Genomic DNA, 72,089 nt, shown 5'->3' with positions numbered 1-72,089 from the left:
GGATAATCAGATCTATGAAATATGATATGGCCATATTCGCAAGTTCTACAAAGTATCAAGAAAAGGACTTCAGTATACCTATATAGGCCCAAAGAGGCATCCTATTAAGCATTGTATATACAAAGTAAGGCCTAGAGATTGACTAAAAGATAAAAGGAAAAAGGAAAGATGAATCGCATAAGTGCACTTACAAAGTCAGGGTCATACAGGCTGCATGATAGGAGGTAACAACAGTTGCAAGATTTGAAGATTTCGACCACAGGCCATGATACGAGCAAAAAAGACTAAAGAGGGGAATACCATAGACTTTGGATTTATTCCCAGAGCAATTGCTTAAATGGCAAGAAGAGTATTAAAGTATTCATAAGAGCTATAAGTTACGAAAATGATAAGAGCATCAGTTAACATTCGAGGACGAATGTTCCAAAGGGGAAATGATGTTACACCCCGCAATATTACGTCAATATTACATCCTGCAGTAATAAGTTACGACGATGTTGTACCCTGTAGTATTTTACGTTGAATTTGTCGTAAGATAATTGACATCAGTCCAAGGAAAATATTATTTGGAGATTATAAGGATTATGCTATATCACAAGTGATTAGTAATTTCATGAAGGTGAAGGGGGGAGCAAGTCAAAGAAAACAAATTTTGTCAAAGTTTGGCATTTTGGGATAAAATACGGCCCGAGCTAAAATACCCAATATTTATGAACTAGTGCCATACAAGGTACTACATGACCATGATAGAAAGGTGTATAAGCTATGTGAAAAGTGAGTAATATTTTAAGTAAGGGTGAATAATTCTCAATGTATGCGGGTAATTTGTTAATTACAGGGTAACGAGACATTATCCGATTATCTATTAAGTGGATAAGTGTCTTTTTGGGGCTTCCACATGGCATAAACTAAGCCAAGTGGAAAATTATACAAGGTGAGTCACAAGATAAAGTGATAAAATTGTTACACGTAAAGATTGCTTGGTCTTTATAGGCATTTGCTATATTTTGACTTTTGGGGGCTGAAATTTGTTTAATGGTCCAGCATGCAATAAATGATTGCAAGGAGTTATACAACACCTAATATTAGTTCATTTTGGCCAAGTTCCATAAGCCAAATGGGCACTTGGAATCTACTCAACTACTTGAGAATTGTGACTTCTTTTTATGTTACTATTTAACGTAAAGCTTCAGAACTTGAGCCAAATCGCTGGTATATCCATAAGGAAAGGTTTAGGACTTTTCAAGATTAACCAAAATAATGTTATTACACCATTAAAAGAGAAATGCTAAGGGAGTACGGTGCAACCTTTTTCAAGAATATCATATGGATTTTTCCTTATTCCAGGTATGTTAAGGCTATCCCTTCTTTCTTTTGGCATGATCCATACGATAAGAACGAAATGTGCAAATGCAAAAATTTCATAAATGACTCCATTCAAAAAGTATTAGAGATATCTATGTTCCTGAATTTCCATGTGTCATAATATTATTATTTCCTGTTCATGGGTCTCAGAATAATACGTAGTTGAAAAAATTTATCCGGAAAGAATATTGAGATTATTACATATTTTTCATACATTTCATACATGTGCATTGACCCATGAACAGATGGCGTTATATACCCATATATATGTAAATATATGTATATGGATATGGGAAAAGGTTACGGCGTTACCACCACCTGATCAGTTGGTATATGATTATGATGTTACCCACGGTGGCTGAAATATAATTCAAACGACGTTATATACGCGTATATATGTATGTATATATATATGTATATGGGATATGGGAAAGGGTATAACGTTATAGACGCACCACCACCTGATCAACTGGTATACGATGATGATTTTGCCCACAGTGGTTGATATGAATGATGGGATGCCCTCAGAGGCTGATGATGTTATGAAACATGTACCTATGCACGACATGACATTCATACGCATATGAATGAAGCTAAAAGTAATTTATGATTTACATAGTTATTCAGACTGATAGGTTGAGTCATGTACTCTATATTTCTTCCATGTCTCTTATGTATTTATTTATGTGCCTTACATACTTGGTACATTATTCATACTGATGTCCCTTTTGCTTGGGGACACTGTATTTCATGTCCGCAGGTCCCGATAGACCGGTCGAGTACCCTCCAAGTAGGCTATTAACTCAGTGGAAGATGTTGGTGTGCTCCATTTGCTTTGGAGTTTCTTATTTGGTTAGTATGATTTAGACGTGTATTGTTTGGTATGGCGGGACTCTGTCTCGACCTTTATGATATTTATATATTCTTAGAGGCTTGTAGACATATGTCGTGTACGTGAAAGATTGTATGGCCTTGTCGGCCTATGTTTTGAGTTTATAAATAATTACATTGGCTTATTAGGCATGTATGTTACGTGTATATGATGATGTAATAAGAAAGATACATTACGTTGGTACTCGGTTGAGTAAGGTACCGGGTGCCTATCAGGGCCCATCGGTTTGGGTCGTGACATAATTCTTCCTTAGGAATCGATGGATTTGGTGTTTTGAGAATTGTTTGTGGATATTAACTCTAGTTTTATATATTGAATCGTTTTGGGTATTTTTATAATTGTATATATATTCACATTTTTATGTAATCGAAAGAGTCATAATTTGTGATGTTTTGCTTTGTCTTGTTGGTTGAATTCGTTAATTCTTATTATAATCGAATAAGACTAGTTGAATTAATGTTTAGACCTAGTTAGGAGGATAATCGAAAGAGGTTCTCCTAAAGACTATCCCACTATGAATTCATACATATTTTCACCGAGCTTAACTTATTTCATATCGCGAGGTTGAGACTTAATCGAGAGAGGAGATGATACTGAACGGTGTACTATAATTGAGTGAATTCAAGAGACTCACTAGAACCTTAGGAGTGAATCAACTAGAGTTAATTCCCAACAAGTATCTTACACCTATCCAATCAACCCCTATATTCTCCCAATGATATCTTCCTTTGCTTACTACTTGCATTGTTTGTCATTAGTCTATAGCTTAGACTCTTAGATAATTTAGTTTAAATCACATAATTTTCACTGTTGATCACGCTACAAACTACGATAATAACTATTTAACTCCAATCACTGTTGATACGATATTATAATTACTATATTTAACTAGCGAGCATATTTTAGTGTGTGTTTTAAGCGTGTAAAATTTTGGTGCCATTAATGGGGATTGGCAATCAATAGTGTTTGCAATTATTTGTAGTGCTAATTCAGGAATTTATTCTCTTTGTTTTTATTTTTCTCTTTTTATGTTTGGGTGTTCTTTGATTGTGCGCAGGCTACAGGTTATACTGGTTCATGACTCGATCTTCTAGGAAGGAATTAAAACCATATGAACCGGATCAAGAAACATCTGTGGTAGTTGAGAAAGGACTGAAATCTCCCCAAGAATACAGAAACAGTTGGGCAATCCTCAACCAAAGAAAAGATGGCGGGAGATGATGATCATGTTGATTTTGCTGCGAGAGAGGCATACCAACTCAGAGAGAAAACTGCAAGAGATTTTGAATAGGCCGCAATTAGAGATGCACAAATTGCTTATGAAGAGGAGAGGGCTCGAAGAATGGCTCAGAATCAGCCTTTGGTTCCAGAATAGTTCAGAAACATAGCTCTAAGCCAAGGTAGACCACTTTGTGATTATGTGAGACCGGTCTACAACCAAGGCATATCTAATGTGAGACCACCTCCAGTTGCAGACAACAATTTTTAATTGAAACAACGGTTGCTCCAAACCTTCCAAAACAAGTGTGTATTCAGATGAAATATGAACGAAGATCCAAACAATCATCTAATGGAATTCGAGGAGGTCATGATCACCTTTCAATATAATGGTGTGTCACAAGATACAGTTTACTTAAGGGCATTCCCCTTCACTCTCAAAGATGATGCAAAGCACTGGCTTCAAAGCTTGCCCTAGTTATCAATTAGAACATGGGAGGAGATGATCAGAAACTTTCTTGGTAAATACTTTTTCTCAGCTAAGACGGGTAAGTTTAGAAGAGAAATCCATAACTTCTGCTAGAACGAGATTGGGACTCTGTTTAAAGCATGGGAGAGATTTAAGGAGATTGTGCAAAATTGTCAACATAGCGAAATTGATCTCTAGATGCAACTCCAGGACTTTTGGGATGGTTGATACCAGCCTCACACAGAACATTAAGCAATGTAGCTGGAGATCTGTTGATGAAAAACACTTTAGAGGGGATAGTCACTATTCTAGATGAGTTATCCGAAGATACAAATCAGTGGCCCTCTAAGATTGCTGAAAGAATAAAATCGACTGGTGTTCACCAAGTTGATACTAATACATCTGTGCAGGTACAACTTGATGCCATGGAAAAATAGATATGGAAGCTGGCCTTAGCCTTGATACATAATGAGCCTCATACAGCATGTGACATATGTGGAAGAGGACACCCTAATTATGAGTGTCAAGCTACCATGGAGGAAGTCAATGTTGTGGGTAATTACAATTTCAATGCAATTGGCCAGAAGCACCCCGATTTCTCATGGAATTCACTTGGGGGTACTGCAAATTCATGGCAATAAAGCAACCCCATATTTCAGGGACAAGGAGCTTCAGGATTCCAAAATTAGTAGAGGCCGCAGTTTCAGCCTCAACAACCAATTTAGTCTGGGTTAGAAAATCTGATGAAATCATTCATTTTCAAGATAGATGAGAGATTAGATGCTGCAGCTATTAGAGAACTTGGGACAAGTCTACGTAACTTGGAGAGACAAGTGAGACAAATTGCAAATATATTGTTTGAGAGAATCCAGGTACTCTGCCAGCTAATACTAAAAACAATCCCTAAGAAATGGTAAATGTTGTGACATATAGAAGTGGACTAGTATTGCAATATCCCACTCAAATTCAAAAGAAGCTACACCTGAAAAAGAAAGTGGGAAGGAGCTGAAAATTGAAGATTATAAAAAAGTTGAGAAGAAGAAAGGCAAGAAGGGAGCTGAGAAAAAGAAGGAGGAAACTTCAAGAAGGGAGGAATCTGATGATGTGGTCAAGCACATGCATGCTCTACCTTTTCCTCAAAATCTCTATAGAGAAAATCTGCATAAGCAGTTTGAGACATTTCTAGACATGCTAAGACAGAATAATGTAAACCCGCCATTCATTGAAGTTCTCTCACAAATGCCAGCTTATGCAATGTTCTTAAAGGAGGTCCTCACAAATAATAGAAAGATAGAAGAGACATTTGTAATCAAACTCATAGAGCATTGCAGTGCAATCGTACAAAATAAACTCCCACAAAAGTGTGGAGATCCAGGGAGTTTTACCATACCCTGATCTTTAGGCACTCTAAAATTTGATAAATCTTTATATGACTCTGGTGCCTCAATTAATCTAATGTCATTGTCTATTTACATGAAGCTGGAGAAGGAGATTGGAGAGATAAGGTCGGTGGCAATATCTTTGGAGCTGGCAGACCAAACAACTATAACATCCGAGGGGATAGTAGAAGATGTTTTGGTGCGGATGGATAAGTTCATATTTCTTATAGATTTTGTAGTGGTGATTATGGAGGAGAACAAAGAGGTACCCCTCTTACTAGGAAGACTATTTTTAGCAACGGGTGGAGATATATTAGATATACATGATAGAAAACTCATGCTTAGAGTGGTTGAGAAGACTGTGACTTTTGAGATGAATGTACCAACTGGGGTGAAAAAACAGAAGCCTTCTACAAGTGTTGAGTGGAAGGTGAAGGGCGTGAAAGAGAAGGTTGTTGTTATTGAGAGAGATAAGTGTGGGGTGTGCCCTAAGAAGGCTGAGAATAAGCTGTCTGCATAGATATGTGCACTAGTTCGGGCGCGTGGAATGCATCCTGACTTTGATTCAGACCCCAACTAGAGATTCAGGGAAGATTCCTCTACCTTATGTTTTTTAATTGTGTGTCATGGGGATATGCCACAACTTAATGTATAGGGTGGGTGGGGGGTAGTTGTATATTGTATGTATATTAGTCTTAGTTTTGCTTTAGTTAGCTTGATTATTTTTGCTTTTGTTAGTTTGAGTAGTAGAAAAAATTTGAAAAACAATAATTTTTTTAGATATTTAGACTTTTCTCGACGATGGATATCATATCGACGGGTTTCTTGAGGGATTAAGGTCAAAAGAAAAAGAACAAAAATATTTTCTTTTGTAGGTAGTATAACAACCGCCCCCCCCCCTTGGTTTTTCTTTCTGCTGCAGTTCGTTTTCAAGGATTTTGTTTGAACCAGGTGTAATTAGTTTTAATTTTGTTAGGTGTAGGAATCCTTGTACTATGATTTGAATTGAAGTAATATCTCTTGATTTTGTTATGCCTTGAGAATAGTGAGTGCTTTAGTTGTGACACTTAGGCTAAGTTTTTCACTCTTGTATAAGTATCTTAATTTGTATTATCTTTACTTTCCTTAACTGCTTTGATTAGAGTGTCTTGATAGTCCGATCCTGAGTGAGTATGTGCCATGTGTGTGTGAGGTTTGTATGATTCTCTGCATTGCATTTGATGTCTAGAACTTGTCCTGTGTGTTTGCAAAGCAAAATAGTAGTTTTATTCAGTCTTGGAAGTGATATAGGCATTTCTTTGTCGAGCCAGATATATGCTATTATCCACTTAATTGGTATGTATTGTAGTTAACCCCTTTGAGCCTGTAATCATGTTTCTTTGGCAACCACATTACAAGCCTTACCCATTTGTTTGAATTGACCATCTATTTGAACCTTTGTACCTCTCATGAGCACTTAAAATTATTATGTTCACTATAAAAGTTGAAGTGTGGGGTGATTGGTTTGGCTTTTGAGTGGAACTACTGAAATAGTGAAGAAGGTGCATTGCTTTTAAAAAGTAAGAGCCACTTGAAGTGAGAAAGAAAGAAAAAATTATAGTATTGTTGTGAAGAAAAATATGCCTTGATAGTGGTAACTCTTGTTATAATTATGCTTAAATAATTTGGGAGTTAATGTATATTGATATGAAGGTGGAGTTATGGTTTGACACAAGTGCGGGGTTTGGAATGTTAAAGTATATGTATTAAAAGTGCTTAGGGAGGTGTATTCACTCTTATATCTAAATATATCCTACATGTCCCGCAGCTTACATTGCAACCAATTAAAGTCCTACTTGATCCTTGACTAAATGAGCTCAATTCGTAGAGTAGTACACTACAGTCAAGCCTATGGTGCATCTTTTGTGGCATGTGAATATTGTTTCTGAGAGTTAGTGAATTCTTTCTATTTGAAGTTCCTAATCATTCATAAATTTTATTATGTGTGGAACTACTCTATTTTGTTGTGAGGGTGCACTTGATTCATGAAGGAAAGATAATGTTGTTGACCTCTATGTTAGAGTAAGTGAGTGAGTTGTGACTAATGCATGGTACTTGTGAGTCAATTCTTGAGGTGAATATGTTACACTATTGTTCTTAGTCTATGTCACTATAAAGTGTGGTTTTATTGCTCGAGGACGAGCAATGGTGTATGTGTGGGGTGGTGATGGTAGGCTATAATCTCATGTTTAGTTGACTATTACACTCTAATTTACTACACTTTTAATGAGTTTAAGTTTAAATCGCTAGTATTTTGCACTAATGGTGTGTTTTATGCCTTGTAGGAGTGATTCCGTTCTATGTAGATGCTATGGAATGAATTCAAGTGATTTGGAGCTTTGAAGTCTGAGTAAAAGCCCAAGTAATTAAGCCGGGATCATGTTCGAAGATCAACGGATGATAGTGCACTTTAAGAACGAAGTAAAAAAATGCACTTTCATGTTTTCGTTTGGGCCCGAAACATGAAAAATGATAATTTATGAAATTTTGACATAATTTAGACCTATTTTGCGTAGGAGAAAGTGTTTTCATTTGGGCCTGTCCCTACTTTGTATATATATATATATATAGATGAAAAAGGTATTTTATGGACTTTTGACATAATTTAAACATAAGAAAGCTGAGGAGAAGAGGGAGAAGCAAATGCACAAGGATTTCACCATTCATCCTCACTCAGGACAAGGGTTTTGATTGTTTTATGTTTTCCTTTGACTAAAACTTTATTGTGATGAATTTCTCCATATCCATGGAGTAATTCTTCCTTAGGGATTGATGGATTTGGTGTTTTAAGAATTATTTGTTGATGTTAACTATAGTTTTATGTATTGAATCGTTATTATTATTATTATTATTATTATTATTATTATTATTATTATTATTATTATTATTATTATTATTATTATTATTATTATTATTATTATTATTATTATTATTATTATTATTATTATTATTATTATTATTATTATTATTATTATTATTATTATTATTATTATTATTATTATTATTATTATTATTATTATTATTAGAGGCATAATTTGTGATGTTTTCCATTATATTGTTGGTTGAATGATTGATTCTTATTAGTATTCGAAAGAAGCTAGTTGAATTAATGTTTAGACCTAGTTAGGAGGATAATCAAAAGAGGTTCTCCTAAAGACTATTCCACTATGAATTCCTGCATATTTTCACCGAGCTTAACTTAGTTCATATTGCGAGGTTGAGACTTAATCGAGAGTGGAGTTTCTACTGAACAATTGACTATAATTGAGTGAATTCGGGAGACTCACTAGAACCTTAGTAGTGAATTAACTAGAGCTAATTCCCAACAGGTATCTTACACTTATCCAATCAACCCCTACTTTCTCCCATTGATATCTTCCTTTGCTTACTACTTGCGTTGTTTGTCATTAGTCAATAGCTTAGACTCTTAGTTAATTTAGTTTAAATAACATAATTTAAATCATTGTTTAACTCTAATCCCCGTGGATACGATATTAAAATTACTATATTCGACTAGCGAGCATATTTTAGTGTGTGTTTTAAGCTCATCAACTACTATTGGGGGATATAAGACTAGTATTGACCTCTTGTTGCTTAGTATGGTGGATTTTAATGTGATATTGGATATGGATTGGTTATCTCTGTATCATACTATTCTTGATTGTCATGCTAAGACCGTGACGTTGGCTACGCTAAAGTTGCCAAGGTTGGAATGGAAAGGATCTCTTGGGTTTACTTCTAGTAGGATGATTTCAATTATGAAGGCTTAGTGGATGTTTGAGAAGGGGTGTTTGGAGTACTTAGCCTTTATGACAGATGTTAGTGCTGATACCCCTACTGTTGAGTCAGTTGAAGTAGTGAGGAAGTTTCTAGTTGTATTTCTAGCAGACCTGCCATGCATGCTACTCGATAGGGATATTGACTTTGGTATTGACTTGGTGTTGCTCACTCAGCCCATATTTATTTCACTATGTCGCATGGCTCTCTAGTAGAGTTGAAGGAATTGAAAGAACATTTGCAAAAGTTGTTGGATAAGGGGTTCATCAGGTGTAGTGTTTCATCTTGGGGTGCACCAATGTTGTTTGTTAAAAAGTCTATGAGAATGTGTATTGACTATCGATAATTCAACAAGGTGACAAGTATCCATTGCCTCACACTGATGATTTATTTAACTAGTTTCAAGGTGCTAGGGTGTTCTCAAACATTTATTTGAGATTGGGGTATTAGCAGTCGAAGAGCAGGGCTTCAGACATTCCCAATACGGCTTTTAGGACTCGTTATGGGTATTGTGAGTTTTAGTGTCTTTTGGTTTGACTAATGCCCTAGCAACCTTCATGCATTTGATGAATAATGTCTTCTAGCCTTATTAGGATTCTTTTGCCATTGCGTTTATTGATTATATCTTGGTGTATTCTTGTAGTGCTGAGGAGCAGGAGCAACATTTGAGGATTGTGCTTTAGATTTTAAGGGAGAAGAAGTTGTATACTAAGTTCACCAAGTGTGCGTTTTGGCTAGACTCAGTGGCATACTTGGGCAACATGGTATTTAATAATGTGATTGAGGTGGATCCAAAGAAGATTAAAGCAATTCAAAGTTGGCCCAGGCTTTCCACTGCTATTAAGATCCAAAAATTCTTAGGCCTAGCTTGGTATTATCGCAGTTTTGTAGAGGGGTTTTCATCTTGCAATCCCATTGATTCAGTTCACTCTAAAGGGTGATCTGTCTAGATGGTCAGACGAGTGTGAGTAGGGATTTCAATAGCTCAAGACGACATTGACTACAGCTTCAATGTTGGTTTTTCCTTCAGGGTTGAGTTCATATATCACCTATTTTGAAGCTTCACAGGTTGGCATTAGGAGTGTGTTGAGGCAGGACGGTACGATCCTGCATGTTGCGCCATTTGAAGCCCCATGAGCATGATTTGGAGTTAGCTTATATTTCACACGTGCTTAAGATTTAGAGGCATTACATATATGGAAGGTCTTGTTAGGTATATACAAATCGCCGAAGTCTCTAGCATCGGTTTAAATAGAAATATTTGAATTTGAGGTAGCGGAGATGGTTGGAACTGTTAAAGGACTACGATATCATCATTATTTATCATTCGGGAAAGGCCAATATAGTGGTTGACGCCTTGAGCATAAAGGCGGAGATCATGTGGAGTTTGGAATTCATTCTAGGTGTGGGGAGACCCCTGGCTATGGATGTTCAGGATTTGGCTACTAGGTTTGTGAGGTTGGATATTTTGGAGCCAAGCAGGATTTTTACTTGTGTTGTGTCATAGTCATCTTTGTTCGAGCGTGTTAAGGCTCACCAGTATGATGATCCCCACTTGCTTGTTTTAATGTACATAGTGCGACGAGATGGAGCCAAGGAGGTGACTATCAGTGATGATAGGTCTTTGAGGCTTTAGGGTCAGATCTGTGTTCATAAGGTAGATGGTTTGAGGGAGTCAATTCTTGAGGAGGCTCACAGGTCACGATATACTATTGACACAAGTGCTACAAAGATGTATCATGATCTGAAGCAGGATTTTCTATGAAGGAGGACGAAGGACATTATAGAGCAAGTTGCACGGTGTTTGAACTATCAACAGGCCAAGTATAAGCATAAGAGACTGGGTGGTTTGCTTCAGAGGTTAGATATACCGTAGTGGAAGTGAGAACGTATCACTATGGATTTTTTGGTTGGGTTGCTGCGCACCTTGAGGAGATTTGATACTATGTGGGTCATTGTAGACATACTGACCAAGTTTGTGCATTTCATTACGGTCTAAGTATTTGGCTCAGATTTATCCTAGAGAGATTGTTCACCTGCATGGTGTTCTTGTGTCTATCATCTCGGATCATGATACTTAGTTTACATTGCATAATTAGACAGTTGTGCAGTGTGAGATGGGCACGCATGTCTAGTTGATTACTATGTTTCACCCTTAGACTGATGGGTAGTCCGAGCAGACCAATCAGATTATAGAGGATATGTTGAGAGTCTACGTCATTGATTTCGAATTCCAATGGGATTAATTTCTACTATTAGTAGAGTTCTCCAACAAAAAAAGCTAATAGTCAAGTATCAAGTTGTCTCAGTATAAGTCCTTATATATAAGGTGATGTCATTCTTCGATTGGTTAGTTTGATCACAAGGACGCCAGGTTGTTGGGCCCCAATCTGGTTCACTATGCTTTGGAGAAGGTGAATTTAATTCAGGAGCGACATCGTACAGTGTAGCCCAGACAGAAAAGTTATGCTGATAGGAATGTTCGCGATGTAGCTTTCATGGAGTGTAAGAGGGTTATTCTTAGAGTTTAGACTATAAAGGTTGTGATGAGATTCGAGAAGAAGAGAAAGTTGAGCCCTCGATACATTGGTCCATTTGAGGTTTTGGAGAGAGTGGGTTAGGTGGCTTACATGCTTGCTTTGCCACCTAGTTTGTCAAGTGTTCACCTGGTGTTTCATGTTTCCATACTTTGGAAGTATCATAAGGATCAGTCATATGTGCTAGATTTCAGTTTGGTGCAGTTGGATGTGAACTTGGCTTATAAGGAGGATATAGTGGCCATTTTGGACATTCAAATTCGGAAGTTGAGGTCGAAGGATATTGCATCGGTTCAGGTTTAGTGAAGAGGTCAGCTGGTCGAAGAGGTGACTTGGGAGACCGAGCATGATATGCAGAGCATATATACACATCTTTTTGGCATTCCAGGTACGTTTCTAAACTCGTTCAAGGAAGAACGTTGGTTTAAGAGGTGGAAAATGTAATGAATCAGCTGGTCGCTTTGGGTATTTGAACCCCATATCCTATTTGATGTTTTTCGTATGTATGTTTGCTATTTTCTGACTTTCAGGATTAGTTGGTTTGGCTTCGGGAAAGTTCGGGAGTGAATTGGAACACTTTATGTTATTTTAGAACCTTAGGTTGTAAAAGTTTACCAAGGTTTGACTTTTATATAAGTGACCGCGTAATGGCATCTTGATGGTTCAATTAGGTTCTTGTAAAAGATGTGTATATCGTAATGGCTTCTTGTAACACCTAGAACTATGAATCGGACATCAAAACGCATGAAAATTCCAAAGAAACTCAAGAACTTTCAAATTCACAATCGAGCGTCCGAAACCTATCAAATCGACTTCGTTTTGCACTAAATTTTGTAAACTAGACTTAAACAATAAAATGAACCTATACCAAGTTACGAAACTAAAATCCGAACCCGGTAGTATAAAGTCAACCTATGGTCAAACTTCGGAATTCGTCAAATGTTCAAATTACTAGTTTTTAACAATTCACATTAAATCAAGTTAGGGACTTCCGAATTCAATTATGAACATACACCCAAGCCAAAATCACAATCCGGTCCCACCTGGATCGTGAAAATACTGATCCGCTGCCAAACCAAGAAGAGCGTAATAATGGGCCTGACCTCCCCCTCTAGGGCGACCTCTACCTACCTGACCTCCATCCCCAGCTGGGGGTGCAGGTACAGTAGGAATCGGGGTGGCACTCATAGCCTGAATACCCCACTATGCCATAGTTATCCGGAGTCTGGGACAATCTCACATCATGTGGCTGGTATCTCCACACTCAAAGCAACCTCTCTGCTGACATGGCTGTGGAAGTTGTCCAATATAGGGACTCGGTAACACATGGATATCTAAAACACTGCGTGAAGCCTGAAGTTCAAGCTAAACTGGATGACCCAACTACATCCTAATTCCCTCATATCAAGGTTTTTTTATATAAATGACCTCGTAATAGTGTCTTGTAAAACTTTACCAAGGTTTGAGGTTGTTTGATTGTAGAGTTGGGATTGTATAATTTGGGTAAGTAATATGGTATTGCAAATAGCTATGGCCTAATGGCATTTGTCAATTGTCAATTTGCAAGGAATTATTTGATAAGTCGTCTCTTTTGCACTACGATATATTATAAGTAGTTGCAGCCTAGTGGTATTTGTCGATTTGTTAATTTGCCGGGAATTATTTATTACTACCTAATATCGTGTTGAGTTATAGATTTTTGTTTTGTTATTTGAAACCATGAATAGCTTCATTGATGATTTATGATTTGTGTGCATGGTTCATTTTGATTTTCGGAAAGATTAGATGCGATTTTACAAAGAAATCTTTATTTTTGAACTTTAATATTGTTGGAGTTGACCACTGTCAATAATTTAGGTATACAACCTCAGGTTGGTATTTTGATTATTTTTGTAGGTTTATATGAAGATTTTGGACTTGTCCAAATATTTGGTTTGGGTCCAGGGAGATCTAACGCTTTTCGATGCTTATTGTTGAAAGTTGGAATCTGACTCTTATGAAAATTTAAAAATCTTTGAGTTTTGATACTTGAGTCTTAATGGTAGATGTTATTTTGATGATTTTAGATTGTGATCAAGTTCGTGTGAAGTTTATATACTTGCGTAAATGTTTGGATGGGGTTCCAAGGGGTTCAGGTGAGTTTCAGATTAGTTTCGGGATGCTTTTGCTAAGTTTCTATTATTGGTGCTGTAGTCATTGCAATTCTGATGAGATGCTCCAAATGCGAGGTTTGAAATTGTGGATTATATCTTGAATTTGCGAAGTTTAGGAAGGGGAGGCCAGCTTCGCAATATCACATTTGCGATAATCGCAATTGCGAAGTGAGTGTCGAATTTTCGACTTCTATGGCTGAGGCGCCTCTTCGCAATTACAACCAATGATACGCATTTGCGAGCTGCACAATTGTGAGTAAAAGTTCTCAATTGTGGTATCTGCAGCTGGAATAAAAATAAGAAATTTTGGAAGTTTCTCATTTTATTCAATTTTTAAGACCTAGACTACATTAATAGACAATTTTGGAGAGTATTTTTTTCCAACTTCAAAGGTTAATAACTTTTAAAAAACATTATTTAATTTTCATAGATTTTTATCCCTAAATCTAATATTTCATAGTGTAGAAATATAATTTTGGGTAGAAACTTAGCATTTTGTATTTAGAGATTTAGACCTTGATTTGAGGCCGAATCTTGAAACCAATCACATATTTGGACTCGAGGATGAATAAGTAATAAGGATTTGGTCTTAATTTCAGATTTCGACCAAGTGGGCACAAGTTGACTTTTTCAAATATGTTAAAGATTGAACCTTTTTGATACTAGGGTAGTTTCTAAAGTTTGTTTTGACTTATTTAAATATTATTTGACTTGATTTGAGTTGTTTGGATGCTTGTCCTTAAGGAAAAGCGGTGTTGGATTCTTCATTTTGATTCAAAAAGAGGTAATTAATGTGGTTACCCTTGATATGAGGGAATTAGGATGTAGTTGGCTCTATTTGCTATGTATTTTATGTGTTAGGGACAACAAATATGCAAAGTGACGAGTGCATATGTATTATAAAAGGTAATTGCCTACGCATCTCATCACTTGAAGACCCATTAGAAGAACTATACTGTTCATGATTTAGATTTGGCAGCAATTGTACACACACTCAAGATTTGGGGGCACTACTTGTAGAGCATGTCATGTGAGGTCTACAATGATCACTGCAGTCTTAAGCACTTGTTTAAGCAGAAGGATTTAAACTTGAGGCAACATAGGTGATTGGAGTTGCTGAAAACTATGATATCACTATCATATATCATCCGGGGAAGGCAAATATGGTATTTGATACCTCGAGTAGAAAGTCAGAGAGTGTGAGTAGTTTAGCATTCATTCCAGTTGAGGAGAGGCCAACTATGATCTCAATTATCGGTTACCTCCTCTACCAGAGTATATATGCAATGGTCCCCACTAGATAGGCCATTGCAACTCAAATTAGGAAAACTCAAAGATATGTTGGCTTCTTGTCAAATATTACACACAATTCTGCCAAGTCGAACGACCCGATTCCATAAGAGTGATTCAAGAAGTTGCCGAGGTGAGCAGTCCTATCCCATAAGAGTGTTTAATAAAAATGTCGAGGTGAACAACCCGATCCCATAAGAGTGCGGTACATAATCCTGCCGAGGTGAACGACCCGATCTCATAAGAGGGTGGTATAATAATATCATACCGAGGCGAACGACCCGATCCCATAAGAGTGTAGTACAATAATATCCTATCGAGGCAAATGGCCCGATCCCATTAGAATAAGAAGCTTTAATGGGTCCTTGACCCTACTCACGAATAGACATGTGAGTTATGAAATCTAAGGAAGTTTTTCAATCAAAACGCACAATGCGGGAGAAATTCATAAGGGAAGCACAAATATTCTAGCGCTAATCAAGTAGCTCATCAAACCTCTACCATAGTGAGTCCATCACTCTACGTAAGCCTATTCTTAGGTCGTAACGTGAAATCATGCCACTAAGCAGGCAATAATAACTCAACTAGTACAAAAAAGCATGGCGTGAATCCTAGTCTAACCGGACATACTCAGGAGTTCTAGCATACGCACAGACACTCGTTACCTCATACGTGCGCAGGTCCCACAACATGTGGCATATAACAAGAATAACACCTACGGGGTAATTTTCCCCTTACAAGGTTAGACATGAGAGTTACCTCACTGGGAAGATCCATACCCGGCTCCAATGTCTCTCTAACACCTCTAACCCATGCCCATCGATCCGAAACTAGTCAAATAATGTGCAATTTAATCAAAATATACTCCACAACTTATAATTTAACAATTTATAAAAAGAATCCAATTCCGCTCGAAAAATCAACAAAGTCAATCCTTAGACCCAATTGCCCGGATACCGAAAATCTTCCAACATAGACATTACCCATCACTCCACGAACTCAAATATATGATTTATTCCAAATTCCATGCCCAAAATCGTGGTCAAAATCCAAAATTACAAATTTCTAGGTTTCTTCAAAAATCACACAATTACTACAATTTTTCATGTTTAAATCCATATGTAAATCATGTATTTAACTCACAATGGTAGGAATCACTTACGACATGAAGGATGATAAAAATGGCACTCCAAAATCACCCCAACGCTGGCTCCAATGAGAGAAATGAGGTGAAATGAGCCAAAACTCAATTTTGCTAACATATATATTCTGCCAGGCGATCTTCGCATCTGTGAAGCTAATGGCCGATTCTGCAACAACAAGTCCGCTTCTGCGGAAAGCACTAGAGGCTGCCTCTTCCACCTGCGGACAAGGTCCCACTCATATTACATCGCAGGTGCGACAATCAACTATCGCTTATGCGCTTTCCTTTGCTTCTGCGCTTCAAGAAGCCGCATCTGTGATGGCACAGATGTGGTCCAAACGTCGCTTCTATTATCCTTAAGCACCTAGCCTTCTCCCGTTTCTGTGATGAGCAACCTGCTACTGCGAAGTCGCTTTTGCGACTAAAATTCTGCAGAAGCGGTTGCACCAGCACAAGACCCCTTTAGTAGAGATATCATGCGACGAAACGATCCAAACCATGCCCGCAACTCACCCGAGCCACTCAGAACCCCGTCCAAATATACCCACAAGTTCCATAACATAATGTGGACCTGCTCGAGGCCTCAAATCACATCAAACAACATCAAAGCTATGAATCCACGATCGAAACCTTTCTTTAAACTTCGCCGAAGCCAACATCCCGGAATGATGCCAAATTTTACGTACAAGTCACAAATAACGATACGAACCAATTTTAAGGGTTGGAGCCCCAAACTCACATCGATAACACCAAAATTCACTTCAAATCAAACTTAATAAATTCTTAAACTTTCAAAATGCCAACATTCCATAATAAGCGCCGAGATGCTCTCGGACCACCCGATACTCAACCTGAACATACGCCCAAGTCCGAAATCATCATACGAACCTATTGGAACCCTCAAATCCCAATTCCGAGGTCATTTACTCAAAAGTCAACCTTGGTTAACTCTTCCAACATAAAGATTTCGAATTGAGAAATCTTCCATCCGATTCAACTCCAAACTTTTTGAAACATAATTCCGACTAGTTGTACAAGTCTAATACATAGAGTGAAGTTACTCAAGGCCTTAAAGTGTTGAACGACGAGCTAGAGCTCAAAATGACCGGTCGGGTCATTACATTCTCCCCCACTTAAACATATGTTCATCCTCAAAGTGTTGAACGACGAGCTAGAGCTCAAAATGACCAGTCCGGTCGTTTCATTCTCCCTCACTTAAACATACGTTCATCCTCGAATGTGCCACGAACTGCCCCGAAGATGCCCTAAAATCACTGTTTAACACCTTGTGCACCTACTCTTGCTACCACAACCTAGGTGAATACATTATCTCGAGCTAGACTGAAGATCCTTCTTGCTACCTTAGCCCACAGGCCTTAGAACCAAATTTCAACATCCGAAATTCTCTACGAGACATGATTCTAACATACGAACACCATATCAATCTCAACCTGTTGTACCAAACATGATCATACACCCATGCTAAAACCACACAATGCACCGCATAATTCGTATGCCCATAATAATATCCTTGAACTGTAGAAGCTGCAAATTAACTAACCTGATGCCTGTAGTATACCTCATATGCACATAAGCCCTGATCCAATCCTCGCGATACTGCAATGATGAAAACAACGCATAGAAGCTCATAACCACCTACCTAATCAGTAAATTATGGAGTTTCTCCGCTTGACAAGAACCTTTTCCTCATTTTGAACTGATCATTGACATTTTTTTTTCTTTATTATACCTTACATAAATTCGATCGCACTAATTTTAGGTCCAATAACATCATCTCACCAAGTACAAACTGCTCACGCAATAAACCACCTCAAATACTGGGTAAAATCTAATATGACGCCATTAGTGCGCTAAAAGGCTACAACTTGAATATGACACATAAGGAAGAACAAACTCTAGAAAAGAACTACCCAGCCCGCGTAACGAATAAAATAGCCAAACATATGTTATAAATCTTTCTCAAAGAATGAGAAACAAAACACAAAAAATAAATATAAGGAACCGTACTCAACATCTCATTATTGCGACGTGCAACTAGATCCACATATGATACTGTTGAGGCGTGCAACCCGATCCAAACATCACACTCGTGGCTGCATGGCACCCGATCCACACATAACAATCAACAAGGAAGTACCTTCTAAGCCAAACTGCTCAAACCCACGAAATGCCCGAATATCAACCACGAGAACGCCAAGTGCAAAAATACAACACTAGGGAGATGGATAACTCCATCCACTACAAAACTCGAGCTCGACTAAGGTGCAATAATGACAAGCTACATAAGACTACCACACAAATAATCAAGTTGTATCATAGCCCACATGGCATAATATAGCATTACATGGAATAGCTGATGGCATGAATAACATCCAATGCCCGAAGACTCCTCCATAAGCAATCCAATGCTGAATGAACACATCCGACCTTACGTAGATCATACATTCACATTAGATCTACTAATAGATAAGAGCAGTCGTCAAATCTAGTACTAACTCCCACAAACCATAACCCAGGGAGTAGAGCACCTCTAAGTCATAATATTTTCCATTGGAGACAATATCAAAATCTCCATACCTCTTTTAAATCTCTAATAATCTAATGACTAACATGTCACACTAAGACAATCTTCTTTCGGGATATACCCATACCACCATCCGCACGAGGTAGTAAAATTTGAACATTAATGGCCATCGACCATGCTCTTTGCATAGTGCTAGTCAAGCATCCGCATTTCGATGCCCAACACTCCTTCCTCAAAATATACCACCCTCAAGCTACTTGATAATAGTGCCAGATATACTCTTAACATCTGAAATTTTCCCCAACTCCTCTGAGCTTGTGACATTCTTTTCAAAACCGAACTGCAGCCTTTAACCTCAACTTCCAATTACTATACCGCTCACCGCACCTATCCTGCCGCTACGGGAGAGCCCAAGAATTTTGTCATAACCGCTAAATGACCCATCGTATAAATACTCCATCCGCTAGAACCCCTTTCACTCCACTTATTTCTGGAAAACAATTGCAATACGCAACTAAATTCCTAAAATCGCAGAAAATAGACCTCAAGTCGTGGTCTAAACCACCATAATTCTTTCGGGATTCATTTACACATAACAAGGTCATCATAGTCAAATACTTCCAAATCAATGAATTTATGGTGGTTGTCAATCCCGCGCATACAACCACGAATCACCTGTATAGCTTAACATCCCGAAGGAACTGATCATTTCCATAACCATTTTGGTTCAAACCATCACTAACTAGCTTAACTTCTCCCAATATTACTCTTGACTTGCCTTCAAAATAGTAGTTCTACTCAAACACATAATGGTCCTCAAACAATACTCATCCCGAGTGACCCAAATCACGAGACCACATCGCCTCAATACCCATCAGCCATCTCATAACAACCTTATGCTCTCAATAGTATCTCTAACTGATACACCCGTTCTGGAAGACCTCCTGTGGATCCGAAGTTGTTTCTCCTATTTCTCTAACATTGAACCGTAGACACAATGATAACATAGAAATTCCTCAAGTGTTCTTCACATTCTGCTGCAAAACCCAGTCCTCAGCCATATTGCAAACCCCAAAATCTTTAAACACTGCACTTTGATTCTCAAACACATTAGAACCACCACTCTGACCTAGTCCCGAATATATAATCAAACTCTGGTGCTCTGCTAGCACATGAACACTCTCATAGATGCAACCGGATGAATTCTTTTCCTTGTACCTCACATCCACAAGAAGAATAAATTCTAAGTCATCCCTAATACCCGCATATGATTTGATAAGACGAAATGTAACACATATATGTCAAATTCCTCTTAGTCATAAATAATCCACCAATGCACTGATAACCAGAAACTACACAAACAGACGACCATGTGACTCTCTCACAGACAGCGGTTTCCCCCACTTAGATTTAGGCTATAACCACATAGATTCAAACCCCACAACGACCTCTTCTTCCTAGTTACCATGATCCGACACCATTGCTCAGCCAAATTCCTCATAAGTTTTTGTTGGACAAATACTATCACATCCCAAATTATCAGCCACAATCGCAAGCTAGACATCCTAGCAGTCGTGCCATCTTCTTTGAGAAACCTAAGATCACATCACAAAACATGCATCTTATTGGACAAAAGGCATAACTCTTTATAGGAACCTCATCAGGAGTCATGCAATCCTTAACCTTCATATAGGAGATCGCCCACTGCGTAACCTCATCTCGACCACCTCTAACTTCATTGCTATAGTTGCATCCATCATGAAAACAACTTACCTCACTAGGTCCACACTAATCCGCCTTCCGTAAGAATTCCTTAACATCACTCGAAGGTCCAACATTATGTTATTAAGCCCTTCTCACCATATTCAAAATTTTCTAGGCATAGAAACCACCTCAGAGACCATCCCCTTCGAGCCATCAACATTAGAAGTGCCGATTCGATCCTGAAATCGCAACACACAACCATCTCGGATAACTTCCTCTTAGGTTCCATTTCACAACACCACGCCCAAAGGTAAACAAGTGAAGACTAACATGCTGATGAGCCTCAACGCATTCAATCAAGGATGACGACAATACTATAATAACAAGAGTTCCACCCAATTCGGAGATATCAAATCTCGACCGTAGACAATACCGAAATTGGTCTGAAATGATGGAATACTCCTCCACAAGGCGAGGATAATGGTCTGCCCATATTCGTAGGGAAAAACATCTTGTACCGCATCTGTAGCATTTTCATAACTCATCGGTGCCCAATTGATAACAAGTACTCAACACCGTATAATAATGAGTGGCAAGGAAATAAAGGCATAAACTTCGATGGAATCAAAGTGCACGATGAGGAATCAAGAAGGGAAGTGCTCCTAACAGTCATGTAGCCTCTCGAAGATAAGTACAAACATCTTCGTACTGATCCACAAGATTCTACTAGACTTGCTCATGACTCATGAAACCTAAAGGTACCTAACGCTCTAATACCAAGCTATCACGACCCAAAATCCACAATAGTCTATGATGGCGCCCAATGTCACCTTCAAGCAAGCCAATAGTGAATTATCAACTTAATTACTCATTTTTATTATTTTTGAAATCATGAATCCTATTAAATAAATAGAGTAAAATCTGGTACTCGTAGAAACCTATGATTTTCTTTACCAAATTCCCTATAAAATATAAATTATAAGGTAAAATGATAATAATAACGTGAACTACAATAAATGAACTTCCACTAGGAATCCCCAAAACCCGGTGTCACAAGTGTATGCGCATCTACTAGAAGGTACAACAATAATACAACATCTATCTGAAATACAAGTTAGATAGAAAAAAGTAAATTATTCTAATGGAGACTCCGTATGTTGCGGATCGTAACATGGGATGCAGCTCACCATAAAATCCCCGCAATAGATGCGCCTTTCTGCCCAAAAAACCACCAAAAATATATACCAGCACAATAAGTGCAAAAGTGTAGTATAAGTACGTAAATCAATGTGTACCTAGTAAGTATCTAGCCTAACTCCGGAGAAATAGTGACAAGGGGTCGACATCGACACTTACTAGTGATCTAATAAAGTAAGTACAATAGAAAGTAAACAAATATGAGGCATGGTAAATAAACATTGTAAACAAATATAGATATATGGTACGATCCTTCTCTGAACAGTAAACACAAGTTACAAATTATCGGTTACCTCCTCAACCAGAGTATATATAAAATGGTCCCCACCAGATAGGCCATCGCAACTCAAATTAGGACAACTCACGGATACACTGGCTTCTCTTCATATATAACGCACGATTATGCCGAGGCGAACAACAGGATCTTATAAGAGTGTTTCATGAAGTTACCGAGGAGAGCGACCCGATCCCATAAGAGTGTCATATATAAATGCCGAGGCGAACGACCCAATCCCATAAGAGTATGGTACATAATCCTGCCGAGGCAAACGGCCCGATCCCATAAGTGTGTGATACACTAATATCCTGCCGAGGCGAACGGCACGATCCAATAAGAGTGTGGTACAATAATATCTTACCGAGGCGAACGACTCGATCCCAATAGAATAAGAAGTTTTAACTGGTCCTTGACCCCACTCACGAATAGATGTGTGAGTTATGAAATTTAATGAAGCTTTTCGATGAAAACTCACAACACGGGAGAAATTCATAAGGGAAGTACAATTATTTCACAGCTAATCAAGTAGCTCGTCAAAACTCTACCATAGTGAGCCCATCATCTATGTAAGCCTAGTCTTAGGTCGTAATGGGAAATCATGTCACCAAGCAGGCAATAATAACTCAACTAGTACAAATAAAGCATGGCGTGAATAACACATACAATATGATTTCCCCGTCATAAATTTAGACAAGAGACTTACCCCACTCCGAAGTTCCGTAACCGGCTCCAATGCCTCTCTAATACCTCCAACCGATGCCTATTAATCTGAAACTAGTCAAACAATTTGCAATTTAATCAAAGTATACTCCAGTGCTTATAATTTAACAATTTATAAAAAAATTACAATTCCGCTCGAAAAGTTAATAAAGTCAATTGACGGGCCTGATTTCCTAGATCCTGAAAATATTCAAAGATAGACATTACCCATTACTCCATGAACTCAAATATATGATTTATTCCAAATTCCATGACAAAAATCAAAGTCAAAATCAAAAATTACTAATTTCTAGGTTTATTCACAAATCCCACATTTACTAAAAAAATTCATGTTTAAATCCATATGTAAATCATGTATTTAACTCACAGTGGTAAGAATCACTTATTACATGAAGGATGGTAAAAATGGAACTTCAAAATCGCCCCCAAGGCTGGCACCAAAGAGAGAAAAGAGATGAAATGAGCCAAAACCCGATTTGGCTAACATATATATTATGCTCAGGTGATCTTCGCATCTGCGAACCTAATGGCTGTTTCTGAGGAAACAAGTCCGCTTTTGAGGAAAGCACTGGAGGCTGCCCTTCGCACCTGTGGACAAGGTCCGTCTCCAGCGACATCGCAGGTGCGACAATCGACCCTCGCTTCTGTGCTTCATGAAGCTGCATCTGTGCCATCACCGATGTGGTCCAAACGTCGTTTATGTGATCCTTTCCCATCTAGCCTTCTCCCACTTTTGTAAAATCACTTTTGCGACCAAAAATCCGCAGAAGCGGATGCAACAGCACTAGACCCCTTCAGTAAGAAAATCATGCGACAAAACGATCTGAACCACGTATGTAACTCACCCGAGGCACTCGATACCCTGTCTGAATATACGCACAAGTTCCATAACATAATGCGGACCTGCTCAAGACCTCAAATCATATCAAACAACATCAAAAATAGGAACGACGATCGAAATCTTTCTTTAAACTTTCAAACTTTGCTGAACGCATCCGAATTATACTTAAACATTGCGGAATGACGCCAAACTTTACGTACAAGTCACAAATCACGATACAAACCTATTCTAAGGGTCATAACCCCAAACAGACAACGATAACACCAATATTCACTTCATATCAAACTTAAGAAATTCTTAAACTTTAAAAATGCCAACGTTTCATAATAAGCGCCGAAATGCTCTCGGGCCACCCGATACTCAACCCGAACATACACCAAGTCCAAAATCATCATTCAAAACTATTGGAAACTTCAAATCATGATTCTGGGGTTATTTAATTAAAAGTCAAACCTTGGGCAACTCTTCCAACTTAAAGCATCCGAATTGATAATTTTTTCATCTGAATCAACTCTGAACTTCCCGAAATTCAATTCCGACTAAGCGTACAAGGCATAATACATAGATTTAAGATAATCAAGGCCTCAAACCGCTGAAAGATATGCTAGAGCTCAAAACAATGGGTCAGGTTGTTACATTCATACATAGACAAGTTATTACGTATAGTAGGTGTCTTGATTGTTCCTCGTCATTACTACACCTAGGTTAGTCTTGATAATTACTGGATAGCGTTGTGGTGTACTCATGCTACGCTTGCTACATATATTTGTGCAAATCTAGGTACCTCAGGCATGTTGATCATTAGATAAGTGATCGAGTATTGCTGCGGAGACTTCATGGCATATTTGTCGTCGCGTTTGCAGGCCTCAGAGTCACCTTCTGAAGTTTTAGTTTGTACTGTTTATTTTTATGACTTGAACTACCGGTTTTGTCATGACCCAAAACTCAACTTGTCGTAATTGCGCCTACTACAGAACTAGGCAATCCAACAATCATAATTAACTGTGCATTTTGAATTGAAAATATGGTGAAATAAATTTAGTAGTGACATATTCCATAATTAAATGATAAGAAAATACTATGACTCAATACAAAATCCCCAAAACTGGGTGTCACTGAGTACATGAGCTACAAAAATGTCAACATAGTAAAATTGCTAATATAACTGTCTAGAAAGATTGAACAATGCTAAATAACTAAAGAAGAAAGAGAGTCGAGATCTGTGGATACCAAATCAGCTACCTCAAAAGCCTCCAAGCAGATAAAGCTCCAAATCTAGCAACCACTGTGCCTAGAAGTACCTAGAACTACACACGGAGTGTAGAGTGTAGTATGAATACAACCGACCCAATGTACTCAATAAGTAATCGGATTATCCTTGGGCTGAAAGAAGTGACGAGCTCATATAGGTACAGTCTAAATCCAAATAATAACATTAATAACTCAGATAGAAATCCAATAATCAGTTTGCAGATAGTACAGAAATGTATCCATGCTTTATAGTTTTTAACAGTTTGATCACAATACGTAGAAAATATGCCAAGTATGACTAATATCAGGTATGTTACATCTCGATATCTACATGTCAAGCATGCATGTTAACTATAATGCAACACAACGATAAATTCTTATACTCATAATCTTAGAGTATTCATCCTCACTCAGCACGCTTAATCACTCGCCAATCCTAATCACTCAGTATTCTTGATCACTCAACAGTCTCAATTATTCAGAACTTTTAATCACTTGGCACTTGCACTCACCACTCATCGGTACATGCGCTCACTGCTAGTATGTCAGACTACGGAGCTGCGACATGCAACTCAATCCCATCATGAATCAATAAAGACTACTGCAACGTGCAACCCAATCCCATAAAATATCACTCACATTTAGGTACTCAGCCTCACTCAGTCATCAATCTCTTCAATCTGTCAAGCACACAAAACTCATGGCAATCAACCCAAAATAATGATACACAATGTAACAATAAATGATAATAGAGACTTAGGTATGATATGCAAATTATGAATGCGACTGAATACATAACTGCAATTTAAGCAAATAACTCAACCAAAAAAATGACCTCCATGGGTCCCAACAGTACCAGCATATAGCCTTAACATGATTTCTAACATGAATCATAACTCAATTTCTCTAACACATGAAGAATACATGAATAATAACAAGAATAGATAACTACACAGTTCCACAGAATCAACTGAGTCACAATTACTATGGTGCAAACCCACACGCCTATCACCTAGCATGCGCGTCACCTCAACACCAACCATATAACACTTAGTTCAGGGATTCATACCCCAGAGCCAAGTTTAGAAGTGTTACTTACCTCAAACCGCACAAATCCCTACTCCAACAAGTCCTTGCCTCGCGAATCAGCCTTCGGATGACTCAAAACTAACCACAAAAAACTTAACACAATCAATACAAGCTATATGAATCAATTCCATAAGATAAAGCTAGATACTTTAAATAAGGGCAAAAAGTCAACCCAAAAGTCAACTTTGGTCCCACGGCTCAGAATCCAACAAAATTAACAAAATCCGAACATACATTCAAAAATGAGTCCAACACTACCAAAATCATCCAATTTCGACCACAAATCATTACTCAAATTCCCAAATCTTACTCTCCAATCCCTAGTCCAAAACCCCCCAAATTCCACCTTAAAAATAAATCTAGGTTGAAAATTCAATGGGTATTCAATATTAATGAATAAAAATGATCAAAAGTGGGTTACCTCTTGAAATCTAGTGAAACCCTTCTCGAAAATTGCCTCTACTCGAGCTTGCAAAGTCTAAAAATGAGAAAATAACTCATACCCTCGACTTATGAATCTGCCAGGAATCTCGCACATACGGTTCACTTAACCGCTTCTATGACCCTCCAGGTGCAGTCAAAACCTCTGCTACTGCGATTTCTGTAAAGGCCCTTCACCTATGCTTCTACAGAGTCGCACCTGCGACCTGGGCCCCACATCTGCGAAAACTTCTGCTCCTCGCCACATTCACACCTGCACTCCACTACTTGCATTTGTGATCCCGTAGATGCGAACAAAACCTCATACATATGCATCCCCTCAGCCCCAATAAAAATCCGGACTTACGATGCCATGACCACTTGTGCGGTCGTGCACCCGCGATCAATTCTTTGCCAGTGTGACCACACCAGACCACTAGCAAATTAGAAATTCCTCAATTGCACAACTCATTCCAATTCCAACCCAAATCACGCTTGAGGCCCCCGGGACCCCATCCAAACATAGCAACACATCCCAAAACATCATATGAACTTAGTCGAGGCCTCAAATCACCTTAAATAGCATTAAAAATGAATCACACCCCAATTCAACCCTAACGAAACTAATGAATTTCAAACTTCTACAATCAATGCCGAAAACTATCAGACAAACTCTAATTGATCTCAAATTTTGCGCACAAGTCATAAATGACACAACGGACCAATGCCAACTTCCAGAACCAAAATTCGACCCCAGTTAGAAAAAAGTCAACTCTTGGTTAAACATCTCAACTCTCCAAACTTTAACTTTTCCAACTTTTGTCAATTACAACTAAAATCACCTACGGACCGTGAAATCAATATACGGACACACTCCTTAGTCCAATATCACCATACAAATCAATCAAAACCATGAAAACTCCATTTCGGTGTCATTTTCACATAAGTCAACATCCGGTCAACTCTTTCAACTTAGGCTTCCAACCTTGGGACACTTTGTCCAAATCCATTCTAAAACATCCTCGGAACAAAACCAACCACCACGACAAGGCACATATCAACAAATGAGCATAGAATAAGTAATAAATGAGGGAACAGGGCTACAATACTTAAACTGACCGATAGAGTCGTTACATTCTCCCCCTCTTAAACAAACATTTCTCCTCGAACGAGACTAGAGTCATACGTGGAGCCTCAAATAGGTGTGGATAGATACTCCGCATCTCCCCCTTTGTCTCCCAAGTAGTATCCTTGACTGGCTGACCTCTCCACTGTACTTTTACTGAAGCTATATTCTTTGACCTCAACTTCTAAACCTGTCAATCCAAAATAGCCTCCGGTTCCACATCATAAGTCAAATATCCATCTAACTGAACCGTGTTGAAGTCCAAAATATGAGACGGATCACTGAAATACTTCTATAACATGCAAACATGGAATATTAGATGAACACTCGATAGACTAGGCGGCAATGCAAGTTTGTAAGCCGCCTCTCCAATTCTCTCAAGAACCTTAAAAGGACCAATATACTAAGGGCTCAAATTGCCCTTCTTCCCGAACCTCATAACACCCTTTATGGGTGAAACTATGAGCAATACCTTCTCCCCTACCAAGTAAGGAAACATCACAAACCTTTCGATCGACATAACTCTTCTATATAGACTACATCGTGCAGAGCTAATCCTGAATCAACTTAACCTTTTCCAAAGCATCATTAACCATGCCGGTACCCAATAGCCTAGCCTAGCCTCTACCGGCTCAGACCAACCAAGCGGAGACCTACACCGCTTCCCATACAAGTCCTCGTATGGAGCCATTGGTTGTTATTATTGTAGAAAAATTCTGTAAGAGAAGAAAGTGATCCAAAGAACTTCCGAAATCCATGACACAAGCATGTAGCATATCCTCCAATATCTGAATGGTGTGGTCAGACTGTCCGTCCGACTGAGGGTGTAATTCTATACTCAACTAAACCCGTGTGCCTAGTTGTCACCGTATTGCTCTCCAAAACTGCAATGTGAATTGTGTGCCTCGATATAAAATGATGGATGCTAGCACACCGTGAAGACGAATGATCTCGCGGATATAGATCTCAACTAACCGCTCCAAAGAATAGGTAGTCCCATTTAGATTGAAGTGCACGGACTTAGTCAACCGGTCCACAATTACCTAAATAGCATCAAACTTCTTCAAAGCCTGTGGGAGCTCAACTATGAAGTCCATGGTGATACACTCCCATTTCCACTCAAGAAGCTTAAGCCTCTGAAGCAAACTGTATGTCCTTTGATGCTCGTACTTCGCCTGCTAACAATTCAAGCATCGAGCTACAAACTCCTCTATATCTTTCTTCATCCTCCTCCATAAATAGTGTTGCCTTAAATCTTGGTACATTTGTGCGATACCTGGATGGATGGAATACCGTGAAGTGTGGACTTTATCAAGAATTAACTCAAGTAGCCCATCCAAATTAGGCACACAAATCCGACTCTGCATTCGCAACACCCCATCATCTCCAATGGAAACCTCCTTGGAATCAACATGTTGAACTGTGTCCTTAGGGATAATAAAATAGGGGTCTTCATATTGACGCTCTCTTATGTGATCATATAAGAAAGATCGACAAACCGCGCAAGCTAGAACCCCTAACTAGGGTTTGAAACACATAACTTCACGAACTAATTTCAAAGGCCTAAACATCTGATGCAAGTAGTTTCTCACCAACAGGAATGTATGCAAGGCTACCCATACTTATCGCCTTTCCACTCAAGGCATCGACCACCACATTGGCCTTTCTAGGATGATACAAAATGGTAATATCATATTCCTTTAGCAGCTCCAACCATCTTCGCTATCTTAAATTTAGATCCTTTTGTTTGAACAAGTTCTGAAGACTCCGATGATCCGTAAATACCTCACATGACACGTCGTAGAGATAATGCCTCTAAATATTCAATTCATGGACGATGGTTACCAACTCTAAATCATAAACGGGGTAGTTCTTCTCACGAGGCTTCAACTGACGTAAAGAAAAAGCATTCATTCTACCCTCCTACATCAAGACTCACTCAATACCAATCCATGAAGCATCACAATATACTGTATAAGAATCTGATGTTGCAGGACTAGAACTAGAGCTGTGGTCGAGACATTCTTGATCTTTTGGGAGCTCTCTTCACACTCATCCAACCACCTGAATAGAGCATCCTTCTAGGTCAACCTGGTCAAAGGCGCAACAATGGACAAGAAACCCTTCACGTAGTGATGATAATATTCGGTAAAGCCGAGAAAACTCTGAATCTCAGTAGCTCTCTCATATTGAGTTATTCTTATTTGAAGCCATTATGACTTGTTATGTCTTTCATTATGATATCATTCTCCAGTTTTGTTGTGGTTCTATAGTTCTTGTATTGATTTACTTGTCGTACTCCCATGTTATTATAGTTGTTGTTGTCGTATTCAGTATTTTTGAGCCGAGGGCTATATGTGGTTGTGGTATTATAATTGTTTCTAAGTAAATGTTATGCCATATGAGCACCTGTGGTGCGAGTTGTTGTATTGTGTTGTTATATTTTTGGCATATGTGGTATTGTTGAGAGGATTGTTGGGTTGTTCGAACGTTAGTTGTCCATGGTATTGTTATTATTGATATTTACACATGCAACATGATAAGGCAGTGTATATATGTGGGTTTGCGCATGTGGAAAGACAAGGAGGTAATATTATTATACGTGTATGGAGAGACAAGGTAAGCATTTACTTTATTATTGCGCATGCGGCGAGACAAGGGGGCTATATAGGGGATTATTTGTGATGACTTGTGATGGCATGTGGGCATTGTTTGTTGATAATATTTGTGTAGTGGTGTCCCTACTTTGTGTGAGTCATGCATTTTATGTTTTGTTGTATTGTTTTCTATGTGCCATTCCTTGTCTCTGATCTTACTTGTTGTCTCGAGTCATGATAGAATACTTGCACAAGCATACACCATAATTAGTCACCTATATCAGTCAAAGAAGACAAACCTTAATGTTTATTGATAATTTACCTATATTCTTGTATACTTACCTTCTGTTGTGAGTTGTACTACTGGCACTGAGTTGTTTGTGCGTATATGAAATATTTCTACTTTTGGCACGTGAGTTGTTCATGCGGTTATGAGATATTGTTACTGCTAGCACATGAGTTATCCATACGGATATGAGATATGGTCACTCTCTTAGCAAGTAAGTTGTCCGTGCAGATATAAGGTGTTAATGGTATTGGCATGTGAGTTGTCCATGTAGCATGTGTGCTGTCCGTATGGTTGTGATTTTAAGTGCAGGCACAAGATGCCAAGTGATTAGGGTTCATATTTTGGGACTCGCAATTTGTGATTATGAGGTATGGTACCTTGGGGGAAATCTTGTATAAACCTTGTATGAAAGCTATTGTTTGATTGGGTTATTACCTATTTTCCATCACTTGGTTTCATTGGACTTTAATCGTATTCTGCTTACTTTACGGTGTTATTACTTGCTGCTCCTTGTTGTTAATTGTTGTTCTAGTTCTTATTGCATGTATTGTTGAATCAATATTACCATGTTTAGCATTATATTGTTCCCTGCAAGTTTCATATTTATACTTGTACGTGTTATTATATCTAGTAGGTGCCTTGACTGTTGCTCGTCACTACTCCACCAAGGTTAGTCTTGATACTTACTAGATACTTCTGTGGTGTACTCATGCTATGCTTGCTACACAATTTTGTGCAGATCAAGGTTCCTCGGGGCATGCTGATCATTAGATAGTTGATCAAGTATTGTCAGAGACTTCAAGGTATATTTATCATCGCATTCGCATGCCTCAGAGTCACCTTCTAATGTTTTACTTTTTACTATTTATTTCTATTTCGGAACAGTTGTATTTAGAGATTTTCTAGTGAACTCAGTAGATCTTATGACTTGTACTACCGGTTTTGGGATATTGTATATCTATTTGGGATTGTTAGTTTATATAGAAATATAAGGTTCATGATTAATAGTTGTTTGGTTAAAATCTATTATTAATTTAGTAAGTGTTAGGTTTACCTAGTTTTAGAGACTAGGTGCCATCACGACTCCTAAATAGGGATTTTGGGTCGTGACAAGTTGGTATCAGAGCTCTAGGTTAATAGGTGTTACGAGTAATAAGCAAGTTTAGTAGAGTCCTTCTGATCGGTTCGGAGACATGTGTACTTATCTTCGAGAGGCTACGAAACTATTAGGAAACTTCACTACTTCCATTCCAATCTTGCGAATTTATTGATTACGCAGTTTGATCCTTTGTCATTTAATTCTCCCAAAATGGTCAGAACACGAGTTGTAGTTACTGATGATGCTGCCTCTAGAGCCGGTGGTTTTTAGGGTTCGAGGCAGAAGCAAGGGCAAAGGCCGAGGAGGAGCACATGCTACAGCTAGAGCACGTGCCAGAGCAGCAGCTGAGAAGCCACCAGTTGCTCCAATTGGAGGACATGAACGGGTGGTACCTGTTGCTACCCCGGGACTTCAAGAGACTTTAGCTCAGTTCCTGAGCATATTTTGTATATTGGCTCAGGTGGGATTGATTCTAGTTGCACCAACTACTTTACAGACCGAGGGAGGAGCTCAGACTCGCGTACTCTAGAGCAGCGGTTACACATATGGTCAAGTTTCGAGTGTCATGCCAGCACAACTGTTATTTTGGTTGAGCTTGAGATTAGGCCTAGGGCATCTAAGGAGGAGTAGCTGAGACTTGAGAGATTCAAAAAGTATCATCCACCTACTTAGAGTGGCCTAGCTATCAAGGATGCACAGGACTTTCTAGAGAAGTGCCATTGTATTCTCCGCACCATGGGCATTATGGAGACGGGCAGAGTTATTTTTAATACGTTTTATCTATCTGGAGCAACGTAACAGTAGTGGCAAATTTACGAGGAGGAAGACCAACGGATGCAACATCACTCATTTGGACTCTGTTTTTAGATATGTTTCTGGGGGAGTTTGTTCCAAACCCTTTAGGATGCATGGCGCACAGAGTTCGAATAGCTCCGCTAGAGCACTATGACAATGTTAGAGTACGCCATCATATCCAGTGAGTTTTCCCATCACACACCTGATTTGTTTTCTCTAGTTAGAGAGCGAGTCTGTAGGTTCATTAAGGGGCTCAGTTATGGTACTGATTCAGCATGTTTTGGGAGTTCAAGATGGATGTTACATTTCAATAGGTGGTACAGATCGCTCGACGATTAGAGGGTATGTGGGGATAGGATAGAGAGGACATGGAGGCTAAGGGACCTCGTGGACCGGGAGGATCTACTGAAACATATTTTAGAGGGAGGGTACGTCATAGTAGAGGTTTTGTGGGTCATCCAGTTTAGTTTGAACTTCAGGCTTCATGCGGTGTTTTAGATAACCATGTGTTCCAGAGTCCCTATATTGGACAGCTTCCACATCCATGTCAGCGAAGAGGTTGCTTTGAGTGTGGAGATACCAGCCACATGGTGAGAGATTGTTCTAAACTCCTGACAGCTATGACATAGTGGGGTATTCAGGCTATGAGTGCCACCCTGGTTGCTATTTTTCCTGCACCCCCAACTGGGGATGGAGGTCAGGCAGGTAGAGGTTGCTCTAGAGGGGGAGGTCAGGCCCTTTGTTATACTCTTCTTGGTTTGGTAGCGGATCCGTATTTTCACGATCTAGGTGTGACCGGATCATGATTTTGGCTGGGTGTATGCCCAAAATTGAATTCGGATGTCCCTAACTTGATTTAACGTGAATTGTTGAAAACTAGTAATTTGAACGTTTGACGAATTTTGAAGTTTGACCATAGGTTGACTTTATTACTACTGGGTTCGAATTTTTGTTTCATAACTTGGTATAAGTTCATTTTATTGTTTAAGTCTAGTCTACAAAATTTAGTGCAAAAAAAGTCGATTTGATAGGTTTCGGATGCTTGATTGTGAATTTTAATGTTCTTGAGTTTCTTTGAAATTTTCATGCGTTTCGATGTCCGGTTTATAGTTCTAGGTGTTATTTTGGTCTTTTGATCATGTGGGAGAATTCGTATGATGTTATTACACTTGTGTGCATGTTTGGTTTGGAGCCCAAGAGGCTCAGATCAGTTTCGGGTAAGCTACGGACCATTTTGAACTTAGAAAGTTGTTGTTTTCTTCATTGTTGTTAGCATCTGGTTCATTGTGCTTCACGATTGCAAAGTTGCTCTCTCGATCACGAAGGCGAACTTGGGGATAAGTGGATTTATTCATAACAAACGTGATGGAGTGGTCGCGAACGCAAATCATTATAGGGCTTACCCTTCGCGAACATGACCATCCTCTCGTGAACGGGATTTTGGGGCGAGGCAGTCATGTACACTACACGAACGCAATCCTAGGCTCGTGAACATGAAGGTCAAGGGGGACAGGAAATCATGAACGCATAGCGATCCTCGCAAACATAAAGTCTGCTCGGCGTCAAGCCCTTTGCAAACACAAAGAAGGCCTAACGCCTAGTGATTAAAATATCCCAAAGCCGGGAATTAAGTCATTTTTCACCATTTTAAAGTTTGAGCTTCGCATAGAGGCGATTTTGAAGAGAGTTTTCATCCAACATCATAGGTTATTAGATTTTAACTTGATTCCTTACTTTCCATAATCACCCATTGATTTTAACCTTTAATCTTTGCTTTTTCATGGTAGAAATTAGGGATTTAGGTAGAAATTGGGGATTTTGAGAAATTGAGCTTTAGACCTCAACTTGAGATTGGATTTCGAAATTAATTACATAACCGGGATCAGGGTTGAATGGGTAATTGGGTTTTTGTCCGAATCTTGGATTTTGACCAAGCTATCCCGGGGTTGACTTTTTCCAAAAATATTAAATATCGAATCTTTTTCACATGTGAGTTGTTTCTAAATCTTATTTTGAATTATTTAGACTATATTCGGTTAAATTTGATTGGCTTGGAGGCTAATTATAGAGAAAAATCTGCGGTTGAACAATGATTTGGTTGTGGGATGAGGTAAGTGTCGTGGTTAACCTTGACTTGAGGGATTAAGACTTGTTGGCATATTTGCTATGCGTTTTATGTGTTGGGACAACGTATATGTGAGGCGACGAATACATATGCATTGTCATTGGGTTAAAGTATTAGGGTGGAAATTGTTTCTTGTATTATAATATTTTGTTAATTATGTTATCCATGCTTATGTTAGATTATTACCTATGAAATTATTTGTTTCGTGTTTATTGCTTATTTTGAAGATGTTGAATATTCTAGATGTTGAAGGTGGTATCATGACACCATATTTAAAGTTAAATTATTTTCCCACATTATTTTATTCTTCGCATTCATATTACTACAGGGTGAGGACGAGTGTAAAAGCACGAACGATGATGTCGTGCCATTTCATTCATATTATTACATGGTGAGGATGAGAGTAAAAGCACAAAGAGTGATGTCGTGTCACTCATTCATATTATTACATGGTGAGAACGAGAGTAAAAGCACAAAGGGTGATGTCACGTGATGTCGTGCCATTTCATTCATATTATTACATGGTGAGGACGAGTGTAAAAGCACGAAGGGTGATGTCGTCCATTTCATTCATATTAATACATGGTTAGGATGAGAGTAAAAGCACAAAGGGTGATGCCGTGCTATTATCATATCATTGATTTGACTGATATCCGATTTTGGTGATTTACTTGGTTATTTCGTGTCTTCCTACTTGTTGTATCTATTATATCTTCCTTTTTTCGCATGCCCCCACCCAATTAGTATTTTTCATTTTATTGTTATTTCGTTACTTTATCTACATTTGTACAGGTTTATTTTACATATGTGTCTTGTCATAGCTTAGCCATTACCTTGCCGAGGTTAGGCTTGACACTTGCGGAGTAAATTGGGTCGGTTGTACTCTTACTACACTTCTGCACTTCTTGTGCAGATTTTGGTGTTGATCCTAGCGGTGCTTAGTAACTTTCTACTCAGATCGAGTCGCAGTTGGAAACTTGCAGCCCTGACGTCCCCTTCCCTTCTATCATTACCATTTTATTGAGTTTCAAAACAGTTGTACATTGTTCAGGCCTTATTTGTAGCACTCTAGATGCTCAGGTATTCGTGACCCCAGGTTCTGGGATATGTTTAGATTTCGTTGTATTAATCTACTTCAGACTTTTATCGTTATTATTGTTAATATTCTATTTGCAACTGCTAAAAATGATTAATTATTTATTTTACATCGGCTTGCCTAGCAAGTGGATATTAGGCGGCATCACGGTCCCGATGTTGGGATTTTCAGTCATGACACTACTATCATATTTTATATGTTTATATGACTACATGAACTTCTTGTATCATGCTTGATATCATGTGTAGGTTTTGATTTCTTGATTCAACATGATGCTCCTTATATGTATGGCGTACCCGCCTAATCTGAGTTGTAGTCGTACACTTCGCACATGTATATATCTTAGTATGCTATTTTTACTCAGTCCATAAGGATGTGATTAGATATTTGTTGTTTGTATACACGTGATCTTGTATATGATTTTTGTCCGATTGTTATGATTATGGTGCGTAAGTTGTCCGTGGAACTTGTGGATAATGATTCATCCCCTTAGGGTCGTTCTCTCATGTTTCTCCTTGATGACGTACACGTGGATTATGGAAAACTGATCTATGTTTAGACTTTGTATATCCTCTCAATATACAAACTCCTTGGATGTATACATAATTTTTACCGCACATATTCTCTATATGCTAGCTCCAGAATGTATATATATGTTACACCCCATATCTTCGTATGAAAGAGTATTCATAAGTCAATTAATATAAGCTCTGAAATGAGATCATCTTTGAAAGTACATAAAGTAAGTTAATCATGATAACAAAGAGGTTACAAATATTTAAGATCATGAACTGCAAGTACCAAGAGGGTTGGAAGGCTTAGAAGCTAAACAAATTGAAGAAAATAGGTTTCGTCGAAAATCGACAAATTAGGAATGTTATAATATGTAATTTTGGGTTGAGACTACAGTGCTCAAAATGATAAGGAGGTTATGTTATGAGTTATTTTAGTCTTATGATAGTCGTGTGTTATATTTTGAAGTCAAGCGAATTGTGGAGAAAAAGTTGGCAATGATCATCACAAGTTACATTTATAAATATGCTGAAAATTAGGTCAAATGTACCTGAGTATTTCTCCCAATGTACTTGGAATTACGAGATGATGTACCCACTAAATTTAATATCTACGTTTCTAGTTTACAACGGATTAAACCGTTTATTGATACAATATTGGAGTAGAATGAAATTCACATTTTCGCAAGACTGCGCAGACTGGTAGGTGAAAAGTAGGTGCATTAGATACTTGCCAAAAGGAGAGGCCTCAATTAAAAGATCCAAAGCCGGTCAAGAGGGAACTTTTAAGGGCTTATCAACTTATATTTTCACCCATATTTCAGACCAAAAAAAACAAATTGAACCCCTGCAACTCCTCCCCAAAAATCTCACACAAACTCTAGGTTATTTCGGGTGTTACGATGTGATTCTAGTGCAGAAAAGCCCGGACAGCTTGCTAGTTTCTCTTTCTCCTTTTTGTGGCTGCAATGGGGGACTGATTTTTTATGAAGAGGGATATGTTTTGTGGGTTCTACTTAGTCTAAGGTAAATTTATGCTTCTTCTTCCATTATCTAGGCTTGTACGAGTTGTAACTCGATCGTAAAGACTAGACCTAGCGAGTTTCGAAAGAGTGGTATGTTGTTTGTTGTTGCGTCATTGTTGGCTGGTTGTAAACTTATTTTCAAGTTGAATTCATGGCTTGTTTATAGGATAAGAGGATTAATTATGTACTGTTGGTTGTGTTGCTCAATTTGAAAGAAAAGACATGTCGAAATGTGTTTTAGTAAACTGAAAAATCAATTTTGAGTTGCTAAACTTGTGGGACTGTTTTGTGGGTTATTTTGTGTTGCTATTGGGTTATCTCTTTTGCTACTGTTTTTATGGAGTTTTGGGAGGATAAATGGTGTGGAGAAACACCACATAGTGTTAAGGTGGTTGGCTGGTCGTTCGTTATTGTATTTTCAGGTTGTTTAACACTACTAGGGTTGTCATTTTGTGTTTGAACTAATTGGGATGTGTGAGTTGTTTTGTGGTATTTTATGATGGATATAAGGTTGGAAAATGCTGTATATATGTTGTTATTATTTTGTTCTTATTGTTGTTGGTATTATGTCGAATTGTGAGGAAGTAAATATTATAGGGGAGATGTTGCCCGTTGTATTATAAAATAAACTTGACGTTCATTGTGTGATAGTTGTACTTTCTATAACGTGATCATAGTATTGTGTATCATTGTTGTAGATTAAGGTGCAATGAGATGAGTTTAACATGGATTTTTGATAGATTATGATAAGGTATGATAAAGCTAAACATTTTCTTCATTTTGGCATGATCCCGTAACTAAATGTGTTTAATAACGAGACATAAAGAGAAGTTCATATTACCGAATTTATGTACATTGTCCTAGCCTCATAAGTTACAGCATTCTCCCTTATCGGGACTTCATATTCAATTTAGTATTGTCTTCTTTCAGCCAAGAGAGCAGAGAGTCTATATATACAGTATTATAGTATTTTCACTAACATCGAGCTATACTCGATGGACAGGCCCCTATTTGGCAACATCAGATCAGATGGTAAGTTATATATCGAGCCTACTATGGTTGAACTCCTATGAGCGAGCTCAGAATGGCCGAGATACAGAGCCTAGTATGGTCGAGCGCCTATGAGCGAGCCTACTACGGCAGAGCACTTACACATACCAAGCCTTATAAGGCCGGACATCTATTTTACTTACTATATTGAGAGAGTTGAGTCAGTATCAGCATGTAAGCATATCTTCAGATTATCTTTGACTCTGAGTTACTTTCAGTTATTATATTATCAGTTCAGTTTTAGCTCAGTTATTCTGTTGCCTTACATACTCGATACATTATTCAGTATTGACGTCCCTTTTGTTAGGGACACTGCATTTCATGCATGCAGGTCCTGATTAACAGTTGGACAGACCCTCCCAGCAGACAAAGTCAAATACCAACTTGGTTGGTAAGCTCCACTTCCTCGGAGTTACTAGGTATAGATCTTGGAGTCCATTTTAAACATATATGTTTGATGGGTAGGTCGAGGCCCTGTCCTGACCATGGTATAGTTCAGTTATCTCTAGAGGCTTGTGGACGATTAATGTATATTTTGTATATCAGTAGATGTTCGTGGCGGCTTCGTCGGTCTGCACAGTTATATATATCAGATTTTAGGTATGTTTACCCCATATATAAGAGAGACGTTATTTTCAAACGATTCAGAATATGGCTTCATCGGCCTACGTTGAGGGTTACCTCTCCAGCGTTCACAATTACAGAGTGGTACGCTCAGGCCGAGTATGGCACCGGGTGCCGGCCACGCCTCTTTAGGTTTGGGGCGTGACAATATACCTTTTATGTATATTTTCTCTTTATGTTACTTTAATTGGTGGAATAATTCACGATACATGTCTTCTCCATATGTCAATCTGTGTAATTTAACTTGTTTATTCATGCATATCTTCTATATATGTAATTGTTAACATTTTATTTGGTATCAAATGCATATCCTCTCTAAATATTGCACTGTTAGTTTGTTTACAATGCTTGTCCATATTTTTTGTATGTGCAGCGATTGCCCTACCTGTACTTCATATTTAGATTTCAGTACTATTATTGTGTACATATATATATATATATATATATATATATATATATATATATATGAACGGTATAGGTTTGATAAGTGAGTATCAATAATATCTCGCCACTACCTTCTAGGTTACTCATAATACTTATTGAGTAAATGGGGTTAATTGTACTCATACTATACTTTACACCTAATTGTGTTGATCCAGGAGTCGGACCCAGCCATGTATTGAGATCTGAGTTGTTACTGTTGCGGTTGAGACCCGAGGTAGAGCTGCTTTCTTATCGCAATCCCTATCGCCTTTTTCTATCTTTCTTTACTATTATTGTTTTAGGAAGTATACTATATTAGAAGACTTGTATTTGTACATTAGAGCTCATGACCTAGTATTACCAATTTCTGCATTTGTTGTATTATTTTGGTATTTATCTATGAATTTTAAACTTTCAGACTCATTTATTCTATATCCATTATTTTTTTTCTTTTTTCACAATATTTATTGATTGGCTTGCCTAGCAAGTGGAGTAAGGCAATATCACGACTAGTGATAATTTTGGGTTGTGATATATTTATTTAGTTATATCTTCCATATGGCTCTTGATTTTCATGTAGCCTAAATCTTTTTCATCAATCAAGCACATAAAAATTATTTTTTTATAATGGGTGACAGTGAGATCAGATCTCTGATCTTTGCATATTAGGCTACCATGTTAAAATATTTGATCACCTCATATAAATGCTTGTAAAGTTGTTAGAGTGAGAAAATTGATTTATTTTCATTGCCATGCAAGCAAAAATTATTTTTTAAATACTGAATGACAGTCAAACTCGAACCTAAGACTACTATATGCTTTACTACCATGTAAAATCTGTAATTACCTTACCGAAAAGTTTGAATTGTTAAAAAACATACTTATATTTACTTAATTATTTCTTCAAATAATTTTCACTTCACAAAATTAAAGAATACTATTGTCTAGGCTGTACAAATCGAATCAGCAAAACCGCACCAAACCAAAAACTCAAACCAAACCGATTAAAAAATTCGATAAGGTGTAGTTTGATTTTGTTTGGTATTGAGGAAACAAAACCCGAACTAAATCGAAAAATAAATATATAATTTTTATATATACTTTTAAAACTTTAAATAGAATTTTCTTTAAAACAATATATAGAAATATTTGAGATCCTCTTATGTGATATAATATTTAATAGAATATAACGTGGTCCATTTTTATTAACTTTAAATAATGTATTGTATGATCACTTTCTTATCAAGTGTTATTGAAAGGTGTCAATCTCTTTATTCTTCCCTATTCATATGTCAAGATCTATTAAATTATTAGATCTTTTTTCGAATTTGAAGTGGTATTTCGATAATTGAAAATTAAATAGAACATATCATTATTTAGGTATCACATTGATTTTTATATGTAATTATTTAATTCCGTTAACCTTGAAAGTGTACATCAACGAAAAGTTGATTGTTAGACAATTAAACAAATAATTATCATGTGCTACTAGGAAAATTCTCCCATATGTTTGTTAATTTTTTAAATTTTTATTAAACATATATTTACTTATCAAGAATTTACCAAAGTAAGATTGACATATTATTCATAAAATAAAATAAAAACTAGAAAAATATGAGAAATCTAAAAAATCTGACAAAACCGAACCAATCCAAACCGATATAGTTGGTTTAGTTTTATTTTAATAAAACTCGAACCAACTCGGTACATATATACATATTCTCCATTAAGAATAAGTGTGGTTCTTAGAAGAGTGGGAACAGTCCGGCCCCTAATTTCTAATACGTGGATACACTATTAAAAAGATTATTGTTAAAAAACATACTTATACTTACTTAGTTATATCTTCAAATAATTTGCGCTTCTTAACATTAAAGAATAGTATTGTCCATTAAGAAGAAGTGTGGTTCTAAGAAGAGTGGGAACAGTCCGGCCCCTAATTTCACTGTACCAGAAATAAGTGAACCGACGATCTTTCTGCAAAATTAGATATTTTATGTACATATTTTATAAAATTAGTATAATATTAACTACTGGCACCCATGCTCCAAGAATATTGATTGTTGCACTTAGATAAACATTGTCTTAATTAACAAGAGGAATACAAATCAATTCCACTTAACATATTTTTTCTTCCTTTTTCCCCCTCTGGATATTCACGTTTTAATCCATATGCCTCCTACGTAGAGTCCGGAACCGAAATGTTGTCTTTTTGGACTCAAAATACATAAATATGTGGAAAAAAACTTAGTGACCAAAATATGTAAAATGTAGTTTTAAACCACATTTTACTTTAACATCCGTTTGGGGCGTTAAGGTAAAACGTGTTTCAATACTGCGTTTTATTAAAACGCCTTTTGTAAATGCTTTTTACCTTTTTTGTGGGTTCACCAATAACTCTTATGTGCTTAACTGACATAACAATAATTCAAATATATAAAACGCCCTTTTCAACTGCATTTTACTTCAAAATATTTGACCCCCCCCCCCGAATTGGGCATTGCCTTATTTAACGACGTTAAGGGTTTTGCAAAAAATTATTCCGAAATACTCCAACTTCGTGATAAATTTTGCTTCTTGTTAAATTCTCAAGTTTTTTTTATAATGTCTGAAGAACGAAAAGTAAGGGTTTCATTATCTTGGGGGGGGGGAGGTGAGGTTGTTGTGGCGAACAATTCAGTGAGCTATAGTTTATCTCCACAGAGTCTTTTTAAGTTTCCACTTATAATGGAATACGATAGACTGATATCATTGTTATGCAATAAAATGAGGTTGAGAAAACATTTGGTGAATCTTAAAATAACCGGAAGATATCCGTATTCTGTGACTCCGCAAAGGGTTGCTTGTTACGCTGAGTTTAACATTGAAGATGATGAAACTCTGAGATATTTTTTGGGGACTTCGGATGAATACTTGGAACTTATTTTGATAAAAATATTGGAAATGTATGTGAAGGTTGAAGACGTTCGCAATAATGATGTTGCGCAAAGCAGGGATAACCCTCAATCATCGGGTGGTTATTCTGGAGCAGTTTTAGCCCAACAGGTTCCGGCTGAAAGAGTTTGGCCGGATCTAAACTTATCTCACCGGGCAAACAAGGAGTGAGGTAATAATTTATCTCCTACTTTACATAATCCTCAAGACGACTGGTAAACTTCAATTTTCCTTTATGTTACGATGTTTATTTTTATCGTATTGAATTTGTATTAACACTCATATATTCCATAGGGATACCGTCTAGATATGAATTTCACAAGTTATGAACCCACTCCTAGTTGGAATATGCGTATTGTTGGTGTGTTGGATTACGGTGGTCCATCCGGGAATCATCACCAACATGATAATGTCCATCATGGAATGTGGATGCGACGAAATCAGAAGACTCGATTTCACGCCATCGAGCGACTTCAGAAGAATGCCTCGTGACCCCGAGGACGTGAAGCCACAACCGAGTTCCCTTCCTTGGAACTCCTTAGGGCCTGACTCAAAGAAGACGAAGGACGAGTCCAGAACAGAAGGGGAAGTTCCCTAAGCACACGACTAAGTTTGACAGGGCCAGCCTACCCAGAGCCTACGCCGACGCATCGCTGTTGATACCCAATTTTTCCCTGTATATTTTATATATACAAAATACTTTTAAAATATCATATGTATGCATATATAGGTATATCCAAACGTTTTAGTATTTTTCCTAATTTTAAAAGATTTTTAAATCGATTTATTGCCCTATTTTAGCAATACAAAAACTAATAATTATTCCCAAAATCATCATTTTTGGTGAATAACTTATTTTATTCTCACATTTATACCAAAATATAGCTAAGGTAATTTTTTGCACATTTGTGTAAATTTATTTAGTATTTTAAAATTTAAATTGCATTTAATTGCAATTTTAGCCTATTTTAAGATTTAATTGCACGTATAATTATCAAACTGGTTCCAGCTTTTTTAATATAATATCTATATATTATTAATTAATTTAGTACCTTTAATTTATTTTCAGAAATCATGTTACTATTTTTTATAAAATAAAAAGGGAAAAACTGGCTATTTAAAATATAGCCCCATTTTGTTTCAATTATAGCCCAAATTGATCCCCCAAATAACCCAATTTCAAATCCCAAATTACCAGCCTAATTTCAATTTAGCCCGACCCCTAACCTGCTTATCCGATCTGCCCGACCCTCTCTTTAATCCAGGTCGTTGATCATTTTGATCAACGGCCACGATCATTCCTTACCTTTTTAATTCCCCAATGACTACCCTAATCCCCTCATTTTCTTCTATCAGCCGCCTCTGAAATCCCTCTCCTCTCAAACTCTCTCGAAACCCTAGCCTCTCTTACTGTCTTCTACCTCAAGCTCACCGGAATCCATAGCCTCTCAAGCCATGGATGGCCTAAACTCATCTCCCTCTGCTCTCAAACACTTGGTATTTGAAGGTCCCAGGTCTGATCTCGAAGGTGTCCGTTCAGATCTCTACAGATCCAAGGTTCTATGGCCCTTGCCGGTTTTGCTCCGGCGTATAATGATGTTTTGAGCATGGTTCTAACCTCTCCGACTCAGATCGAACCTTTTCAAAGCCTTTCTCATTTTAGAGTTCCTCTGAAACCCTAAGCTATTTGAGGTTTTCTCTGATTTTTTCTTAGATTTGTTCTATATCTGTGCTCCACTTGAGTTTTTAAATGTTTTCCCCAATTTTTCTTTCAAAAAAATTACTTCTTTCCGATTTAAGGTTTCTGAAAAAGCATAAAATGTTTCTCCAACTCTTCTTTTCCTTTCTTTGTGTGTATTTGTCACGCATGTGCTTCTACTGCTTTCTTATGCTATACATGTTCTTCTGTGCTTTGTTTATCTACTGTGTTTTGTACCATGCTCGCATGTTTATTTTGCTGTGTTTTCCTATATGATATTTTGATATGCTTTTCCGGTATTTTTGTGTTCATCTACTGTATGTATTTCCTACTGAGTTCTTAAGTTTTGTTTGCCTTCTACTGAACTTTGTCTGAGTTCTTTTAAAAGACCTCTTTAAACACGTTTATTCTACGGTTTTCTTAAGTGTTATACCATATCTTTTCTCTTCTGAACCTTGGCTAAGTTCCTTCTGAAAAGTACTTTCTTCTGCTATATATCCTATTGTGTTCTTAAGTGTTATTGCTTTCTCTTCTACTGAACTCTGTTTAAGTCCCTTCTAAAAGGTTTTCTTAAACACGTTTCTTTTACTGTCGTGACTATTCTCTCATTATGCTCCTACACTATGTCTGCCTTGAATGTTATTTGTATTTGCTTGTCTTCTCATGAGATTCTGAAAAGAAATCTCTGAGCTTGTTGCCTCCTCATCTCTATATTTAACTCGAGTCAGAAACCCTAGAATTTGGGGGTTTCCTCCGAGTTTGGTCATATGATCAAACTAGGGTTCTGTTTGAGGACCCTTGACTCTTTCAGACTTATTTCTGGGTCTATGAACTAAGTGTGAACTTCTTTTGTTTGCACACAATTCTGATTCTCCTACACTAGACTCTTCTATTGAATAACATGATAAATTTATTCATGTTTAAAGTGTCTGTGTGCTTTTTATATATGAGAAATCTTTCTTCAAAATGGTTTTCCAACTTGTGATTGATTCAGAATTCCTTTTAATAAGTTTAATTGATTGGTACTGATTTTCCTTAAGTCGAAATCTTTCCCATCTTTCTGACCTGGTTCATTCATACGAAATCCTCAATTTCTGATTTACTAGCTGTTAGCTGATTTCCTTTCCTTATTTGCACAAATCGTGTACTATCAAGACTTTGTCCTTAAATAAACCTCTATGTCTTTATCCCTCTTGTACTGCTCTGAAAAAAGGTTTGATTGACCCCTTTCCTTAATTATTTTGCCCGTTTGAAATCAGAATCCCTTAATTAAAGGGAGACCTTGTGTAATTCATTTCCAAACTATTTTCTTACCTATTTCTACTTGCTTTCTGCACTATAAAAGGGCACGACCCTTCTGCACTTTAGGACACCTTCAATTCAATACTTCTACACTTCAGACTTCACAATTCTCTTCTAAACTCATAGTATTCTGATTGCTCGTTTGCACTTTGGCTTTACAAGACTACTGCTTTCTCTTTGTTTGTTTTCTCTTAATTGGTATGTCCTAATTTTTGTTTCAGCATCACCCCAATGTGTTTACTCAAAGTTTTTATATCCATGGCTACCTTATTGCTTATGTAGAGTTCAATATTTAACTTAACATGCCTATGTTCTACTGCCTGTTTATACTATGAATCTTTGCTCCCTACCCTATTACCCCTATGTGTTTGTAAGTGGTGACTTAGGGCATGGCAACATGAGTTGTTGCCCATGGCTTGAGTTCTGAACCAGTGAGGTCCTAACCTCTAACAGGTCGGAGGGTGTGCCAGCATATCCCATTGCCGAGTATGCCCATCAGCCTGCTTCTCTTGTGTTCTTGCAAATTCCCTACTCATCTATACCCCTATATGCACTAATTTTTAAGTTGTTCCCTTTCCCCCTTTCCCCTTTCAGAATTTCACTTCTGGACTTGCATTCTCTCCTAGCTTCTAGGTTTTTCCCCCCTCTTGTGAGCCCTGCCTTGGGACCTTGAGTTCCCTCTGAACTTGGACACTTGAGGGCTGGCCCTTCCACACTGCACTATGTTCTTAATCTTGTAACATTTGGGTGTGAGCACTGTCCGGAGTCCATATGAGGCTCTTAGGAAACTCTAACACATCCAAAGATGAGAGAAAGGCTTTTGATAATGATCTTTAGAGTTGGTTCATCTCATATTTCGGACATGGAGTCTGAATTAGGCTCCTCTTGGTTGTAATTTAATTTTGCTTTTCTTATTTCATTCCGGGCTGTAATAACTTGTAATAACTATTGGTGATGGCTAGTGAAAAGGGAGGTAATCATGCATGCAAAAGGGTAGATATCATGTTCATAAGGAATTATTATATTTCTGTAATTCTGCATTTCATATAGATACTATGTCTATAGGTTTCTGCACTTCTGCATTATATAGAGACCATGTCTATAAGTTTCTGCACTTCTGTATTATATAGAGACCATATCCATAAGTCATTTATGAAATTTTGCATATCATATAAATAATATGACTATAGGACTTCCTGCAATTTGCATGTGCATCTGTCATTAGGCAAACCTATTTATAGGAGTTAAATAACTAACTGCATATAGATGACTTGCCTATAGGATTTCTGCATGTCAATAACAATGTTTTTAAATTCAACAACGCCTAGAAAGCATGCCTATAGGAATTAACAACGTAGTATGAAACGTTTTCATTCACCTATAAGTCTAAAATCGACAATATCATTGTCTAACATCTGCAAAAATCTTTTGTCAAAACTCAACTTCCCTGAATAACTGACGACCTCTTCGAAAATCAGTACACTTCATCTTTTTTGAAACAAGTAGATATCATGCCTATAAGTTTCGTCTAAAAAGTGATAAGCCTCACTGGTCTGAATGGACGCCCAAAAGCAAAGGATCGAAAGATATTATAACAGGAGAATAAACCTCTGACATCTCGGAGTCCAGGACTTGGTCCTAAAGAAAGTCACCCTCAACACCCGAAACCCTAATGAAGGAAATCTAGGCCAAAATTGGGAAGGACCGTACCGCGTCCTCAGAGTAATCGGCAAAGGGTCCTACAAGCTCGGTACCATGGAAGGTGAACAACTTGCAAGAAATTGGAACATATCAATGCTAAAATGATACTACTGCTAAGGTGTCCGATAGAAGATTCTGAAACACCCTCGAGCTCGAGGACCTTGGGTTCTTAAAAGCATGCGTTGTACTCTTTTCCTTCGACCGAAATTTTATCCATAGATGGGTTTTACCAGCAAGGTTTTTAACGAGGCAACATCCATATGCTACCTAAAGGAGAGTCAACGAGTATTCAAGGCTTCTCTTCGACCAACCTCAAATACTCCACGGAAGGTCACCTCCTAGGAGAAACCAAGTTGTGCTAAATAGGGTCTCGATAGGAAAATGATGTACCAGGCCAAATGACGAATGAACCATGTCCGTATAGAATAACCGAACCCTCAACAACAAAAATGTGTATACTTGTACCAAGTAAATCAAAAAATACTTTCCCCTCCACCAAAGCATTTATAAGAAATTCGGTATTTTTTACAAAAACAACCCCAGAGCCAGAAAATGTCCCGAGCACTCGGGGACTGACATCACAAGCTCGAAGTCGCATGACCCCGAGTCGCAAGCTTCGAACTTTTAATCCCTCAATCAGGCAATATCAAGGTTACAGAAATAGCTCAAGAAACCAAGAACGTCCCAAACACTCGGGGACTGGTGTCAAAAACTCAAAACTGTATGACCCCCGGGTCGGAATCTTCAAACTCGTAAGCCCTCAATGAGGCAACGACAAGCCTACAAAAATGGCTCCAGGGCCAACAAAACTTTCAATAACTCGGGGACTGCCGCCAGTGGCCACCAACATCGACTTATCAAGAATCCGAGGCCATAAGACCCCATACGGGCAGCCTTGATCTCGTAAACCTATATAAGGCAATAACAATATTTGAAGACCTCAAGCAAGGCATGAACCATAATTGTACCAACTAGCCAAAACTGTAAGACCTCAAAGGCATATAAAACATGTAAGACCTTACTAAAGGCATAATCTCGATCTTAAAGTTAAGGCTATATATTGAACTTGTAAGAACCCTAAAAAGGCATACCCTCTATATAGTTGGCAAAACTACTCCACTCGGGGACTGACAGCCTCCGGTCAAACACAAATGACTACGGTCACAAGGCTGTACCAACCAAACTAACTCGACTCGGGGACGCCCGACCGTCACTATAAAATCACAGGCCTTCAGATTACTTCGAAAAGAATCGGTTAAGCAAGTTACCCCCGACATAGGCAAAAGAGCTTTGACCATTTCAGCTCCAAACTATAAGGCTTCGAGATACTCAGCCACCGAGCCAAACCTCCCGAGGTGCTCGATCATCGCCATTTAATGACTCACAATCGAGGTTTCTATCGAACCGTTGAAGAGCAAGGCAAACACAATTTCAAAAAGTCCTTAACGAGGGAAAAATAAAGCCCATATAAGAGGTCGTACCGACCCAATGCATAAGAGCCATTGTCGCCATCACATATAAGATGTCGTACTGACCCAATGCGTAAGAGCCACTGCCGCCAGCCCATATGAAAGGTCATACCGACCTAATGCGTAAAAGCCACTACTGCCAGCCCGTATGAAAGGTCGTACCGACCTAAAGCGTAAGAGCATAAGGGCCAGCTCTAAATTCAACAACATCAGGGCCAATGAGCTCGAGTCGAAACACGACTCGGAGACCGAACCCAAAACAGTCAACTAAAAAAGCATAAGGACCCAATGCGTAAGAGCCACTATCGCCAGAACTAAAATCAAAGGTCGCACTAAACCAACGTTTAAGAGCCAGGGCTGGCTTCCAGACCTAAGGGTCGGTAAACCCGCGCCGAGGTCCCAACGCAGGGACTGGGCCCCACACATTCGTCCTTCGCCCGTTACGAGTCGCTTAGCAATAGCAAAAACCCGAGGGTCTAATCCAAGGTTTAAGATATCGGATCGATAGCAAAAAAACATCACATATTATTTCCAAAAGGCAAAGAAGTGATAAAAAACGAAAAGCCTTTTATACATATTGCTCTCAGAGGTACGTTTACAAGGCCTTTAAAAACCCTTACAAGGAAAGAGCCAAATATAACCTTAATCTATCATCGAGCCTACATCTTTGACGGCTCCGCCGGAGGTTGTGCTCCAACAGTTTCGACTATAGCCCAGGGACCTTCAACGGCCTCTTCCCCTTTGGGGATTTTGCCTTCATTCTCATCATCTCCTAAGCCACTACCCGAAGCACCGCCGGAAGCAAACAGGGCAGTAGCTTTATTCTATAGGGTCTTCACCCTCTCGAGCTCGACAGACAAATTGATAACCCCCGCATGTATATTGTCGAGAGTCTGCCTCCAAGATTCTAACCGAGCATGCTCCACGGCTCGAGTCAACTTCAATTCGGCCTCCTTAGGCACTCTCCCGGCTTGAGCATTTATTGTAACGACATCCTCTTTATGCAAAGATATAAGTGCCTCAGCTTTAGTTTTTATCCCGGATTGTGCAGCAACTAACTCAGAATGAAGATCTCTATACTTATCACTATCCTCCCTTGTGTCATGAAGCTGGTGCCGGACTAAGGCCATCTTTTCCTGGAGTGTATCCCTCTTAGAAGTTATCTCTCTCATATGCCGTTTGAGTTCAAGAACTTTGGAGTCTCTGGCTCGGAGCTCCTCCTTCAGTAGGGCACCTTCCTTCTCAAACTGCACAAATTAGATCAAAGATGTCAAAACGCTGGGATCTGGAAAACATTCAGACAATAGAAAACGGAAACTAGGTAACTTGTTCAACAAGATAAATCTTCTCACGCTTATGACGGGTCACCTCAGCCTAAAACTGGGCGAAAGTCTAGTTGTAAAGCGCCCTAGCCTGAAGCTATGAAAAAGACAAGTTAGAAAGACAAAGATCAGGACGACAGGCAGGATTTACAAAAGCTACCTGCTTACAAAGCCTATTCATCTCACTAAAGACAAGTGAAGCATCGAGCTCGGGAATTCCCTCAGGAGCAGCTAAAGGCCTTTCAAACGCATCTCTGCCTTAGAGGGCACCCCCACATCGAAAGTTTCTTCATTTTGGGCATCTTGCGCTCCTGTAGGAGGTAAGGTCTTTCCCTGAGGGGAATCACTCACGACAACAACACCAACAATGTTAATCAAGGTCATCTCTCACCCTGTAGGGCTTCAGAACTGGTTTTCTCTGAACCACCTGCCGAATGAGTCTCAACTCGAGGGATATTTTGGCCATTAGTCGGCTCGGGGACATTACCCAATTCTTCTTCATTGGCCTCTCCAGCCCAAAGTTGGACCACGACAACATCAAGCTCTGGCTCAGAAGCCACCATCTCTACAGCGCTAGGGCCGATCGAGTTTTCCCGCCCCCCTCGGATGCTATCAAGAAATTATTTTCCCCCTCGCCTTCAGATCAAGGAATTTCCGCTGCTTCTAGAGTTAACGCTGCTGGGTCGGCCTTAATTTCTTCCACCTTGGTCTTCTTGGATTCCGGAGGTTCATTCAACGGTTCCCTTTGTCTTTTCTTCCCTTCGTCAGGTCTCGAGGCATCCTCTTCACCAAGTGATGTTTTCTTCCTCAAAGGGACCTCCCCCAGACCTACATGAATACAAGAGGTAAGCATAGGGAGCAAGAACGCTATCAGTAACAATTCTGATTACAAGGTTCAACTGTAGTAGGAGTAAAGTCTCACCATGATCCTTGGCTTCCCATTGAGCTTAGGACAGAACACGCCACACCCGCTCGGTGTATGGGAAAATCGAGTCCAGCTGGCTGACCCAACTCAAGTGGTCTGTAATCGCACCAAGATAAACTGCTATGGCTGCATCAGTAGAAGAAATTAGAGCGTGGAAAGATGTACCTAAAAAGAAGCAAAAAGATACTAGATAATATATCTACTTATGTTCCATGTTTCACCTTTCGGGGAATGGCATCCTTTTCACCGGGATCAGGTCTGAAGTCCTAACTTAGACAAAACGGCTCAACCACCCTCCATTCCCAACTTGGTCGATGTAAGCAAAAAGGGCCCTCGAAGCTCGGCAGTGGAGCTTAATCAGGCCCCCAAGGAAGATATGAGGGTTGTACATCCTGACCAGGTGATCGAGGGTGAAGGGAATCTCCCCAATCATGCTTACATAATACTTGATCAAGTAGAAAATGCGCCAGAATGAAGGGTTAATTTGGTCGAGGGTCACTCGATACCGTTGACAGATGTCGAGAATCACGGGGTCTATCGGAGGCAAGGATGGCCTCACTAGCCCTTGGGTAAATGGGTAAGTATACATACTGAGAAAATCGGCTTTGTAGATTATTATATCCTCCTCCCGAGAAGGGACCTCCACAAGCACTGCATCCCCCAACGGTAATCAGTCCTCACCCTTTCGACGTCTCTTATTGAGCTAATATATTAAGACACAGGCTTATGATGCCCCGTCTACGAAGAAGGTTTCTCGACCTTGAAATCGGAAGCTATTGCAAAAGATCCTAGAACGTATTCCCCAACGCGAGGCACTATTGCTTTGCCTTTAGATGAAAGCGAAGAGGAGGAGGTTACATTCTCCTGAGAAGTAGAAGCGAAAGTTTTCGCCATTCTTAAAAGATTTTAGAGGAGAAAAAGAAATTGCATTTTAAAGAAAGAACAAAAGTGAAGGTAGAAAGATTTTTCTTTAGGGCTTGGTGGTGCAGTGAACAATAAAGAACGAGAGAAGAGGTATTTATAGAGGCCCAACATGCACGTTGAAGGAAGCCAAAGGATAGCCAGCTGCTATAATCAATACGAAGGTTTTTAAGGGCTGTGTGTACGCGATCTTTTGGCACCTTATTTTATCGTGTCAATCATTTGGCAAGATGTGATTGTCGTCGTTACGGAAGTACCAGAAGGGCAAAGATTCGAGGTCGTTTCTTATCATTTCATTCTAAGAAATGCGGAGACTATCTGTATACGGACAAAATTGGGAGGCTCGATTTTGCGATCATTGCGTCTCTCCCTTAGCCTAAAAAAGGCTCCGAAGATCCGGGGATGCAGCTCGAGGCTTCGACCTCGAAGGCTTTTTACACTCGACCTTGACGCATCATGAGTCGGTGGTTATCGAGGGTAAGCGGGAAGTTCCCTAGGCATGTGGTCTGAACTGGCATCACCTGCAAGAATAGTACCAGTCTGCTAGGTAGTTGTGCCAGCTACCTTACTTTGTAATAAATGCATTTGTACTATGTTGGGGTTCTCCCTCATATATAATGGGGACCCTTGTCATTTTAGAGAAACCTGATACTCAATCGTAAATACACAAGAACATTCTCTCTGCTCTCCAACATATTCTTTTGATCTCATTACTTTCATTTATTGCTTATCATTGATCATAAGCAACCATCATCGCAGCTCTAATAACTATTAGTCCTCCCTCGGTCGCCCTAAGCCGGCTACCCAACTCGACCTCGAGGCCTCATATACGACAGCTCGAGGCCCAGATCTCTAGCCATTTGGTTTGACTATCACATCGTTTTTAAGCTATAATCTTGCCTTCTAATCTTTTATTTAGCATCCACTGCCTAACAACTAGCATAAAAATAGATCACATATTTTTAGAACCACAAAATCAAATCTAATTGTTATTACCATTTTCACGGTAAACACACAAATATAGCAACATAACATAATTTAAATTCAGTACAACTAGTGAAAACACATGACACGGTAAACATAAAGATAAAGTACTATACTTAACACATACATGTCATTGTTTAGTCACCACCGCCTATTATTCTCTGCTCCAACCACTTAAATTTCTCTTCCAGCTTATTTTTTCTTCTTCCACCTATTTTAGTTTCTCCTTCAACTCTGAAATTTCTCATTTATATTCTCGTTCATATTCCCACTGTTTTTTGGTCAAATCATGAAGATATTGCAAAGACCATTTGTAGCATTCATGCTTACAGGGTTCATCAAGCCATACCTCAAAATTACAAAATTCTTCGTTGTTACCTCCAAACCTGTTCACACACATCCAGTATCTACGCCCAACTTCACCATCATCACAACAGTCCTCCATCATACAACATTTGCCACATTGGCACATTAGTACATACATGCATTCAGATAATTGTTAAAGCGAAAAAATACCCTGCTTTTATGGAAAGTTTTCCTATTTATTATGGTTAAGCATAGAAAATAACTAGAACGTGCCCGTTACTTATAGGCAAGGCAAAACACATAACATAGTATTTAACCGCGCTATGCTAACACATAACGTAGTATTTAACCGCGCTATGCTTCGCGTGTGAAAGATTTTTTCGGATACAAAACAACTTTTTCGCAGTCGAGAAGCTTTTCAAATCGACAAGACAATACACATAAAATAATATTTAACCGCGCTATATATATTCACACAAAACATAGTATTTAACCGTGTTATGCTTCGCGTGTTAAAGATTCTTTCCGATAGAAAACAACTTTTTTGCAGTCGGGCAGTATTTCAGATCAGCAAGACAACACACATAACGTCGTATTTAACCGCGCTATATATATTCACACAAAACGTAGTATTTAACCGCGCTATGCTTCGCGTGTTAAAGATTCTTTCTGATATAAAACAACTTTTTCGTAGTCGGGCAGCTTTTTAGATCGACAAGACAACACACATAACATAGTATTTAACCGCACTATACATATTCGCTTATTTATCAAACATCTTCCTCCTCTGACAATGTAGTTTTCTAATAATTTTAGGTGAAACTCGAAAGTGAACGTAAATTTTTTTCGTTTTTTAATCCAATACTATTTTTTATTACATGAACATGAGGGAGAAATTCATTAATTTACTCAACTAAAAAATGTTAAATATCAATAATATTTAACAACAGTTGAAACATAATTTATTTGATACATCTTGCAATATAAACAAGTACATACACTTATTACAAAAAAATATTACGAAAACAAAATACTACGTGTATCCTTGATAGTTGGGCACATTAGATGAACTTGCACCAGGAGCTGGATTACCACCGCCACCCAAACCAACTGAAGGAAATTTACGACGGTTGTGTCCTGTTTGCGAGCATATGCCACATTTACGCGCATAAACGGTATCACCAACATCCATTTAGTTCTGTATATGTGTTCTTTTTTGCACTTGTAGCTTATGCAAATAGTCCTTGTTACACACCATTTTAAATGTTTCCGGCGACCAATAATGCTCAGCACCTACGGACTGCAACTGCTCACTATATGTGTTTAAGTATGCAACAATACTGTATTGCCTATCAACATAGTTGGTTTCCCTTAAACATGTATGTTGAAAGCACTTCATGGCATGTGAGCATGACATGTGGTAGATGATCTATTTTCCACATTAACACAACATGTTGGCTTCATTTACGGTGTGTATATTATTCCCTCGGTGTTGATGGATAGCGGTGCGAACTTCAAAAATATTTTGCTCATTACAATACTGTAAAATTGAATGCCAATATGCTCGTCTCCTGTATTTCTTTAATATTTTCATTGGTATTGGCATAAATTGAACACCCCTATCCATCAAATCCGATGCACCTCTATGCCTTCCAACAAACCTCTCTGCCATCTATTTGAATGACATCCGCAGCATGGTAATGACAGGCAATCCACGTGCAGACTTCAATAACCCATTGAAAGACTCCGATACATTTGTAGTCAGGGTTCCCCATTGTCTGCCACCATCCGTATGCAATGTCCACTTGTGAAGCTAATGTCGCATCAACCAATGATAGGCTCTTTCTTCTAACTGCCAGATCAATTCCATGTGCCTCCTGCATTTTCCCTCCTGGTGATCAGTTGCAGCCATGGACATAAAATCATGCAACTCCTTGTTGGGATATTTCTTCTGGAAATTAGCCTTCAGGTGCCTTACACAGTAACAGTGGTATGCATAGGGTTCCTTCCATTCAAACAAATGCTCTACAGATCTTAATATACCACTATGCCGATCATATATTAGACAAATACCTAAACGTTGTTTGACAACGTGCTGCTTCAAGTGGTTCAAAAATAGCGTCCACGTCTCTTGGCTTTCATTGGCACAAATGGCAAAAACTAGTGGAAATATTTGTCCATTGGCATCTACTGCAACGGCGATCAACAATTTAATATCATACTTTCCATAGACACGAGCACCGTCTATGGAAATTACCGGATGGTAGTGCACAAATCCATCAATTGTTGGTTTAAATGCCCAGAACAAGTATCTGAATATATATTCTGGTATTCCTGCACTCCGCTCAAGCTTTCATTCAACAACAGTCCCGGGGAAAGTGTTTCAATGCAGCCATGTACCTGGGTAGAGATGCAAATGACTTATCCCAGTCACCATAAACAATTTCAAATGCATGTTTGCACCCGAGATATGCCTTTCTTTTGGTAATAGTACACCCATATTCCTGGTGGACGGATGTAGTACACTCTTTGATCTTGTACCTTATGGACACTTCAAGGTGTGGAATCAGTTGAAGAAAAATCAAGTCAACATCCTAGTTGAAGTGATTCCCATTGAATATGTCCATTTCACAATTGTGAGTGCCAATATATTTACCCACTTCCACAACCTTGGTTCCTTCTTGCTCGCATGCAACATCCAATGATAACCCGTAAAACATCTACGGCAAACAACTTTGTATTCCTTCGACTTGACTCCAATACTATCATCTCATGACACTCTCTTACGCTGTACATTTTTGCAGCCCTAGTTAGGCGAGCTTTATCAGGAAAAAACATGCCCTTTGCTAGCACCGTTAGTCTAGATTCATCCCGTATTGTTGTTCGAATTTCGTCAAGATCCCTTGTAAGGGCATCCACATCTGGCATACTTGAAAAATGATAAATGTACGGAATATGCCTTGAATGAAACGGCACGTGAGACTCGTACACTCTTGGTCTAACGGGAGGTGGAGCATGCTGCCTCGTCAGCTCAAGTTCAGCATTCTCTCTCCTCATCATCACCCTCATCAGGGAAGAGTGTGTCATCTCCAGACTCGTCGGTATTGTTTTCATAATCAGTATTACCTTCCTGACTCTGTGGATCTGCCAAATCCCGAGTAAATACATCATTTACGCGCAACTGAGTGAGGACAGGACCATCAAGTTGCTCGTTTTCACTACACAAACTACAAAATAATAAGCTACTGAAAATGATAAATACTTTACATATAGCTATATCACTTCACTTACAAATCATAATGTGTTGACATTCTGTTTACTGTGAAAATGGTAACAATAATTAAATTTGTAAATGGGATTCTAAAAATACGTGATATATTCTCAAGCTAGTTGTTTAGAGCAGTTGATGCTAAGAATACGAAGTTTATGGCAAAATACAAGCTAGAAACGGAGCGATAACCAAGCCTAAAGGCTTGCTGTCCGGGCTTGTTTACCAAGGGGATACAGACTAAAACGGGGAGTTGAACGAACCGAGAAACCTACTACGCGAGTGTAGGATTAGTCGATGAGGGGCCTCGGGGTTGATGTCCGGCCCGATCTCGAGTTATCGGGGTCGATATCTGGCTCGAGCTTGAGGTGTCGGGGGTAGTCGGGAGTGGTACAAAATTAAGATATGATCATACAAGACTCTATATGATCAATATCAGGTAATAAATGAAGAACAAATAAGAAAATGATAAAATACTAAAGTGGTCTCGACCCAATAAGAACAAGCAAGTTAGAGAGAAGAGAGAGAGAGATATTATTGCACTTGAGTAGAATGGTTGGATAAACATCAGACCTTTACAAGATGATGTGGGTTCCCTTTGTATAGGTGGGGAACCCGGCTACAGTACATGTGCATTAAGTGCAAAGTATGGAGATGTGATGATTAGATGCGATGCTTTGGCGTAGGCTCTAGGTAGGCCGGCCCTATCAGACTTAGCCTGTGCCTAGGGAACTTCCCCTTCTATTCTGGACTCGTCCTTTGTATTCTTTGAGTCAGGCCCTGACGATCCCCGAGGGAAGGAACTCGGTCGTGGCTTCAGGTCCTCGGGGTCTTGAGGCATTCTTCCGAAGTGGCTCGATGGCGAGAAATCGAGTCTTTTGATTTTGGCGCATACAGATAGTCTCAGCATTTCCTAAAGCGAAGAAATGGGAAATGATTCTGACACCTAACTCCTAGAGCTCCTTATGGTGGTGTCGCACCAATGATGCAACCTGTGGTGCGAGCTTTTGTGACAACCTGGGTGCCCTGTGGACTTGTGCATTTTGATATCTTTTAACGCGCTGCCGATTCCTGTTTTCCAAGGTGAGTGTACCGCCATCGATTTAATTTTTCAAGAGCGCAATAATTGCATCCCCCGATCAATCTTCCAAAGCATAGATGATCGTGTCATTACCCGCTATAAATAAGGGTGCCTTGGCGCTGATTTTTCTATCCCAGTACCTTCGTTGGCTTATTTGCCCATTTCTTCTTATCATCTTCACTTTATCTCTGAACATCATGCTTCGGACTCATAGCCTCAAGGCTGTTTAGCGGAGCTCCCGTAGATCGTATTGTGGACTCTTGCGGGGCTTCCCTTTGTTGAGCATAACCATGCCATCCTGCTACTATTGTGGTTACTTCTATGTCTGTTGTTGCTGTTGTTGTTGGCCCGAGATGATGACGAATGAGGGTCAACTTTCCTTGCTCGCGAAAAGCTCTTCGGATTACATACCACTTCTCAAAAGGGGGCCTGGATTATACATCGCTGCTCACCTTCATACCCCGGCTCGACGCGGTGCTATACCTCGAGCTGGGGGCTTGCACGGTAGGACCGAGGCTTGTTCAAGTCCTCTGTCTCTCCGAGGTTTTCTTGGCCAGCGAGGATCCTTGAGCTTCAGAGAGCTATGGGATGTTTTCATACCTCCTTGCTTCTCTCCCTATCCCTTGGGGATATTTGTGTGGAAGGCCGGGATGAGGCTTCCGAGGATGCGCGTCTAGAGGCTCCCATTGTAGGAGGCGGACCATCGGAGGTAGGCCGGTCTTTGGGCTTTTACTTCGCATGTGCATCCTTCTGTTTCTTCCCTTTTTGGTGTATAGATCCTCTGTAGGCTTTTGTAATTGTATGTAAGGATCCCTCGAGGGCTGTTGTACCTGGATTTTTATGAATATGAATATACTTAATTGACTTCTACTTTCGATTCTTGCCTTATAACTGCATGTTCTCGTGCACTTTGAGGCCTTTGAATGTTTTCCTTTATTGTCGACTGCTGATATCTTACTCGGATGTGAGCGTTCTTTCCGATCCTCTTTTGATTGACATGGCTCTTTTCCGAGCCCATCGTCGTACCTCGGGCCAGTCCCGGACTGGTCCGATAGGTTCAGGCTGTCAAGCCTTCCGAGTTGCATGGATATAGTATGCTGAGTTTTAGAGCTTTCGAGAATGGTGACCTGAGTGAAGGTCAACTTTGGGAACTTGGGGGTCTCTTTTGATCTTGATGACAATAACTTCCTAAAGTGTAGGGGATGGATTTCTGTTGAGGGGCTACCTGTGCTCAGGCTCTACCTCGAGCCTTCGTAACCGTAGCTTCGCGCGCTTGTTTTTCTTTCGAAAAAATGGAAACCATGAGATCGGTTAACGCCTCGAGTTAAATGATAGAATTGAAGGCTTCTCGAAGCCTGACTTCTATTTTTTGGCAGAGATCCTCGAGATCGGGCACTACCTAGAGACTGGAGACAATACATTTGACTCTTTGAAGCCTAACTTCTTATTGATGGATGCCTCTGGGGTCGAGTACCGCTCCGGGATCTGTGTCGAGACCGTTGGTTTCCTGAGGCTCACTCCATATTGGTGAATCGTTGCTGTTTTCTGCATACTTGTGGGGCGGCTTCGGCTTCTTCAAAAGGCCTCACTATTTTAGATAGCTACCCTTCCGCCTTGGCATAGGGTTCTTCATTTCTTCAGGTGCGAAAAGTGTTGGAGCACGTTCCTTCTTTAGTCTATCAATTCTACCATAGTCATGGCAACTACTTCGGGGCTGGCCCGGCAGGGAGGGGAGAGTTCCACGCTCGGAGTTCAGGATCCGCAGGAGTTTCTTTCGAAAACTGTGTCTTTGATAAGGGAGGAACATCTGGAGATGGTTAGGAGATATTATGGATGGAGCAACGAGATAATGCTGCAGGCGCTTTCCCCGGGTGAGAGCATTACGGACTTTGCTGACGGATTCTTAAGCGTGTACCTATATCTCTTCACATTTGGATCTTTGACAGGGCCGCACTTTATTTCTGCATAAAGTATTAGGTTACACTGGAATAGATACATCCGTAATTTTGGCGAGTGGTGTTGATGATGAGGTTTTTTGAGGAGAAGGTCGGGCTTGAATTCTCGCTTAGCCACCTTGTCAGGCTGTACCGGCCCTTTCATCACCAAGGCTTGTTAACCTTGAGGTGCCATTCGTCCATGCCTTTTGTTGTTGATGATGAAGAAGGTGATTACCAAATGTGGATTAGTAGATTCATTCTGGTCCGGATGACTGATATTGTCCCCGTGGAGCTTATGCCATTTCCCGAGGGTAGGAATCACGCTTGTGAGTGGAATGCCTGGTGGTTTCTCAGGTTTTGCTTATAGCGAAAGTCTGTTGAGAAACTGTTCTTCTCCCCTTTTGCAGCAACTTCATGGGTGCCGAGCGAAGTTCTCGATCTGCCCGGCTGGGTCCGGAAGTTGGTGACCCATTCGACCTGCGACGAGCGTAGGTGGCGAGCTGTGTCCCGTAACAGATGGGAAGAAAAATTCCAAGGTGTGCGTGTATGATGTCTTTACCTTGTCCTTTCGTATATTTGAGATGACACTTTCCTTTTTCTTTAGCACTGGTATTGTCGTTGCAGGTATCGAACGACTCTTTGGGGGGATGTGCTCTTCCGGAGGGGGGAAAGAGTCGTCGGCCTCCGAGGTGAGGGACGATTGCGGAAAACGGGATCCGTACCCACAATGTGATGGAACTTTTAGTGGGGATGAATGGGCCCGTGTCTTTGAGGAGAGGGCATCGTCCGAGCCTGCCATTCCTGGAGTGTTTGATTCCCAGACGGCGGTTCCTCCGAGTGAATATGCTTTTCCCGAGGTTGGTTTTCCTGGGGCCGAAGGGGCAGTATCAACAGGAGTGTCCTCTGACTTCGAGGAAGTCTGCCGGTTTCACTTCATGGTGAGTTTAGGCGCGAATCTTCTATATTCTATGCCCTCCTTTCTTCATTGAGTTTTCCTTTTGCAGGCCTATGATAGGCTTAGGTCTGAGCTTCTCCATCAAGGAGCCAGGCTTCGAAAAGTTCTGGATGAGGGTGAGTCCCTTAGGCTCCTTAGCAAGGAGAAGGAGGTTGAGTTTTTGCATTGGCGATATTAGGCGTACCGGAGCTCGAATTATGAGAGCTATTTGACGGAGAAGGTAACCTTTCATAGCATGCGCTTCGCTCTTTTTGGCCCTTAAGGTTAACCCCTTTTTCATATGTTAGCTGCACAAAAAGACGGAGGCCTTGGAGTACCTCAAGGGCGACACCGACCGTGTCAGGAATGTTTGTGGTGAGCTAAGGGATCAGGTACAAGCTCAAGCTTTAGAAGAGAGAGGTGTTTTGGCCAAGGTTCCTACCTTCAAGGCCCAACTCCGTTTGGCTTGTGACAACATTATAGTTCAAGCGGATATGATTGGGAAACTCGAGTATGATCTCTCGAAGATCAAGGCTGAGATAATTGATGCCCGGGCTGAAGCGACATTAAGCCAAACCAAGGCTGATCAGGAGATGTCGATTCGTATGAAGGATGCTGCTGATGCCCAAACCGAGCTGAAGCAGGCCCTTAACCGGGTGAAGAGGCTCAAGGAATATGTTCGTTGTAGATCCTGAAGAGAGGTACTCGAGGAGATCGGCACAAGGGGCTTCGTTCTCTCAGAGGAATTCGATCGAGTAAGGGAGGACGAGCATGATGCTCAGTCACTTTATGCTGACATCACGGAGAACGAATCTGGCAGGCTTTAGCCCTTTGGAGCGGAGCATAGATTTTGCTATTTTTTCGCTTTGTATTTAATACTTGTAGAGCATGTTCGTAGATGGAGAGTGCGCCTTTTGCGTATGTAAGATAAGAGAAAACTTGAAGCTTTATTTCTTCTACATCTTTTTCTGTATTGCTTTTAACCAGGCGGGCTGGTTTTGGTGTTTGGCAGGAGCCTTGTAGATTCGGAACCAATTAGGCAGGCCCGGAGGCTTCTAGGTGCGATTTTTGACGCGAGCGGGCGTTGGGGCCTCTGTGTTTTGCCCAGCAGTTTAGGCTTATTCTCCGAGTCAGGTCTTGACTCGAGCTTTCCTGACCTTCAATCTTCTATGCCCGTGTGGGAGGATGATAATCGTTTATATTTCTCGCCCTCGGGAGTTTTTTATTTCCAATATTTTGGGTTCAGTCTCGGAGTCGCGTTGCGACTCGAGCTTTAATTGACCCTCAAGTTCTTTCCTGCCTGCATGGGCGGATGATGATGGTTTCTATCTCTTTGCCCTTGGTCGTTTGTTGTTTCAACTATTTTGGGTCCAGTCTCCGAGTCGCATTGCGATTCGAGCTTTAATTGACCCTCAAGTTCTTTCCTGCCTGCATGGGCGGATGATGCTGGCTTTTTGTGCTTCAGGTCGAAGTGACTTTATTGGTGTGTGGCCCGAAGGCTCCTTTGGCTGGCGACAATGGCATTTATGTCGTGCCCTTAGGCATATTGTAGTAACTATTTCAGATCCGGTCTCCGAATCGGGTTACGACTCGAGCTCATTTTAATCCTCAAGTTGTCAATTTTCAAGCTGGTGACAATGGCTCTTATGTTGTTTGGTCGTTGAGACATTTTAGTGTGTGGCTTGGAGGCTTGTTTAGGGGATTTAAGTCTAAGTACACAGATGTTTGGAAAGCAGTTAATGAAAAGCAAGATTTTGAAAAGAATTACAATCTAAGCATATTTGGGAACGTAAAGGGTATCCTAGGTTTGTTTATAATATGGATCACATCAATGCAATACCCGGTATGACACTCCTCAAAGAGGGGATACATGTGGTATTAACGCACTGGTCATCATATCAATATCTACCCTTTCCCCTCCCATGAAAGTAATTAAAGTGAAGGTTGGTCTCGACCCCTATTGCATGCTGTTACCCGTCCCTTTTTATCAGTCCCGGAGGAATTTAGGACTCCTACCCTATAAAAGGGGGTTCTAGGCAGACCCTCAAGTTTAAAGGTAAAATACTAAGGCGACATATAATAAACAAGTAGGGCACAATGTCGGCTAACCATGTCAGGTATTGTGCTACCCTGAGAACCTTAGCATTGATCTGCTTGGTGACTTTTTTCTTGATTTTCAAACTCATATCAGGCTTGAACTTTCTGAGCTTTTTCTTTACCGGTGGACACATTGGATCTGTTGGCAGTTTGTGAGCCATAATAGAAGTACTTAGACCATTCATGTCATCATACGACTAGGCGATATGTCCTCATACTCCTTTAGCAATTTTGTGTATTCTTTCTTCTCTGATGGCGATAGATGAATGCTAATTCGCGTTTCCTTGATGTTTTCTACATCTCCCAGGTTTACAATTTCGGTCTTTTCCAGGTTGGACTTAGGTCTGTTCTCAAAGTTCTCAATTTCTTTGACAATCTCTTCAGGTATGTCATCTTCCTGAATCCATGTCTGTTCGTTGCGTTGTCTCATTACATGTCACAGTCATTGGTTCATCAAGACAAGTAATAGTAATGTTGTATTGGTAAAGGAAGGAGAGAAAACAGTAGCAATAAATATTAATTCATAAGAAAATTTAAAAATGCTTTTGATAAATTGAGTAACGGTTTTGGACATCGAAGATCTTATTGGGGGAATTGAAAAATGCAAAAAGAAAATCATTTAGTAGATAAAATAGTGAATAATGCTTTTTTTAGCCTTGCTACCCCGAGGCTCGTCGGGCTTTGGTTGTCCTAATGGTCCAATTATCGAGATGTGTCCCTCTGCTCACAGCCTGTATGGAAGGGCCTTCCTCCCCCTCCTCCTCAAGAATAATGCAACAGTCCATATCACTGTCCTCTAGAAAAAAGTTCTTCACTGCTTGTAGACATGTGATTTTTGACCCTCCCCAAGATCTTTTATATATTAGCGTAAAATATTTAATTTAGGCATAATATAGATATTTTCAGTAATTTTGACTCTTTTACTCTATTTTATTACAAGAAAACAAAATCACAAAAATAGGTTCGTTAATGTTTTGTAGTCATTTTTAATAAAATAATAATAAAAAAAATCTTAAAAAATATATACAACAATAGTGTCAGATTTTTATTTTAGTATGATATTTTGAAAATACCAAAAATAGATTTGTTTTAATGGTTAGTTTTATTTTAATAATTATTTGAATAGTAGGAATAATTAACAAATGGGCGCGTATTTTTAATCTAATTTGCGGCAAAAGAATAGAGCTTGGGCTCGAGCAACCCAGCTTTATGCCTAATTTTAGACCTAGCACAAAATTGCCAAACCCATAATTCCTAGGATCATACCCCTAACCTAATCCCTACCCCTATATATAGTATCTAACACCAAAAATGAAAAAAAAAAGAGAGACATATTCCTAAAAATTGGATGTAGCTAACGCCTAAGGGAGCGGAAAGATTTACAAGACAAAGAAATGAAAGCCTAATATCCTAGGAGGAGGAGCACCGCAATAGGGGACCACCCCTCCCCCCTTTTGAATTTCGTCTTCTTTATGACCCCTCCCCCCTGTCGTTCGTCTTCTTCGACGGACATAGAGAACCAGCCATCACCTCATTTCCATCTTCATCCTCACCCCTCTCCCAACGAACTGGACCACCTCCACCACTCCACCGCCATCTTCTCCACACGCACACACAGCCATATACAGAGAAGAGAGTGGTTGCTCACCCAAAAATCTTTCGTTGTCTCTTGGAGTCGCCGGCGACCAGCTACGACCACAACGACCTCATCCCTTGCTTTTCCCCACTTTGTTTCACTGCTGAACACTCCGGCGACTGATCTGGCCAGATGTTACATTTTTCGGTGATCTTCATTAAAACCGATGTAGTTTCATTTGAGTCGAGTTTGCCGGTTTGAGGTTTCGTCAATAGCTTGTTCTGTTTGTTCATCAGGTAAAAACCTTTAATTCCTTTGATCTTCAATTAAAATGCTTCAAGTTTGTTGAATCTTCAGGTTCACATTTTGTGTTGATTTATCTTTTATTCTTTCAATAGACCTCTAAGTCAGTTGTTATCATATTGAAATAGCAATAAAAGGTGTGTATCTTTGTTATAAATTGGATTTACGGTTATGTATTAAAAGAGACTTGTTGTCGTTGCTTTTCTGATTTGAGAAATGAAGCATATACAGCTTTGAGATTTAGCTTCTGCTTGTGAGGACTTTGATATATGTTATGCCTGGAGATTTTCAAGTTTGTTGCGAGCTGCTGTGTGTTAAAGTTGCTACTTGCTAAAATGTCACGGCATATTTGAGCAGATATCCATTTACTACGGCTACACTAGCAGCCATCCACACTCGGTTCAAATTCATTATCGTGTATGTTGCTTTATTGATTGATATAAGAAATGATAAGTATAGTTCTCCTTAGTCAATCGAGTTATAGTTTAGATTAGTACTTTTAGTTGATATTTTCGCTATGAGCATGCCCGGGCCGCTAACATCCATGAACTCTCGCAATTTGCTTTAGACCCGTTAATTAAATAATTGTCATAGCTACGGGTATTGTTCTTGTAACATGGTCGTGACATTTAATTCCTAAACTTGGGTGCGCATTTATGTGACCCAAATCCAAATTTCAACAATATTATATAAAGTGTGTTGCGGACTGCGGGTGCATTTATGTGACGTGGTTCAAGACATATTTTAAATGACATTGCAAATCTTTCTTTAAATGGTTAAAAGCGGTTTAAAATTAAAATTGAACCATAGGCTAAAACATATATTGAAATCAGATAAAATCAAATACAACAGTTAAGCGACCGTGCTAGAACCACGGAGCTCGGGAATGTCTAACACCTTCTCCCGGGTTAACAGAATTCCTTACTCGGATTTCTGGTTCGCAGACTGTTAACAGAGTCATAAATTTTCTCGGTTCGAGATTCAACCGGTGACTTGGGACACCATTAATCTTCCAAATGGCGACTCTGAATAATTAATAATTAAATCTCGTTCCGATTGTCCTTTAATTGGAAAAACTCCTTTACGCTCTTGCGGAGTGTAGGTGAAAAAGGAGGTGTGACAGCTCTGGCGACTCTGCTGGGGACTTTTGCCCAGAATCTCTGGTTCAGGGTTCAAAATTCGAGCTTAGATAAATTATTGTATTTGGTTGTATCTGATTTTCCTACATGTTTCGTGCTGAATGTGTTAAATGTTACCGCTTTGATATTATCTGAACTGTATATAAACTGTGCCGACACCTTTCTCTCTTCACCTCCGGGGATGTGCTTACTGGTTGAGACTCCCTATTCTGTTAGTGTCATACCTTGAAGTAAGAAAGAGGTCGGACAAGTTACGAAGTCGGATGGCCTTTTGGTTCCCGGTAAGTTGCCCCCTCCTCGACTTGAGTTGTCCGCTCGGGTACACTGTCTAGAACACCGACCCAGGTTTTGAACATAGAATAACGTGACTTCATGCCGGATCCCTAGTAGGAACGCTTATTTGCATCACGTTGCATTTGACTTAGGGGACTCAACACAGGGGTTGGGTCCGTCTAGGACTAGCAACCTGAAATGAAAAGACCATCCTGATGCATCCTACTTGCTCTGTACATATATTTGTTTCGAACCTGCATGTTGACCGGTTTCTGAATCTCGGGAATGTTGGAAAATTGAGAAAAAAAGAGAAAAGAGGAAAAAAAGAAATATCAGTTAGGGAGTTAATTGATTGTCAATGACCAATTACTGGCGAAACTCTGCCGAAATTTTGAGGAAAAAAAAGGAAAATGTTTTATTTTGTTTTACTAAAAAAAAGCAAAGAAAAAAATAGAAAAAAGAGTCTTTTATTTTTGGAAAGTTGGTTGTTGGAAAAGAAAAGGATAAGAAAAGTTTTTGTTTTAGTTTGAAAAACATAAGTTGTTTCATTATTTGTTGAAAAGGAAAGGAAAAAAGAGTCTTTTATTTTAGTTTGGAAAATAGGTTGTTGTATTGTCTGTGTAAAATGAAAAAAAGAAAAAAGAGTCTTTCATTTTTAGTTTGGAAAAAAGGCTGCTTTATTTGTTGAAAAGAAAAAGAAAAAAGAGAGTCTTGCTTCTAAAAATAGTTTTTATTCGCTTATGAAATGCCAAAAATAAAAATGGAAAAGAGTCATGTTATAAAATAGTTCGGTTAATTTGCCCGAACTGCGCATGGTTTGATTCTCACAGGGCGTGAGATACGTAGGCAACCCTCACCGGGTCCAACCTCCCCTTTGCAAAAATAACCAAAAAAAAATATCAAAATTTTAATTTTTGTCATAAATAAACCAGGTGATGTCGTTTTTGTCAAAAATAGCCAAATGTTCCCAAACGGGGCACCGGAAGGTTGACTTTGCATAAACAGCCATTTTTGGTCGTATTTTGATTTTTGACCCTCACAGCCTTAAAATCTTTGCCCCCGAGGCGCAGGAAGGCTGTGATTGCAATACTGGGTCATTTATATTAATTTTGAAAAAAAAACAAGAAAAGAGTCAGTGGTCAAGTGAATACCGTTCGGATTTTTGGGTCAAAGTTGGCATATAGGGGAAGGAATCTGTCATTTTGTTTTTGGATTTGTATTTCTTTTGATTAGAGTAAATGGGTCGTTTGATTTTCGAGTCTGTATTGCATCGTTAAGTTGGTCAGTTTTGTCATTATTATGAAAATGGAAAATTCCAAAAATATTTTATTGTCGTTTACCTTTTATTTGCACAAACTATGCCTGGTCTGATTCGTGCGGGGTCACGATACGTAGGCAATCCACATAGGATTCGACCACAACCAAAACCAAAAAAAAAGAAAAAGAATTGAATAAAAAATGGAAAAGATGTTGTTAATAATAAGGACCGACCCAATCCATTCTAACATGTTTTGTTTTGAATTGTGAAGAAAGTTGAGGTGGTCGGTTGTGGTAAGCTGGAAACACAAGATCCAAGGAAAATGATAACTGACATCGAAGCTGTTACGAGTGCTCAAGAGACTCAGGGTCAGAGGATTCAACAAGGGTCTACTGTGGTTGAGGAAAATAGAACACTGAAACAACAAATGACCAAAATGCGTCAAGCCGGGGCCAATGGCCAAGGACAGTCTTGTCACGAGTCACGATTTGCTACACAGCAAGAGCAGTACCACTCTCCCGAGTACCACTCGTACTCGTTTGAGCTTCCTGTAAACATCGAGAAGCCTGCCCGAAAGAGAGTATAGGAAGAAATAACCCAAAGAGTGAAAAGATTAGAAAACGGTTGAAAAACACGCAAGCAATGGCAGGTCAAAAGAGTGTTGCCTTCAGAGATCTATGCATGTTCCCCGATGTCCATTTGCCGCCTGGCTTCAAGATCCCCAAATTTGAAAAGTACAATGGACATGGAGACCCCATAGCCCACCTGAAAAGGTATTGCAACCAATTGAGAGGTGTGGGAAGAAATGAGGAATTGCTTATAGCTTATTTTGGGGAAAGCCTCACGGGAGTAGCATCTGAATGGTTTTTTGATCAAGACACATCTTGCTGGTACGTCTGGGATGACATGGCACGAGCCTTTGTCAAACAGTTTCAATACAACATCGACATCGCCCCATACTGCATTTCCCTTTCCAACCTAAAAAAGAAATCAACTGAAAGGTTCAGGGAATATGCCATCAAATGGAGAGAGCAGGCAGCTAGAGCTAAGCCACCCATGGATGACCATGAGTTAATCACTGTCTTTCTATAATCTCAAGAGCCAGATTATTTTTAATACAAGACATCCGCAGTGGGTAAATCCTTCCCGGAAGCAATCAAAATGGGAGAAATGGTGGAGAACGGTCTTAAGACAGGCAGAATTATAAGTCAAACAGCTCTCGAAGCTGCAGCTCAAGCTGTCCAAATTGAATCTAGTAACACGACTGAGAGGGATGAAGAAATCATGGTGATATCAGGGTTGAGAAGAGGTCCTAGGAGAACATCTCGAAGGTATGTTCAGCCTCATCAGGTTTTTCATGACACCCCTAAGCATTACTATCCACCTCCGAACCCCCATACTCTGTTGATCCATCCCAGTATGTTGCCCTCCCACCAAATCACCTAAGAAAGCGAGCATGAGTATCACAAAATCTCTACCAGCCTCCGCAAAATTTTCAATTACCTTGTAACCCACATCCAAGTCAGTGGTATAGAAGGGAATAAAAGTTGAAAGATAGTTTTACACCAATAGGAGAGTCCTATGCAAGCTTATTTGAGAAGTTAAAACAACATGACATGATTGCACCCATTCCTCCAAATCAGGTGGACCGACGTGCGAGAAACTTTGACTCATCTAAAAGGTGTGAATACCACTCCAATGCTCTAGGGCACAATGTGGAAAATTGTCGGAATTTGAATAGAAAAATAGAAAGGATGATCCAGGAAAATTTGATTCAAGACAGTGGCACCCAGAACATGCCCGGTGACATGGGGTATGAGAATCATCTTGGGAACTTGTTGACCGAAGTTGAAAATACTGACGCAGATAGTGGTCATGGCAATATGGATACGAAGCTTAGTGGCTAAAATGTCGTGCTTGGTAATTGGAAAGACGCTCTATCCCTAAGTCAACTGGGGAGGAGCTTTGGTGGTCCATTTTGGTGTAATTTCTGTTGTCAGGGTTATTTCCAGGGTTGTAATCCGGATATTGTCTTGTTATCAAACCCTCTTATCCTTTCATTTTTGTGTAGCTTGTTTAGTCGTAGTGGTTCGTTTAGTGTTGTCCATGGGTGTTTCAGGTTCATTCTAGGGTTGTACTCCAGTTTGTTTGATTATTTTGTTATTCGAGTTATTTCATCGTTGTCTAATGCAAATTCCGGTCTTTTGTTACTTCCAATCATTGTTCTTCGTTTAGTTCTTTTCTATCGTTTTGTTTTGCCTTTTGCCGGTTTTAGTGACAAGACATGCACGCATAATTCTCAGTCTGATCTTCAAAAGTTGCGAAGCAATGAGACCATTTTGAAAATGATAGGGGCACTTGAGGAAATAAGAACAGATTTGGACATTTTGAGATTGTTTGACGCCCGAACCATGTGAAACTGGGGCAAGTAAAACATAAAAATCCCCATAAAAGCAAGTTGGCCAAAATGCCAGGGGGTCGGTCGTGGTAATAAGAGTAAGAGTGTTGTCGAATGACACATTATATCTGACAGATGTAGAAGGAAAATATGTGGAAATGGTTGTCAATTCCGATGCGGTCAAGAGATGATATGTATGGTTTCTTTATTCTGATTGTACTTGTTTGTATTTGGCATATTTTGAAGTTTGAAATGGCGAAGTGTTTTGTTCTTCTATCTAAACACGTTACCCTTTTATCAACCTCGTTGAGCCTTATTTGTTTTCTTTCATACCCCTCTTTCGGAATCAACGACACAATTAAAGAAATGCAAGTGCCGGAGATACGCAAATGGAAAAAGAAGGAAAAAGAAAAAAAAGGAAAAGGAAGAAAGGAAAAGGAGAAAGAACGAAAGAAAGAAAAGAAGGAAAAGAAAAAAAGAAAAGGGGAAGAAAAGAAAAGAAAAGAAAAGAAAGAAAGAGAAGAAAGAAAAAGAAAATGAAGAAAAGAAAGGAAAAAGAAAGGAAAAAGAAAAAAAAGAGAGAGAAAGAAAATCGCAACAAAGTAGTTTCTATGACGTGAACTACGTTTGACTTGATCCCGAAAGGGTACGTAGGCAGCCTCTCTGAGGTTCAGTCATACCAAAACAAAAATCCAAAAGTCCCCAAGTAAGAAACTGGGGCAGAAATTGTGGTTGTTGTGAGAAGTTGGATTCCGAAAGTTGTAATTGTAACCCATTTTGAAATTGTTTTGAGCCTTTTATACGCTTTCTTTCTAACCCATCCAAAAGCCTACATTACGGTCCAAAGAAAGACCTTCTGATCAGTCTTTGAGAATTGCCAAGTCAAGCAGGTAAGCTAATTCCTGTTAGGGGCAACATTCCGATCCAAACAAGGAAAATGAAAATGAGAGAATCTTATTGATGAAAATCCTCATGGGTATCGCAAGGTGATGAAAGCTGAGAGAAATAAAAAAATGAGAGTCTTATTGGTGAAAACCTTCACGGGCACCTTGAGGCGATAGTAAGTTGAGAGAAAGAACAAAATGAGAGAGGTTTGATGGTGAAAACCCTTTGGGGCACTACAAGCCGAATAAGGAATGTGAATCAAATTGGATAAGCGGAGCAATGAAGCCCAGTTTCACGGCAAAAAGGAACAACAAGAGATGAACATCAAATTTGCTTAACAGCATAGGTCGCAGGTGCATGTCAAGGTCATTAGAGTCGGTATCCACATCCGATAGGTTTCTACTGTGTAGTTTTCTTGTTAGGAATCATCTCTTTCTATTGTCCTTTACTCTGTTCCTTTTGTTTTTTTTATTTCCCCTTTCTGAGTCTTTTGGTAGTAACAAGTGAGGAATGACTTCAAAATTTTCCACCAGCTTTCTAATTGCGTAAAATGGGGTCACAAGTCAGGAAAAATAACAAGAGCACTGAGCTGGTAATAATCCACATACTTTGGGATCCTTATGAAACACAAAGTTTGGTAGATGTCGGTTTAGGAATAATGCAACAGATAGAGGGTATTGGGATTAAACGGGGAAAAAGAGTATTTGAGTGACACAGATGACGGGGAAAGTGGTTAATTAGTGAACATGCAAGACCTTCAAGAAGAATCAGTTGTCACAGAAAACATATGGGGTCAGATAAGAAGACTAGAAGTAATAATTGAGAGATAGTCGTCAAGAAGGGCGAAAGTTATCAGCCAAGTTTCAAAGATGGTCGGACAACGCAAAGCATGGAAAGGAGAAAAGGAAAGCCATCCCAGCGGGAGTACCACAACCAACCACCGCACTTTTAAACTGATAGAATTTTCTTTGATTTGAAACAGGGGCATGGAAATGTTATTGATGGCAGAAAGATATGTATAGGAGGATTATCAAACTGGGGCAGAAAATGTTCTGTCATGTAGAAAATTTTCTTGAAGTCGGGTACCTATCTGAAGAACATGAAGGTCAATACAAGTGTTTTTAAAAAGAGAGAAAAGATAGGGAAGTAGTTTTCAGGAAAGAAACACTAGTTCTAAGAAAAGTAATTTTTGGAGGAATGAAACACTAGTTTTTAGGGAAGTGGTTTTTTTTGAAGGAGGACAACACCAGTTTTTAGGGAAGTAGTTCCGAAGGATGATAATTCAAGTTAGTGGGTAGATAAAACAAATTTTGAAGGAAAATGGTTAAAAGAAATCTTAGTTTGTTGAATCTTTCACCTAAGATAAAGAAATCTTAGTCTGTTGAATTTTTTACCTAAGATAAAAATCTTAGTCCGATGAATCTTTCACCTAAGATAAAGGCAGAAGTTGGAAAAATGAAAGGAAGGCATAATTTGGGAAAAGATGAAGGCAGAATTTGAGGAGAAGGAAAGGAAGGCATAATTTAAAGAAGGGGAAGGCAGAAGTCGAAAAAAAAAGGAAGGCATAATTTGGGAACAAGAAAGGAAGGCAGAATTTGAAAAGAAAGGAAGTTGGACTTTGGGAAAATTAAGAAAGTCAGGATCACGCAAAGATGGGCCTAGTCTGATGAATTATCTCCTAGAGTCACAATCTTAGTCTGTTGAATCTTTCTCCTAAGATGAAAATCTTAGTCAGATGAATTTTTCACCTAAGGTAAGGATAAAATCTTAGTCTGTTGAATCTTTTTCCTAAGATGAAAATCTTAGTCTGATGGTTTTTTCACCTAAGATAAAGACAAAAATCTTAGTCTGTTGAATCTTTCTCCTAAGATGAAAATCTTAGTCTGATGAATTTTTCACCTAATATAAAGATAAATCTTAGTCCGTCGAATCTTTCACCTAAGATGAGAATCTTAGTCTGATGAATTTTTCACCTAAGATAAAGTTTAAATCTTAAGATACATTGCAGTCTTTAAATTTTTAAAAGTTGCATTTCAGTCTTATCACAATTCAAGTTTTAATTCTTATTAGTATATGGTAACAAACAACCAGTTTTTCAAACTGGGGCAGAAAGTTTTCTTTGTTTTGTTTATTTTGTGAAGTCAGGATCCCGCCTGGATAATAGAGGAATACATTCAATTTCAAATTCAGCAATCAGGAGCCCGCCTGAAGAACAGAGGTGATACAATTCAAATTTTAGTTTTCAATCGACTTTTTGTCTTTTTGAAGTCAGGAGCCCGCCTGAAGAACAGAGGCATACAATTCAAGTT

This window comes from Nicotiana sylvestris, chromosome 12 (genome assembly GCF_000393655.2).
Source record: "Nicotiana sylvestris chromosome 12, ASM39365v2, whole genome shotgun sequence".
NCBI lineage: Eukaryota > Viridiplantae > Streptophyta > Magnoliopsida > Solanales > Solanaceae > Nicotiana > Nicotiana sylvestris.
This window is presented reverse-complemented; position numbering follows the sequence as displayed.